A 70,984-nucleotide genomic window follows, 5' to 3' on the forward strand; every position below is an offset into this window, starting at 1 on the left:
ATCTAATTTTGACAACCTCAGAGCAGATTTAAAATATTCTATAAATGTCAGCCTACCATATCTGTTGTATCTATCTATGAATTGTGATATGAAACATAAAATACAACAGCGTATTAGGGCCACCCTAAAACATTAAAAAATAAAGAGGATAGTTTTATATTTTTTCTTTTGAGGCTAAAAACTTGTATATTCATAAGACACCAAACTCCGAGTTTCTGAGATTGAATTTTTTTTTTATTTAACATGAGAAAAACTCAACATTTTGAGAGTAAAACTTTGTAGGATTTGACATTATAAACTAAAATTTCAATTTTTTATGTCATGAATTTACAACATTGCAACGTCAAAAAATTATTAGTGGTTGGATAATCTGGTATGATTTTCTTTCACACAATAAACTATTTTTGATTTTATAGTCTCTAAATGTTTAAGTTTTGGTTTATGCTAATTGATATGTCTCAAAATGAGAAATTATGTATGTTTTATTGTAAATTTAGGACTTTTTCAACTTCAGAATTTTGTTTTTTTTTTATAAGAGGTAACAGTTTTTCTTTTTTCTTTTAGTTTAGGTATTCCTAATATGCCATTGTGATGAAAGTTTATCCATGGATCTTTTGGAAAGAACAAGTGTCGGTAGGTCAAAATGTTGGGATTTTGTCAATGAAAATGACCAAAATTTATGTTAATCTTTTTCAAGTGGATCCTGGGGTGGTGTAGCTTTTCTCAGACAAGGGGGGGCCATAAGAAATACTAATCAAAAACCTTTCATGATTTTTGCCATAATCGAGCAGCCCTACTGTGGGGAAACACTTTAAAGAAAGATATAACATTGCCATGAACACTATGAGAGATATTTTGCAGTAGAACTGATAGTTGAGCTCAGCTCAGCTCACCATGTAGATGTAGTGTTCACATGTTGTTTAACCTAGTAAAAACAAATTTTAAAAATAATGACACAGGAAAAACATAAATATATTTATTTTTTGACGCATGCCTAAAACTTCAGTACACCCGGCCATTACACAGTGAAAAAAAAACATAACTTATATTCTCTGTGAGCTGTCTGTTTGTTAGTAGAAAAAATTGGTCCTTGGTTAAAGAACAGAGCAAAAAATAAAAAAACAAGCAGTGTCATCAAACCAGCTGATTTTGTTTCACTGTCTTTTAGCTTATCAGGTTCTTTAAAGCACTTCCAGTCTGGAGAGTAACACCTTCCTCTCTCTGCTGTGTTGAAAAAATTAAGGGAAAAGGACAAGGCAGAAAGTATAGCAGCTCACCAAACTGCACATTATAAACGCTCCCACTAACTGATGAAGCCAATCAATGTTCTGTCAGTGCACAAGCAGACCGGGTTTTTGTAAACGTCTTTTTTATTTTTGTTTTTAACTCTGCAAAGCCCTTTGGATTGCTTTATGCATGGATGGTCCTTTATAAATAACCATGCCTTGCCTTTTGCTTTGTTGGCATAGCATCACACAAGGCAGGCCACAGTCAAAGAGATGGAGGGACTCTACTGTCTTTTAGCGATGTAAACACCGACCATTACTCCCATTAGCAGCACCATCCCGACTAGAAGCCACCTAGTGAGATTTTCCCGAGATCTCCTCAGTTCTGCAGCAGCATCACGTCCAAAGATTTCAGCAAAGCTTTCCTGGAAAATTTCACAGAGAAAGAAAGGGGAGGTAAATTGTACTGGCAGACAATGATTTCTTTCCATCCACAAGAGTGATGAAGTGGAATCTGATAATGTAGCTACTATTAATGGCACATTTGAACAATGCAAGTTTTTGCTCCCATTGATTCTTTTTCTTTGGTAGAAGTGTATCAACAAAAGTTAAATACATCAGTAAAACTTGCTGTTTGTCTCATGAGTGAATTGCAAATACTGGATGGATGTATGCTCATGAGTATACTCAATGATTTTATATGTCCAGGTGAGCATACGGGCTATGAGGATTAGATGCTCAAGAGTAAAGACTGGAGATTTTAAGGCTTTTCTTTGTAAGTTGTAAGACCCAGTCAGCAATAAATCTGTTGACAAGGTTGCATCACCATGAATAATCCATTTTTTGTGTTTTGCCTTAACTTACCCATCCTCCTTGACTATCGACCCATGGACTTATGCGCTCATCCAGGTACATGGTCATCCAATCTGCGATGCGAGAAACCAGCTCACCCATATCCTTCTGGATGCACTCCACACACAGAGCACCACCAAATACAAACAGACCTACTATACGCCCCCAGTTGACTCCATCCTTGAACACCTCATCCATCACACTCTTGAAGCTGTGGTAGGCAGTGTCAGGAGTGATGTCAAGCTGCGAAGAAAGGTCACTAAAGGCCTGAGTGAAGAGCAGTTCAAACTCATCTGCTGAGTCCTGCAGGGCTGCCTTCACAGCCTCTATGTCAGCACCTGACTGGCCACCACTGTTGCTCCTGTTGACCAGAAAGCCGTTACTGGCAGCAGAGTTGGCCGTGTCTGATTCAGTTCTTCCAGCAGCATCCTCTGGCCTCAGCACAGATGTTGGGAAGTTCCTCTGAGACAGTTTATAGCTTATAAAGAACTCCACCAGCTCTCTGTTACTGTGTGACATTATTTTCAGAATGTAAACCTCCAACACACAGCCAGCCTAATCAGACCCCATAGTTTCTGCTGCCATTCTCTTTACTCTGCCACATTAGAGCTTCTCCTCCGTTACCTAGGAGCAAATGAAGAAATGAAAAAGTAGCACTCATTCATGATGGCAAACACTTTGCAAACAATGTTACTGGGCTAGAGCATCTATTAGTTTCTTTTAAGTTCTGTATTACAGCTCTATGAGAACCTATCAGGTATGGGTTGCTCAAGCTTACGATAGAGTTTACACTGTACTAAAATCTAAGGTGTTGGAACAGCTGAGAGAGTTTCAATTTAGGCTTAGGTTATAACCAGGGCCGGCCTGTGGCAATCACATTACCCTGAATGTCCACTGGGAGTCAGAAAGTGGACGACAGCCATTAGGAATTAATGGTAACGGAGGAACGTTAGCATTTTACAGCTCTTTATGGACCTGCATTCTGCAATTATCATCAGAAAATTTCAACATACAGTGAACACAATCCCTACAGCTTACAAAAAACTATTTTTACAACTTTTTAACTAATTTACCTGGGGTGTGGGACTCAATATCACAAATTAGACAGTCCTGCAGACCATCTAGTGTCGTATAGTCAGATGAAGTGAGACAAGAGTCTGGAAGAGCCTTGTACTGAGCCAAGAGGCACTAACATGCTTTTAATTGAAACAGCATGGCACTATTAGCACTTTGCTATAAACACTGCAGCGGTGCATCTGGGACCTGTGTATGATTAAACGTCACAGCATCCATGTTACTGTGTGTCCATGTCAAATAAATGCTAAATAAAGATGAAATAAATAACTACTAACTGAGTAAACCATGTGGGGTTAGAGTGTGAGTAAATATTAACCATTCGCGAATGAGCCTGTGCTATAAAAACAGCTCTTCAATGTTAGCCCCAGTAGCTAGTTCTGTTTGAGTGCCAGTTTCCTTTCCTCCATCTTTTGTTGTTATTTAATCCACATTTATAATGGCAAACTGGTACCAAATGAAGAGCTGTTTGAGAGCCAAACATCAAGCTCTACTGAGCTGAGCGGAATGATCTGGATGTCTAAAAAGAGATGGATTTCCCATCACAGTGAGGAAGACTGGACCGACATCAGCTAAGGAAACACGAGTAAGATCAGAGTTTAATAAGCTAAAGCACTGCAAAACTAGACTGAATTAAACCGGACCACTGTGGGGAAACAGACCATACCTGAGTGTTGTGTGACGCCGTTGGCCTAAGCTTTAGACAGAGGCTTTTTAAATTCCTGCCTGCTGCTGTTTTACCATGAGTTACTTTGAACTTTTTTAAAAAACTTTTTGTGTTAAGTTAAAGAATTAAAAATGTTTATATTTTTGCATTTCAAACACTTGGCACAGTCGTCAGCAGCTCTGTGGATGCACAATATTATCTGCATCATATTAGTATTGATAGGTAGCTGAAAAAGTGTGTTATTGGCATTGGCAGATATGAAAATGTCTGCCCATATTTACAACCACTATTTTAGCTATAAAAATCTGTAAATATTGGCTGTACATCACAAAAAAATAAGTTTTGAGTTCTAGGCTGGACTAAGAGGCCTACATCAGCTGAAGTTTTTTTTTCCACATCATCATTTCAATGACTGAAATTTGTCAATTTGTTCATCCTTAAATCGTGTGTTTTAAAGACTGATGTTTTAGTCAAAATTAATCTAATTATTGGTATCGGTATCAATAAAAATAATTTATAAATACCAGCATGTCAGATGTTGGCAAAAATCCAGTATTGTTCCACATCACATCCCAAATCAGCTGTTGTATTTTACTTTACTATAGAGGTGTGACTGTACCTGAAAAACCTGATTGGAGATCTATTGTCATGTTGTTATTGCCAATATGAAAAGGTCATGCTGTACAACTCCTCAGTGTCTACTCAGAAACACATTTTACTTTTACTTGAGTAGATTTATAGAGTATATTTGCTCAGTGTATTTACTGTTAATGTTGACAAGAGTAACTGTACTTTTACTTGAGTACAGTAGTTGTGTACTTTCTCCACCCTGCTGTTTTCTAGCTGAGAGGCAGAAGAGCTACTGATTCACTCTTCCTAACAGCTTGTGCTCTCTCTATATTGGATTTGGAATGTCTGGCGAAAACAGGATTTCATTTTAGACTCATTTAGTCTCCTTGGTGAAAACTAAACATCCATTTTTTTTCTGAGTTTTATCATCATATATCTATTTTTAGCAAGTTTACATAATACAATTACCTCCAACTAGATTTAAAGTGTTCTGTAAAAATGTGGTTCTCATGATGATAGTCTCAAAAGTAGGGATAATTCTGAGGATGAGGAGAAGCTGATGATATTACTGGCTGTTATCTGCTTTGTTGACGATTTCACCACTCTATGTCAGTGTTGTTTTTTTTTACACAGGCTGTAGGTTTAGGACGAAGGCTTTAGGACTCACCTAAGCAAAATGCTTTGTCACATTTTGATGTATTTGTATTTTATAATGTATTTTCAGCCTGCCCAAAGACAAAAGACACGAGATGTGAGCAAGCTCTATTTTAAAAAATTGCGCCGTTTGTTCAAATAAAAAAACGTCATATCTGCGGTTGTGTTTTGTTAGTTTGGACGTTAAGATGAATCTTGCGTCTCCCCTTCAACAGTCCTCGTACTTTTCTTGACTTGAGCCCTTCATCAAAGCATCCACGTTCATAATTGCCTACCAGTGAGGGTAATGCAGGTTATTTGAAGATTAAAACGTATCAGAAATGCTCAGTCACTCCACTACACAGAATAAAATGTAAACAGTTTCACCATACTGCTGCTGGCAGGTTTCTGATACATTAAGGAGTGACTGGATGATATCAGATGTCAATAAAGGTAATAAAACTCTTAGAAAATATACATAAAAAGCAACCACTGGACACGAAAGGTGGGCCAACTATCATTGACAAAACATCAGCCCTGGGCATTCTGCTTTATGAAATTTAGTAATGTTGAGTCAGGATCATTTTATGAGTGTTAATATCCACCTTTCATTGCACACAGACCTGACCGCACGTCACGAAAAAATACTACCAGTTTAGCTTTGTATGCTAACTAGCTGTTTATAAACACTCCATAGGAAACACGTCAAAAATTACCACAAACTACATCCACTGTGCTATTATGGGGTTAAGTCTTATTAACAGTTATACTTACACCTGTTTTAAATGTTCTTTCTCCTTCGACACTGCGTTATGGAGTTACTGGAAGCAGTAGCTCTAAATACAGACACAATATGGACATTTTTGCAGCTGCAGACACTGTGGCCTCAACAGCGATGCACGCTGGCGGTTGGCCAATTCTGCTACTGTACAAGCCAGAAGTCCCGCCTTTACGCAGCGTTGGACCAATCAGCGTTTAAGAAGGACCGGAAATAAGGAGGGGCAGTGAAAGAAAATCAAACTGACCGAAAAGCTTGTACAGTTGTCGGTGGTAAATTTTCAAATTCTTCAGTAAACAAGGACGACATCCAGACCTGGATTTTTTTAAATATATTTTTACATATACAGCAGTCACTTAAATATAGGATGGGACCCACAAAAGCTAATAAATATATTTATTCAACTTAAATAACATAAAATCTGAGCTTCAGCTTGGAAACGGGTTTTCTGTTCATTCCCTCTTTTGTATTACTTTTATTATAAATTTAATCTTGGTACTTGGATTAGAATGCTATTTGGTCATTTTAAATTTTTAAAGTTTAAGCCTAAAACTTAGTTGAGTTTTAACCACTACAAAGTCTTGAAATGTATTTTAATTCCAGTCACCTTTATTCTCTCTGAACTTGTCATATCATCCAATTGTAAAACTAATTTGAATGTAAAACACTGTTACCACTGCTTTATCAATATTTGATTTAAAATACACCAGTGAAATAACTGGCATACCTTACATGCAGTGGATAGATATGGTGGATTCTTAATGTAGAAGAGTCCAGCACTAGTAATTGCCCAATTCTTAGATTAAACAAAATCTAAACTTACGTTTCAGTCTTTATCACCTAAGGTCTTTTTAAAGTCTTAGTCCAGTTTCCTCATAAAAAAAGTCCATAAAAAAATTTCATTATAGTCTTAATTGTTTAAATTAAAAATGCTACTGAAAATATGCATTAATATTGGCTTTAAGTGAGAACATGGTTACAAAAATATGAAAAACACATTAAGCAACTTGCTGCCTTTCCCTTTATCCTCAAAAATTTGTCCAAAACAAAATGTGAAAGTGTGCCTTTTCTTACTAAGTGGTAAATGGACTTGAACTTAGATAGCTCTTTTCTTGTCATCTGACTACTCAAAGTGATGTCACACCACAGGTCACACCAAGCAATTTACTTCACATTTACATATTGATTGCAAATTGATCATCAGCATTAGCTTATCCCAATTCAAATGCAACCATATGCATTTACGCCCCACCAACGAAGCAGTGGGAGTAGACTCCAGTCCAATGACAGACTGACATGCAACTGCAAGAGCTGGGGATCAAACCCATGACTGACTACCTACTGAAAACAGTCACCCTAATAAAAATCTGAATAAGGTCCTATCTACTTTGCAAAACGTGATGCATATCTCAGCGTCTGACTCTACAATATAAAAGTGATTACATACATTTTCTTAGAATATATATTCTTAACAATCCACTTTGCTGCTCTAAATAACTGACCTAAACCTTGTTTTGGCTGATTTCTTTACAACTGGCATTTAGCCAAAATACCACATACTGTATCAATGAATAAAAAACTAAAAATATATTTATTAAACAACATGTTTATTAAAACGTGTACATAAGCAATAATAACCATATCCTGCACTTTCCAAATGTGAAACAACATAATACAGTTCATTTTACAGTTGAGAAAACAAAAACATGAAACTTAGGAAGTTGGCGTTGTTTCTTAGTTTGATAGTTAGGGTGTGGATAAGACGGACTACTTTAAGAGCCTAACAAAGAACAATGGCAAAAAATATATATACGGGTATATACATCAATTACATTTCATATATTTATGCACTAAAGTGTAACTTTTTGCATCATTTCAACACTGAATATGAGCTCAAAATCCATAATTCAAGCTGTTTAGTGTCTGATGCTGGCGCACATATTTGAGAACAGTAATGTTTCCTGCCCAGTTTATATCCCTCCAGCTGAATTTCAAAACTAAACTGTTTCACAACCAAGGCACAATGCCAGGCACACACTAGCAGAGAGACATACAGGCATTTGATTCCCCATCTTGCAAAGAGATTTCCTTCTCTTCAGAAACGTCATCCATGTTCACTGTTGTCTCGTCTATCACAGATTTTGACTCGTCCATCATGGATTTCAACTCCTCAATCACAGATGTTGTCTCGTCAATCACAGATTTTGACTCGTCCATCACAGATGTTGACTCATCCATCACAGATGTTGACTCGTCCATCATAGATTTTGACTCGTCCATCAAAGATGTTGACTCGTCCATCAGAGATGTTGACTCGGCCATCAGAGATGTTGATTCGTCCATCAAAGATGTTGACTCATCCATCACAGATGTTGACTCGTCCATCACAGATGTTGACTCGTCCATCACAGATGTTGTCTCGTTCATCAGAGATTTTGACTTGTCCATCACAGATGTAGTCTCTTCCATCATGGACTTCAACTCTTCAATCACAGATGTTGTCTCATCCGCTGCAGATTTCATCTCATCCATCAAAGATTTTGACTCGTCTATCACACAGTTTGTCTCGCCCATCAAAGATTTGATTTCATCCGTCACTGATTTTGTCTCTTCCATCACTGATTTTGTCTCATCTGTCGGGTTTGCTGGCTCACTAGATTTCACATTCTCATGTTGGGTGGCGTCCACATTTTCATTTTCTCGTTTGTCTACCTCTTCTATGTCACTGTCCGAGTCTATCGAAATGGTCTCCGTGCATGTACTGAGTTTCAAGGTACAGTTAAGTGTGTCACTCTGCTTGTTATGGTCTGTGGTTTTAGTACCAGACTTTTGGGTTGCAGGTCTCTTAGTTGAAAGGCCATCAAACTTGCTGTCCTCAAAGGTCAAGTCATGCTTTACTTTCTTGACAGCATGCATGTCAAAGCCAAGCAGCACAGACACTTTCTTGTTCAAACACATCCTCTCACACATTCTCTGCTTCAATGAAAAATGACTGGCAATGTCTGACTTCCACAGCCACAGGCTTGCAGACAGCTTCTCCACTTCCTTAGCTGAAAGGTATGGCCGCCGATTGAAGTAGGCTGTCAGGAAATTTTTCCTGGCCTCGTACGTCTTGTGTTCATAGCTTCTAGGATCCAAAGCAAGGTCATCAGGTTGATTTGTGGTGGAACTCTTTGACTCCTTGCTTAGTTTTATTTTCTTGGGATTGGGCCCGGTCTGTGCTGGTGGCTGCCTCTTGATGAAGCCAGCCCCTGATGAGTTGAGAGTCAGGGAAGACTTGAAGCCTTGAGCTGCCTGGGTCCTACCGACAGCCCTGCACTGCACAAGATGCAATGTGATCGTAGAGGCAACCATGTTACTGGTGTACACTCCCAAGCAATGAATGCACTTGTATGTCATCTTTTTCTCTACAGGATGCATTGTTTGAAGCACTTGGTGTCGCTCCCTCAGATGCATTGCCAACGCTTCGGAGATAGGTCCTTTAAGGATGGTAAAACACAGCGGACACAAAGTCTTCCCAACCTCACTTTTGTGAGGCATAGATGGGTAACTTGCAGCAAGTGGTTCATTCCTCTGAATTATTTTTGGTGGGCCAACTTTGACCAACTGAGGAACACTGCTCTGAGCTGATGCAAGCTGATCTTGACCGTTGGTGGTCTCTTTCATGTTGAAAGTTAGAACCAACAGCTGTACATTACTTGACTTATCTTGTTTAATGGTAAGATCAAAAGTTAGAGGTGATGAACCTGGGGGTCCAACATATTCCTCAGGATGAATCTGGGCCACATGCTCCATGATTTTCTCGACATTGTGGAAAGCAGCATGACACTGCGGGCAGGTGAGCCCATGGATCAGCATGTGGTTGAGCAGTGTGTCACTGGGCAGATAGCGGTTGCAGAGCAAGCATTTGCTGGTGAAATTGTGGATTTTCATAATGTACTTGGCCAGTGCCCAAACTTTCTTTGCCTTGTGTGCATTCTCAAAATGAGCACTGTAGAGATTTTCAGGGAAAAGCTCATTGCAAACTGTGCAGATCTTCCACTTCTGTGTCTGAGCTGTGTTCACACCAGCAGGATTATTTTCAGGCACAACGCTGTTGTGTGTGGCACGTGCCTTACTGGGTGCAATCGGAGGTGGTTTTTTAACAACTGGGGCCACAGGCTTTAAGTAGCCAATCACTGGTTGTGCTATTGGGGCCTGTGCTACTGTACCTCTGCTTATGATTAGAGGAGTCTTCTGTGAAGCAACTGGAAAGGCCTGATTCCTAGAGACAAGGACATTAGCATGTCCGATCATGGTGGTAACTTGTGCACCTATGCGTTCATGATACTCTATCACATGCTGTACCAAAGCTTCATAGCTACGAGTGGTGAACTGGCAGCCTTTACAGAGGATGTTGTTGCCATTGACAGAATTAGCACCATTTCTAACAGAAGATTCAGAGACCATACATAGATATGGTGACACAATGTGCTGAAAATGTTCCCTGTAGATGTGCCTTCTCACTACATTATAGAGTGTGTCCCGGAACGAGCATTTTTTGCAATAGTACATTGGTTTCTCCACGCCATCTCCTTGTCTGGCTCTGTCAAGATATGCTTTGTCCATCTTTCCCGGTAAAATGCCCTGTGCTGTCCCATAGTTCTGGCGTGATGAACTGGTTATGTGGAATATTTTTACGTGTGTCTCCAAAGTTTTCTTGCTTGCAGTGAATGTACAGTATGGGCAATTGAGCAGGATTTTACCGTCAAAGATTTTCCTGTGTACATTGCGGAAATGATTCTTGTAGCCTGAGTAGTATTTGGAAGAAAACGAGCACTCAGTGCAGCAAAATGGCTTGGATCTGTATTCCTAAAAGACAGTGGATAACAGCAATTAGAGAAAGAATAATACCAAAATTATGTAAATGATTTTGGTGTATTAGTAGTATTTACCTGTGTTTTGGAGTATGATGGATCCCATGCACAGATATCAAGGCAAAGGCTGCTTTTTACAAATTGCTCATTTGGGCAAAACTCCTTGAAATCCTTTAGAAATGATTGAGAAGAATGGTAGAAAAAAAGGGCATTAGTAAACATAGTATCAAGAGAACAAAACCATATAAAATACTTTGCATTCAAAAGTAACACTGGCTTTGACAAAATTCTGCTGAGTTAGCACACAACCAAGTTGTCTCTTCCTGCACATTGAAGATTAAAGTCTCTGGGAAATGAAATCCAAACTTTGTCTGAACAGACTAGATATGTTGGAAAACGGTTGCTGTTAACACTGAGATCTGTGTGTGACTGAATTTTTTATTTAGACCATTAGAAAGTTGTTCACTTCTTTGGGTTTATTTGAGCAGTGCACATATAGGAGCCCCTGACATCACTGATCTTGATGAGGAATACCCCACCCCTCACGCACTACAATGATATGAAATCCCAAGCAGTTCATCTCAGTATAGTCAGCTTTTAGCTAATGTTAGTGCCTTCATTGAAAGTTAACAGCCAGTTACATGCTGCAGTTTTTGTTCATTGTGAGGTATATTTCCCAAATCTATCAGCCACAGTGGCCTATGGGTCATTAAATGCATCATAACAGAGATTTGTACCAGAAAACAGTCTGCTTAATCCCCAACTTCTGTCTCTCTGCTCTGTCACAGAGCAAGGCAGGTGCTCTAATTAATAGACAAATTAGAAACAATTCAAGTTGAGAACTGGTTCCAATCAGTTCAATCCATTGACATTTACATTTAATCTTAACAATGCCCTTATTGGTGCCTTACTTCCAGGTGGCTTGAAAACACCCTAACACAAGAGGCGGTCGGCGAACAAGAACAGAGAAGTAAACATGGCGGAAAGCCAATAAAAACAAATGTGGCTTCTTTTAAAAAAAAAAAAAAAAAAATTAAACAGCATCTGCTGAACAAGACTTATTTGCATAAGAACTCTTAATTTTATGCATGAGTTCAATTTGTTTTTAAGGTTTTATCTTTTAAAGAAAATGAGCAGTAGTACTGTATTCTAACTGAAGTGCAGAGATTGAAGATCAAGAGAGCAGTTTGTTTTAACTGTGGCATTTCTAACAAAAAGATTTTTTTTTGTATATTTTAGCATGCTCTCCTCCCAAATACTCGAAATGTATCATTTTTAGTTTTCAAATCTGCTTATTATGGCCAGTAATTGAAGTGTCCTTTTCAAAAACTCTAACTGAAGGTGGGATCCATCTTGGTGGCATGGGTATCAATAAAATCTTATCAATTCCCATCCCTAATACCGATATTTAAATGTCATTCACACCTAAAACTTCAGTCCTGAAAACACACAATTAAAAGTGTGAGGATGAATAAATGGACACGTCAGTCCTTAAAACACACTGTTAAGTGTAAGGAATGATGATGAACGAAAAAAAAAAAGATTTCAGCTGATATAGGCCTGTTGGTTCAGCCTGAAACTCCACTAACTTAGTTGTTTGTATTGCCAGTATTTAAAGCCGATATAAGTAGGTTTTATACCTAAAGTATCAGTTGTAAATACTGGCAGAAATTTTCATGTCTGTCGATACTGATTATTCACTTTTTAAGTTAAAATCTGCCAGTACCAATTATCATACAGATAATATCATGCATCCCTTTTTGAAACTGCAATGCAAACCACTCAAAAGCTACAGCAGTAATGTTTATATATTTTTATCTCACCTCTGCTGCCTCTTTACAATACTCCAGTCCAATGTCTTCAAGTGCTTTCTTCACCTGTTTCCTTGCTTTTCTGATTCTTGCAAGGTTATTCACTGGAAGCTGATACATTTCTCCTGTCAAAAGACATGTATGATTAAAAGGGCCACATTTTAAAACCAGTCAAAGAAAGCAAGTGATTGTATAAAGCTAATGTTTTAGATCTGAACACCATGGCCCAATAAGTCGTCAGCAACACCATAATAGTACTATTGCAATACAAACATGAAAAGCATCCTTTTAAAGGCCATGAACATCTCTCAACATGCTGATTTAACATGAAAGAGCAGTTGTTTCCAGTACTTGTATGGCCCAGTAATGTTTCTGATACCACGGACATGCTGCAACCAGGCTTTCATCACCAATTTAACGCTGGTTTAGCCCAAACGAAACAGATAGTAGGTTACTGAGCTCTCTATCCCACTACATCCTCTGGCCCCAGGAATGGGCGTTTATGGCACACGTTATGCTGCTGTAGACTTGTGATGATCATTAGCCAACATTAGCTTTGTTACCCGCGCTTGTCTGCTTGGTCACCTAGCATACTTACAGCTAGCATTATATAGCCGATTGGCGCTTTATATTTCTCCATGTTCACGATAATTATCAGTCGATTGGTTCTACTCACCTTATGATAGCTGTGGCGGATTTGTACTGGTTTCCTCACTTAAGTGATGTCTAACAGAGGAGTTAAGTGGCCGGTCGCAGCGTGCGTGTTCACTGTGGTTTTTTTCCTTCCCTCAAAGCCGGTGGGTGCTGATGCTCAGCTCCACAGCTAGCTCACTAAGCTAGCTAGTTAGCTGTCATGTCTGCTTGCTGCTGCCGCCGCAAACCAACGTGAGAGTAAAAAAAGGGCGGGACAAAGTAGTGCATACGTTATAAGACCAATAACATCCAACTATGAAGACAGCCAGGACCACCAGTATCCACTGAGCACTTCTCGTACTTGCACCGGTGGACTGGTCAGGCTTTCTCTTGAGCTAACGCTATCTTTCCCAAGTGAGCCAACTCTCAATTCAAAATGGCGACGTCAATACAACGGAAGTCGAAGCAGGGAGGTTGGTATGGACCAGAAGTTAGTATTCTTTCAGGTAGTACTTCATACAGTCATCTTTCCACAGATGAAAAGCTTACTATTCTCCAAGAAACTAGGCTCACGAAAACATCCCAGGCAGAACTTATGTGATGGAGACACATGTTTTTATTTACAGCACATTTTTAGCCATCAATACTGACTCCAATATTTCTCCAAAAAAGAAGAAAAAAAAAGGAAGTAAAGCAAATATAAATATGTCTAATTCAAGACACATGACAGTTTTTTTCCTCTCATTCCAGTGGCTCCATCACCTCCAGTACCACAGTGCGAGTCCCTGTCATCACCAATCTTGTGACCGTCCTGTAGTCCAGGTAGAGAACACACTGTCCATTCACCTGGCACACAAACTGGCGAACCTGTATAAAATAAAAAATCAGGTGCTTTGTTCTTGGTTTGATTCAAAGTGCTGTTTACAGAGTATTTTGAGGTTAAATTAGCCTTTTATCTGTATCACATGATTAGCCGACATCATATCAAACCTTAACACCAGCAGCTGCTGCAGGGCTTCCAGGATCAACAGCTTGCACATAGCAAGGGGCCATACCTCTGATAACAAAGCCCCATCCCAATGCATCTCCTATCACCTGTAAAGAAAGGAAGTTGAAATAAAGGGAAAAATCTGCAGAAATTAAAGCCAAGTTATGCCAGGTAAGAACAGTAATGTCTCAAAGAAAGTGTTAAGCCTTGTTTTCCTAAGTATGATGAGGTCTAAGTAAGCCACATACAGAAGTGGAAAGCAACTAACTACATTTACTAAAATTACTGGGTTTTTTTTGGGGGGGGGGGGGCTACTTCTACTTTTTTTGAGTACATTTTGAAATCAGTCCTTTACTTTTACTTAAATAAGATCAAACCAGAGTAACTGTGTTCAGGGGGCAAAGATGGGAAGGGTCAGCTGTGTTTTTTTATGAGCATCTGGCACGCTTTCACAGAGCTGATCCAGCTCAATGCATCCTGGATGCAAAGGTTCAAGTAGGATGGTCCAGACACCAGGGCAATGTGAGGGGGTCACCTGGGAGGATACCTGGAGAGATGGGGCATGGGCCTGGCACAGGCCTGGAGGATGGCCAGAGTAGCACAGGACCAAGGCTGATGCAGCAAACCAGCATATTGCTCCCATATGATCTGACCTGACTGTACTTTCACTTGAGTACTCAATACTTAATTGGAGGCTAATCTGCATCAACAATGGTAAATGTTAAGGACTACATTTATTTTGAAGGTGCAGTAATATAAGAGTTTTATCACTTAAATGTATAAGGTTGTTTTATTTTTCTTAACTTAGAATGAGCCTTTTATTAATACATTGGGAGGGTACCCTCCACGGACTCTGCCATCTTGGATTTTTGCATCTTGTGTGTTTCTACTGTACCTAATAACAGATATGCATTGCTTAAAATTCCACGGTTAAAACCAGAAGTGAGCATCACAATCTATTGTCTGATGTCGCTATATTCCCAGTCTTACACACTGCACCTTTAAGTCTTAAATAAGTCATAATTTAGTTTTTAAAAAAATTCACCGTCAAAACTTTCTTGATGAAGGGTGTACCATGTGCCAGTAACTCATCACATGTAACATGTCTTCGAAGTACTGCAAAATTAAACAAAGATTTCATCATTCACCTTATTATTTTGGACAATGAAACAAAAGCAAGCCTCAATGTAAAAATGTCAACATTTTTAAGCATGAATATAAATTATAGACTTGCCTGATTTAGGATTGCATCTCACCACCGATGTTGAGGACAGCAGTTGAAATCCATCAGTGTGAAGCTGAATAGAGTTCAAGCTTCCTCGTCGTCCACTGGTAAGCTGTTTTGAGTCCCCAGTTGATCCCACTGTAATGGGAAAATAATACACAAGCAATTGCAATAAAGTGCTTTGATTTTTAAAAGTGCATTGTAACTGTTTTACCTGACTGAAAAGCATTGTTGCATTCCTGAGGTTGGCTTTTGCGCAGAACAAATGGACTTTCAAGATGGCTGTCCTCTGGTGTTGACACCACAATAGTTTCATCAGTGTCTTGTTCACTTTCATTTAGCAGCTCAGAAAGGCGGCGACGACGGCGAAAATTTATGCAGAAGTGATAGAGCAATCCACTGTCAAAGAAATCATGCTTCTTTTTCACTGATGGTGAGAGAGGGAGAAAAAGAGGGCATAACACAAAAGTCAAGCATGTTTCAGACATAATGCCATTTTTCACAGAGTGACTTTAAGCATATTTGCTCTAAATTGCTTAAGTCCCAGCTGGCCTCCCACTACCAGACAGCCAGCTCATCCCTGGTGTCATGCATCAAAGGGCAAGTGAGGACTCCCCTCACCGTGCTGAATGATGCCATGCTCCTGCAATGCCCGACACAGCTCTATTCCCCGACGCCGACTTTCTGCCTCTCCATTCTGAAGGAGCCAGTCAATTAACTGGCAGCCAGGAAAGGAGCGCTGATATGCAACACCATGCTCCTCTCGTAGCTGCAGAATGGAGTTCTTGTCCCCAATGAGGCTGAAAGCGCACACGTGAAACACAAATCAGGTTTCTTTAGATTCACATAAACTTTAATGTGCCCAGCAACAGACAAATTGACCAATATACAATCTATCTGACAGGGCACTGCAGTGTGTGAAATTTACACCCCACCTCATTATCAGCCTGGTGTGTTTACTGTGGCTACTGCTAATAACACACCATTTTTAGCTGTTCCCACTGGAACATGAGAAACATAGCCAAAAAACAAACAGCAGCCCTTACTGTTCATACAGTCTTTGTCCCCTCATGAAGATTTTCACCTCTGTATTAAAGGGAAATGTGCCATCATCCTTACGGAAACGATACAGCAGTTTAGCATCCTTGAAGAGAGGCCTTTTATCACACACTAAAACAGGCAATATAGAGTTTCAATTAAGTGCCAAATCAGCGAGTCTTTAAATAAAGCTACAGGTCATTTAATTTGAAGTAAAACTCTTCCAATATCACCCTTAGTTAAACTTGTGCTATTGCACCCTTCTCACCATGGTGAACAATGTCATGATCCATGAGGTGCTGCATGAGGCACACAGCAGTTTCTCTTTCAGGAGCCTCCTTGTGGCTCACCAGCCAGTCTATAAGCTCCTGTGCTACAAAGCAGTTAGGATATGTGCGCAGATGGTAGCGTCGATCCTTGATCAGTTTTCCATCGTGAAGCCTCAACCTTAAAATTAAACTCAAATCAGCCGCAATGCTTGGTAATTTTTTATCTTAACTATCGATAAAACAAGCCTCATCTCCTTATCTCTCTGCGTACCTTAGTTGTTCCCCAGCAATCATGACTTCAGCCTTGTGTTGCCTTGCCATGGCTTTTCTCCTGATGCTACTAGTTCGCTCCATGTTTGTTATCTGCTGGCCAGAAAGTAAGTGAGGAGCACTCTTAGTTATGGCTCTTTGTGTTTACAAAATAGCCCCTGAATTACACAGAACCCCATTGCCATGGGGGAAAGATGTTGTGTATACAGAATGACAGAGACACTAAGACATGGTGCTGTATATTTCTGTCAGGAAATCATGGACAGAAAGTGTTCAGAAAACTATCCAGCATTAAACTTCACAGTTTTCCCAAGTACTGAACCTAAGCATTCTTGTTGGCTGCTCAAACAGCACATGTTAAACTTGTCTACCTTTGTCACATTTTAGACTACAAATAACAACCCTCTGTTTATTTCCTCATTGTTCTAATAAGTCCACTTTGGATGGTATTAAAGGGGCCTGTTTTAAACAGTCTGGCTGTCATACATTTCTGACGGCCACTGTCACAGACCATTCATCTAAAACGCCATATGTCTTAGAACAGAAGTGCCATAATTTGCTTTTTTTCCCAGTTAAAACATTCTAATTAATCTTTATCAATAAACAAAGTCTTGCAGTTACATTCTTTAAATAATCACATAGAAAACATGAAAGACAAAGCAAATTTCATATATGAAAAAGGGAAAAGGTAAGAGGTCTAATCTGGGATTAAATTATGTATTGACCCGTTTTAGAAGGAGTTACACAAATGGTGGCTCACTTGAGCTATGCTAGCTTTAGGGTTAGTGTTAGCTATGTAATTGACATTACTACATCAGACAACATAGCGAAGATAGATTTAGCAAACATAGCAAAAGCTAACATAGCTAACGGAGCTACTGTATCTACGTATCTTACAAAGCTGCTTTATGAGTTTAGCTTTAGCTAGATTAGCTACATTAACTACCTATCTGTATCAATAGCTAAATTAGCTTTAGCAATGAGAGCTTTAGCAAAAGTACAACTAGCTTAGCTACATAGATACTGTAGAACTTAACCGCTTAATGAGTGTAGCATATGTTTGATTTAGCTATGTAGCTATTTTAGCTACATAGCTCCATTACCTACTTAGCTTTTGCAGTTAACAGAGCTACGTTTGCTATGTTAGAATGTTTTTATGGAGGATAAGCTTTTTTATCTATAAGCAACATGTGCTTTAGCAAACATAGTAAGCACACTGTTGACTTCGCTTTATTAAATGTTTTATACTAGTTTTTTCAGTTCAGGTTTTTAACTTTTAACTTTTGGTATTCTAACCTTTTCTTCAACCCCTACCCTAAGCCTACATGGAAGTTTGCTGGATATGTAGCTAAGTTAGCTTTAGCGAGGTGAGATTTAGCAATGTGAGCTTTGGCAAATATAGCTAAGCTAACTTGGACACGTAGCTTCCGTAGTGGCTTTGTGAGCTTAGCTTTAGCTACATCACTACGTTAGCTACACAGCTTCTCGGCTAACTGAGCTATATAAGGTAAACCTGCTGCATTAGAATGTTTTCATGTAGGATGAGTTTATTTCCTGTCAGCACACTGTTTACTTGGCTTTATTAAATTTTTAATATGAGGTCTTTCAGCTCAAATTTTTAACTTTTAACTTTTGGTATCCTAACCGTATCCTCAACCCTTATCCTAACCCCGCAAGGAAGTTTGCTGGATACGTAGCTAAGTTAGCTTTAGAGATGTTAGCTTTAGCAAGTTGAGTTTTAGCAAGGTGAGCTTTGGCAAATAACGCTAAGCTAATTTGGACATGTAGTTTACGTAATGGCTTTGTAAGCTTGGCTTTAGCTGCCTCACTGTGTTAGCTTCTTAGCTCACTTGGCTAACTTAGCTATAAGCTAAACCTGCTTCATTAGAATGTTTCCATGGAGGATGAGTTTATTTCTTGTCGGCACACTGTTTACTTGGCTTTAATCAATGTTTTATATTAGGTTTTTCAGGTCAGTTTTTTAAATTGTAATTTTTGGTATCCAAACCATTGCCTTTACCCTTACCCTAACCCCACATGGAAGTTTTATCCGATTTTAATTCGAAAGTTTTAGCGTGTATTTCTGTCCTGAGATATAGGGTGTCTGAAATGAACAGTCTTTGAGAGCGTCTGTCATAGATGTACAGTCTGCTGTCAGACCCCTCTTGCCTGTTTTATAACTTCCTTTGAAAGCGTTGTTCATTTGGGAGTCAAATTTTGCTTTGAAGATTATATTTCATAAGTGTTTTGCAAAAAGAATATATTTAAATTTACTACACAAAATGTAAAAAGCTGATTGTTATTTGTATTTCCTGTAGATGTTACAGAGGTAGACACACTGTATCAACTGGTCAGATTTTAAAGGTTATTATGGGATGCCTCACAACATTAACCCTGAAAAACATGCTGACTGTGCTTGTTATTTTGTACATTTTTATTTCCTTAGTCTTTAGTTCTTGTCAGAATGAGCCTTGAGATGAGAAAGCCCCCAGCCTCTTTGGCAGCACAAAGATTCAGCCAACTTTAGTGCAGGTGGTTGATGTAGAGCCCAACAATGTGAATGAATGTCAAATCAATCATCAGGATAAGATCATTCTTTGTTCCAAAGAGGTTTTGATGTAATGATGACTTTATTGATTATACTGGCTATTAGCAATTTTCTAGCATGTTCTGAAGGTGTGACTGTTTGACTGCATTTATTTATGCAGCAGAATGCTCCTTACCTGAACTTTGGCTGGTGGCATCATGTCTTTAGCTTAAGTTATATCACATAATTGCGTCCAGTCCCACCCTGGCATCAGTCCTAACATGTGTCCCGGAGCCGTCTTTGCTCAGTCACACTGTCTCCTCTTTTCCTTTATTCCCAGAAACTTGAACTGACTGAAACAATGCGTTGCTGCTCTTGAACAGTATTTTCTATTGGTTTTGGCTGGAGTCCTCTATCTTGTCAGCGAAGCTTTTCGCTATCTTTGCAGTGAAAACTGCCTGAGAGGGTAACCTCAGGGCAGGAACATCGCTTAACCCTCTGACATCCTGTGCAGTTGTGTCACCTCTGGACACCAGGGGTGACAGCCTTGAAACAGGCAGCAGACCCTTTATTATCCTGTCAGAGCTGTTATTGAGACGTTGACCAGGGACTTTTGAGCCTTTGGGTGCTTCTTGAGCTGCTTATGGGCAGCCTGATGTAAAAGTTGTTGGGTTCTTTCACAAAAGTTTTGAGCCCTGTACGCATATGTTTGATTTATAAAGGAGCTGGTGAGAGGTACACCCAGAATTCAAGTGTAACTTTTGTACAGGGATAGTAAAGAGAACTGAAAGTACCTCTAAAAAATGTTATTGAAAGACAACAAAGATTACAGAAGAAGTCAGAAGACTCTGTTGTAAGATGAAAAATGAAAAAATGCCTCCATTCCACTTATTCTCATAACATTAGTCTTAGCAGAATGCAGGATCGCCAACCTGTAGACCCTGATCCTCTGGTCAATCTTAGAGGCATTTCAAATAGATCTTAAACATTAGATGTGTATCAGGTCTAACTCTTGACTGATTTTCATTTAGTTTCAGTGTGAGCAAAATAGGAAGACGGTTGCAATATCCAGTTAATTTGTTTCAAAAATGTTTGAAATTGTCACAAGTTTTGTTTCAGATTTGACTACATGAGTTGTTAAATACAAATTTTACTTTCATCATTTTCATAAAAGTTAATGCTTCTTTAGAAATGTATTTTTGTATCAATGTTTAGATTAAAACCTTTATCACAAACCCCAATTCCAAAAAAGTTGGGGCATTGTGTGAAATATGAGGAAAACAAAATGCAGTGATTTGCATGCCCTTTTAATCTTATATTCAACTGAATACAGCACAAAGACAGGATATTTGATTCTCAAACCAATGTCTGCAACACATTCCCAAAAACACTGGGACAGGAGCATGTTTACTGCGTAACACCTTTTCCTCTGGGAACTCCTGGTTCCCTTCATAATGCGTCATACATTTAAATTATTAGCAGCTCTTCACTGCATGCAGGTTAGTCTAGTACCTGCTCTCTTTTACTGTGAAGCCATTCTGTTGTAACTCATGCAGAATGGGGCTTGGGACCGTCGAAACAAGAAGAAACATCCCTGAAAAAGACAACACCTGGACAGAAGTGTATGAACCTCTCAGTATTGATGGTGCCTTACAGATGGGAAGGTTGCTGTCTGTCTGTCTGTCTGTCTGTCTGTCCATCCACTGTCTTTCTATCCATCTATCTATCTATGCTGTTGTATAGCCATTTTAAAAATGTAAACCCCTTTACTTAAAACAGAATTACCTTTTTATTGGTGATGTTAAGAGGCATTTCACAGACTTCAAAGCTTAGCCATGATGTGCACAAACATCAGGATGCCATTATAAAGTATAAAGTAGAAGACACTGAGACAAATTTAATGGAAAATAATTACATAATTATAAAAGAAAAGAGTAAAAAAATAGGTATAAAGTGGTGAAAAGGGTTACAACCGACTATATGATTTTCATTAGGGGCGTGGCCTAATGGATCAATGGCACCCCTACAAAATTTCAAAACATCAGCCCCCAAAGGAGGTTGAACCTAGGATTCTGAAAATCAATGCACATATGTATCATGACTAGACCTACAAAAACTCCTCTTGGGGCCTCCTCTAAAATGCACAGGAAATGAGGTCATAGCCTTTTTTGGGCTAATTTTGGCCATTTGCAGCAAATTTACAGTCCTTGCATCTGATGGAACTTGTCCGAGGGGATTTATCTGCTTTACTCCAGCATGGTTTTTCCTCAAACTACACAAGCTGAAGGTATCAGCTTACCAAATGCAGGGCTGTTCCCCATTGGGTGGGGCCGTAATAAGGGCCCAAAATAATTATTCTTTTTGGAAAATTATTCACTGAAAACTGATGTAACTTTGGGGGAGATCACTCTATCCTCTTCAACATGTTATGGCAACACAACAGTATCACACTGAACAAGCCCACATGAAAACAGCTCATCGTGGAGCCCTCTTGTGCTAACAGGAAGTGATGCAAATGGGTCATTTCTGTATTATTCTTACTGTGTTGAACCTATCATGCTCTGATTTTTACCTGAACTCTTCAGTATCTCTCCCCACATTGACATCTTTCATTAACAGATGCCCCAGTGACCATGGCAGGCATTTTGATCCTTCGCCATAAGACAGGAAGTGGGTGTAACTCTCATATGAAACACTCCATTGCCTTCAAATTTCACATATGTGATTAGGGCCTGCCTCTCTACAAATTTCAATGTTAATTTCATGGCTTTGCCATAGTACCCCTACTGTAACAGGCCAGAAGCACCTTGGACATAAAATGTCTACTCCTTTCTCAATTTTACATGATAAATGATCCTTCCCTCATCACTTACACATATCAGCATACACCTTTGTCGATTTGCCACCTACTGTTGAGGGGCAGGACTACCTCATAAACAAAGTGCACTGTGCTTATGTTTTTTAAAGGGACCACACTCAACGGAGGATTTAAGTGGTCTCTCTGCTGTGCTGCAGCTTACTGCACAGGTTTGCTAGCATCCAACTATTACCAAACACTGGCCCAAACACCCCGACCTGCACTGGGGTGCAAGGGCCCTTCAGTGCTGCTCGCAGCCCTAGTTCTCATTGAATTTGGTTGAGCAGACCTAGCTTCCTCTGGGGATCTTATGTTGGAAAATGTTGGTAACCACAGACATGAAGCATGCAAAGAACACCAAATCAGTTTATTCTCATTCAGAACATGAAGTTCTGTGTTCAGGCCAGAGGGAGACAATAACTCATTCCTTCTTGCACTCAAGCAAGCCTGGGACTGTTTAAGGCTTCAGAAATGAGGCAGAGCAGCCACAAGATGTCGCTGTTCTCTAATGCACTTTCAAAGGAACACTGAAACAACTGTGTGTCAAATTAACAGACTTACAGCTTTGTTTTGACTCATAGATGACTCTGGATATTAAATTTGTTTTAAAGAGTTGAATAAAAAATATCCTGAGTTCAGTTATGTGAGAAAGTTTTAAAAACAAACACAAATTCATCTCATATTGATGTTTTTATTTATTTTTCTGTTAAAAGTAGGCCTTGATAAATGTTTTATTGGTATTAGACACACTGAAATAAATCCAAACCTTTCTGTGTGATAAATCAGTTTAGCTGTTAATCTGTGGTGAGGTAATATGATCATTTAAAAGACTATTGCTGAAGGTTTTAGTGGGTCTGCTGTGAAGACATTTATGGGTTTTGGTCAAATGATCATCACGAACAGCTCGTGAGCACACAACAGACTGTGCAGATTTTATGCAAATGTGTGTGTCCTGCGTGTTTTCATTGGAAGGGGGTGTGGAGGTGTAGTCTGAGAGGCGTGACATCACACCAGTGCAGCTTTATGAAGAAAGTGCGCTCCTCCTGAACAGACAGAGAGGTGCGTTTAGTCCTCTTGGCTCTGCCGGACTTTCAGAGTGCGGCTGCTGAAGCCCAACAGTCAGCGCGGTGCAGAACAACCAGCCCACATAGACTTTGATCAAGTGGGAGCTTTTTACGCACGCGTGTTTTTTCTCAGTGCTGAAGTCAAAGTTTGGATTTTTTTTTTCCCATCTGAACTCAGCACATCTTCACTGACTGTATGAAGTAGCTTTGGACATTTGGACCCCGTGCAGTAACACAGCTTGTCACCTGAAATGACCGCTGAGGCGCATTCGCATCTGGGACTGCAGAAAACCAACATGGATTTTGTGAGCGACTTTGACTTGATGAAGTTCGGCGTCAAAAAGGAGACGATGCACGGGATAGAGCGCTCCTTCGTTGGACCATGCAGCCAGCTCCAGCGACCAGACTCTGTCTCCTCCACTCCTGCCAGCACACCTTGCAACTCAGTGCCCTCTTCACCAAACCTCAATCCAAACGAGCAGAGACATAACCCCGGGAACGACCACTTCTGGGTACCAAACAACGGGGGTTACCCGCAGCAAATGTACCACCAAGCTTTTGGTATAACCCCCGAGGACGCAATGGAGGCCTTAATCGGCGCTACCGCGCAGCAGGGACACCCAACTGCGCCCCACGGCCACCATGCGCCTCCTTTCCAAGCTGAATACGACGGCTACGGACATCTGGGTGAGCCCGTCCAGCACTACCCAGGACTCTCAGGCCACCCTGATGTGCAAGGCATCCCCGGCAGTCACTGCCAAGAGCCCTTCCTCAAAGATGACCTGGGGAGCGCATCCCCCCAGTCGCCGGAGGCCCAGCAGGTGATCGGTGCGCACCACCACCTGCAGCAGCAGCAGCACAGCCGCCACGACCGGCGATCCAACGCCGAGAGCCACTTCTCAGACGACCAGCTGGTGTCCATGTCCGTCAGGGAGCTCAACCGGCTCCTCAGAGGCCTGAGCAAGGACGAGGTGATGCGTCTGAAGCAGAAGCGACGGACCCTGAAAAACAGAGGTTACGCTCAGTCCTGTCGCTACAAGCGCGTGCAGCAGAAACACATCTTGGAGCACGAAAAGACCAGCCTGGTGTCACAGGTCGAGCAGCTGAAACACGAACTCAGCAGACTAATGCGGGAGAGAGATGCATACAAACTCAAATGTGAGAAACTGTCCGGTGCAAACAGTTACCATGAAACTGGCTCCACCAGTGACAACCCTTCCTCTCCTGAATATTTGATGTGAGTTTTTAATTTCCTGCAGGACTGATCTTTTTTCAGAGAGAGATATTAAGTTGACAGCTCTGTAACTGAAGGATGCACCAAGTCTAATGAATGATGGACAAAAGGATATCACTCCAGTAATTGTAATAGATAGAACTAAGCAAAAAAGTTATGAATGGAAAATGAAGATGAAGCATGCATGCAGGACATGTATGAGATGTTTTTATTATATCCAGGTATATCTGTATTTTGTTTGACAGGAGATACTTGAAATCAGAGAATACTCCCTTTTTTTATTGATGTACACTTTTAATCCTCCTGCTTCAGTTACTGCTCCTTTTATTTTGGTGATTTTTGCTTCACTTAGTTTTTGTAGCTTCTGTTCATGCTTCTTTACATTTAAAACACACTGAAAAGAATGATGCTATAATTATACTTCTTATTTTTATGAAGCTAATTCTGCTGGACGGATGTGTTCCTCATTTATTTTTGTTTTTAAGATAATATATAATTATGCAAATTGTTTTTTTCCACTTTGTTTTTCATTTACTATTGATCAATAAACCCATTGTGACTTTTTTAAAATGGTGTCTTATCAGCTGTTGGAATTACTATCTGATGGGAAAATTTATAGTAATACAGTTAAACATTTACCAAACATTATGACATAATTGTCATGCTTTCACCCCGGTATTGTACTCGTGACAGTGTCTCTATTATTTAAATAAACCTAAATGGTGATAGTGAGAGAAAGAGATGCTTTTATAATCATAAGGCAAAGATAGAAAGATAAAGACAGCTTTATATAAATGAAATTTCCCAGTAAATACATGTAAAGTCCATTAACTCACTCCACTCTAAATATCTGCTCCAAAATTAAACCTACACTGACACAAAAAATAAAAATACACATAAGACTTAAGAGAGTCAATTTCAAGAAGTCATATGACTTCATTATCATGAGTATTTTGTCAGACAGCCAAAGGAAAGAGCGCAGAGTCTATTTGTTGGTCTAGTGGTGACTGAGAGGACGAGTGGCTTTCTCTCCTTCCCTGACCTTTGCCCTTCATGGAGTGCTGCTTCCTGTGGGACCCCTGCATGTGAAAGCACGGGAGGCTGCCTGGCAGAAGCTGCGGGGCACAGATAAAATGGAGTGGAAATCAGGCTTCCCCTCTGCTGTTTTCCTCAGACAAACAGATCACCTCTGCATTCATTAACAGAGGAAGAGAGAAACAACAACCATGGCCCGCTGGTCCCGGCTCCTCCAGCCAGCACGAGAGGGGGGAGAGTTTTTTTCTGTTACATTTCAAAATCCTCTTGCAAATTTCCTGAACACAGATCATCCTCAGTTCAGGACTACAATAACATTTGGATGACCATAATAGTTCCAAGGCCAATGTGATACTAGGAGATAAGTGGTCGCACAGTGAGTTTATAACCTCTGCGACAGGCCGTGTGCTGAAAATCCGTCACTGGAGACTTTCCCACTGTCCCCCCCTGCGTGAGAGTTCAGCCGGGCTGGTGGCTCTGGTAATAGCACCACCCTTTAGCCTGGAAACCAGGTTCTCTTTTCATGTGCGTGACCCCGGGCAGGTTTGACCTTACCCCTCTGTTGAGAGAAAGCAGCTCTAAAATCACACCACAGGTGCAAAAGCACTTTCCTTCTGAGAACAGGGCCGGTCCCTGAAGGTCGGCTCTCTGCAGAGGGAGAAGATGACGCAGATGAGTGTGTTTGTGAACTTCAAGGATGTAGCAGAAAATAACCAGATGGTTACGGCCATAAATAATGCTCCCCTATATTTTAATGTTATTGGGAGGGGCTCATTAATCAGCGGCTCCTATATACGGCGTAAGACTTAATGTGGAGGCTCTTTAGATTTGAAATGAGGTTAGAAGTCTGCTCTAAGTAAACCCTCTTAGGTAACTGCTGCGCTGACACAAAAAAACATTCATTCAAGTTGGATGAGTTAAAAGTAAGGCTGTCAAAATATTTAAAATTTAGTTAATCTCAAATTTCTATTGTTAACTTATATTAATAACACCCTTTTTATTGCATTTGAAATACCACTTTTTGCATTTTGAACTGTTTTTGTGTCATTTTGGGTTCCTCTGTCATCTTTAACTTCCTGTTTAGATACAGACATTATTTTACAGGGGTATCCAAGACTTTAACATGAACTTAACCACGAAAAAAGGAACTTATTTATCACAGTTCCTGCAGATCCTTGCAAAGTCTGAGGTAGTCCTAAATTGCACATCTGAAATTTAAGTCTGATTTTTCCAACTGAGAGGTCTTAAATTTTCACAGGCACTTTAACTCAGACGTGTCCTTATCCAGTCTTTGTTTTCAAGTAAACCTTTACAATTTGAATCATCTTCCTCCACAAATTGTTGCATAAATATTCTCCATACTTCAGGGAATTCAGTTTTGCACGTTGTAAATTTCCTTGAACCCCAGACACCTCTCTGCTTTTATCTGGCTCATTTTGATTGAATAAACTCTGTAGCATTGTGACACACTAGTCCAGTTCTCTAACATCTGGGTTACCAGGATGATCACTTAAAATTCTTGCAGCCCACCCTTATTTTAACAGGTCTTTCCCTGACAAAAAGCACTATACTGCTTTTTAATAGTTAATGTGTTTAAAATCAGCGCAGCAAACCTGCAAAATGTGTCATGATAAATATCAATATCCTGTATATTGATAGAAAAGGGGCATTAAATGTGCCAGAAATCATCAAATTTGGGCATTTAAGATCCAAATAATTATTTGCCTTATACTGTTTTACATTTAATAAACATTTCTTTAAATCAAAAAATTTCAGTCATGGTCTGGGGTACTGAGAAATCTCAAATGCCCTTCATTTTGACTGTACAAAAAGTGTTATTAATTTTTCTCAGCTCAGGTCTGATAAAGCTTTTAATTTGGTTTATTTGATTTATAATTGCAGTGTGTAAAAATAGGGTAGAACTGCAACAACTGACTGTCAGATTCTAGATTGCAATGTCCCCTTCTGTTGGTAACCATTGCAACCAATGGTATTTTTAAAAAAGGTTTCTGTTATTTGACCTCCTCTGTGGTACACTGCAAAATCTGAAGAGTTGAATACTCAGAGATAAACATCAAAGTGTAATTTTAACACCATCCTAAGTTATATGGTCTTCATTGTTGGTTTTTATCTGCCACAGTTGATCCATTTAGTGCCAGTCCAATCCTGTAGAGTCAAGCTCTACCCACTCCAATTTCAAATCTGATGGGCAGGGTTTTCCCATCATACCCAGAGTGTTCAGATGTGTGTAGATGATGTCTGTTTTACAGTGATCACCACTGGGATTCCTTTGTTCAGTTTTCTGTAGATCATTGTTGCTTTTGATGTTAATTTAGTTTAGTTAAGTTTATTTTATTTTAGTTTAGTTTATTTATTTATCAAGGGACAATGTGCAATGACATTTATCATTCATACAAAGTAAATGAAAACATGGTTGCACCAGATTTAGCGAGTCGCTAATTTCTGTTGTCCCACATAAAACTGACACAAAACATACATAAAAGTTCCATAAACAAAAGCAGACACCTGACAAGACCACAGCTGACAAGACGAAGTACTAAAATACACTGGTGATCATTACAGAGGACGATAAATAAGTCCTTCTATGTGCACATTGTATAAACGTAAGAAAGTAGTCTAAAAAGAAACATCTGCACAACGAATGAAGTTATCAGCTGAGTTAGTGGCTTTCCACCTGTGACAAGGAGTGGTGTCAAATGAAGGGTGACATGCCAATTTAAAGCAAAGGGTGCTGCAAAGGTTGCATTGCAGTATCCAAACCAGGAAATGTGTGACTTTGCAAAGAGTGTTAAAATCTAGGTGGTAATATTTATTAAGTATGAACGGTGCAGTGCAATGTGTTGATGATTCAAATTGTAAACAGTTCAAATTAACTCCCAGAGTGAAAGGAGCATAATTTCAGGTGAAAAGTGCATTTCAGTGTTAAAATATCAACACTCTGAAGTTTAAATTCAACTCATAGCCCATGAGAATTATCTCAACTTAAAATAAAAAATAAAAAATAAAAAAAAGATATTGAGCACAATGGAAGCAAAATTAATGCTGACAGTTTTGCTGTGGGAAAAAAGGCTTATTCTAGTCTAAAGGACACAATTCTATATTTTCAGGTGATAAACTCATTTAGATTTGCATATAAGTTTGTTTTGCTAAATGCTACAAGGATTAGTTTTACAAGCTGCACCTTTAAAAGGAAATAAGAAACAATAAAAAGGTAAATCTATGGTTACACAAGATGCATATGACTTTTGACCTGTCCACTGAGCTGTCTGAGAGTGTTACAAAGGGAAATGAGACATTAAGGAGCAGTGGTGGCCTTGTTTTATATCACTTTGGCTGCAGGGAGACAACACAGAGGTTTAACCAAAGTGCTAAAGGGACAATAGAGCATACGATTAATCAGGATTTTTAAAAAAATATTCCAGTAATTGTGGACCTTATTCATCTGGATTAATGTGATTAATCTTGACTGCCTTAAATGTTCTCCCCCTCTTAAATAATTATAATGTGACAGGTAGCAGTTTGTAAATAAAATATTATGTGAAGTATGGGAACACATAGTGCTTAATATCAGTATAAAATTTCCAAATCATATTTATATAACAATTTTTGCATTTTAAACTGTTTTTGTGTCATTGTGAATTTTTCTTCTGTTCCTAACTTAGAGTAGTGGACTTCCTGTTTGGATAAAGACCTGATTTAATAGGCAGATTGAAGATTTTAATATGAGCTTAACCACGAGAAAAGGAACTTGTTATGAAAAGGAAATAATGGGAAAGTAAAAAGGTAAATGTTTAATAACATAAAAATCAGATGACTTTTGACTTGTCCACTGAGCTGTCTGTGAGGTTTTTAAAGGGAAATGAGACACTAAGGAGCAATGGCGGCCTTATTTTACATCACTGTGGCTGCGGGGAGACGATACAGAGGCTTAGCCGAAGTGTGCTAAAGGGACAATAAAGCATTAATCAGGATTTTAAAAAATGAGTGCAGTAATTGTGGACCTTTATAATCACAATTTATTCTATTAATCTTGACAGCCCGAGTTAAAAGGGTTTTATTCCCTTAAATAATTATAATGTGACATGCTGTGGTTTTAAATTGTATAATCATGTGAAATATAAAAACACAGCGTGCTTAATGTCAATGTCTTACTTCCAATTCATGTTTATGTAATCATTTTTTTAAAGGAATTATTTTCAGTTGATCTTGTTAAAACTCAAGAGTACATTGTGAACTCAGAAGAGAATCGAGTGTTCAGTTTTCAACTGTGTACTTCCTTTTATTTAAAAGCAATGGCGTAGATCGGTGGGTGCGGTTTTTCAAACATTACATTTCTTTATTCACTGTCGTCTGTTTGCAGACTCGCATGCTTCACATGTGGATTTCTAAGCGACAGCAGAGGAATAAAACAGTAGAAGAAGAAGTGCTGGCGAGGAGAGTGGTTAGTGGTGCTGTGTGACAGTGTGCAGGGTGCCATTGTAGAAACGATTAGCCAGCTATTTTCCCTCGCATGTGATAGGCTGGTGGGCCTGATGTGGGAGCCTCACACCCTCCACCCTCTCCTCCTCCCCGCCACCAACACCCCCAGCCCCCAGCGCCTGAGGCTGGCTACTGAGTCAGCAGGAGGGAAAGGTGTCTGCACGGCTGTGGCATCAGAACAAGAGAGAAAGCAAAATAGCTGAGGATGGATGAAGAGCAGAGAAAAAAACGGCTCAGAGTACACATGCTTGCATCTTTTGAAAAACAGATGGAGAGAAGGAGCGAATGCACAGAAAAGAGAGAACGAGATGATGAAGCAGCTTAAAGAGGAAGCACCATCACCTCCTGAATTATTTTAAAATCTCATCCAGTGAGGTCATATTTATAAAAGAAGGGTTAATATGACAAAGTGTAGATTGTAGATTCATGATTTAAGCTGTGCATAACGTGTATAGATGGCTGCTGTTCAGTGAAAACACTCCAAGAGTCAGTTAAACATGGTGCCAACCTCTTGACTGAGTGCTGGGCTCTGCCAAGGTCTGGCTGTGTCTCAGACAGCGCTCACAGACAGAGGAATGCTGCAGATACTCACCATTGTGTGGGGAGAAGCAGAGGAATGCGGCTGCCAGGCTACATACACTGTCACCAATGAACACAGCCAGAGGCCTCGAGCCATGAGGGAAGGCCGGGGCCAACAGAGCCCACAGTCACATATAACTCACCCCATCCATCTGTGATATCATACCCATCCTCTCTGGACAGGGCAGCAACATGACTGTCTAAACATTTGTTGAAGAGCCCCCTGATTGACTGACTGTCACATAAACTATCAGATTAGATACAGAGTGACCTGAAAAATAACAAATCTGTCAAGAAAATCCAGTAAATGATAAAATAAATGATTATCACTTATCTCTTTGAGGGCTAAATGCTAACTGACCAGACATTTGACCCCTAATAGCAAGCCATTCCAGCCTCAGCCAGTTCTGTCACCATTGTTTTGCAACATTTCAGGCTCAAACTGGCAGTCGCCTATAAGATTGGCCTCATGTGAAGAACAGAGCAGAGATTGGGATGGAGCACAGGATGGATGGGGGGCTTCCTCTTTCACTTCCCATATGAGGATCTAGTCAAGTGACTCTTTGTGAGAGTGTTAGGTTATATGTCGCAGGAAAACGCAGCTTCGGCGGCTGTGGTTTCCGGTCAGGATGTCCAGTCGTTGCTGTGCACGGTTGTGACACTGTGAATCATGCAGCGATCACACGCACATACGGCAGTATGCATAGACATGGCACACACACACAACATGCAGACATGCATATGCAAATGAAGACGTGCATGTGCACTCTCACATATCTTCTGTTGCATCATGTGATTGTGACTATTTCATTTGATCAAAAAATGTGCCCCTCTCCTTTGTGATTGCTTACGCTCCTGCTCAGACTGTGAAGGCTTTTTTACTGCTGTTGCCCCATCCTGAAAGCTTTCAGGGTAATTATGATTGTACCGCTGGTAATGACTAAAGTTATCACATGATGGGCTCTGCAGGCTCCAACAGAGTGGATTAATGTGTAGCCTACAATAAAGTCTTGCTATCTTGGTAGCTGTAATAAGGAATCTGGCTTCCTCAGGACGTTGTGTTCAGCGTGTTTGTGCATGAACTCCTGGGATCTGATAGGACAGCCCTCTGATAAAGAGCTTGTCACGTTTAAGTGGACACCACTGACAGAAGTGTGACAAAGTCCTGTCACATTACAGACCCTGGACTTTGGTTAAAGAGTAAAGGGTGAACAACTGTATGTAATGATTATACAGGTTCCTCCCAGCTTGACAGAACCATTAAAAACATCCTGAGCCTGTTAGCCAAAGTGAAAAACTTCACTTTTTTCTTACCATGGCTACACAGCTTTTTCTCCTGTTTTATGAGTGACACTGCAGTTTTGCAGCATAAATAAGAGCCCGGGAATGGAGGAGGGATCATAAAAGAGAAGAGAAGAGTAGAAAAAGGAAGAGAGGAGATCTCTTTCCCTTTCATACCCTGCTAGGATTTCCTGCTCTGTTTTATGGGGGTCATGCAGCTGGCAGGCGCCCTCCTGTTTCTGTCCGTAATGATGACAGGCATCCATTAGTGCACAGTAGAAACACGAGCCACAAAGGTTAACTCAGGCTCTTCCCCCCGTGGCAGCCTCTTCCCTTTCCACAGCCCCCTACCCCTGGCCCCCCTGTATTCATCCTACCTATGTATAGGGCAGAGAGCTGTGGCTCTCTGTTGCTATGGTCAAAAAAATGCCAATGTAAGGTTCGATCATGCTCAGATACCCGAATGTTGACATGTTTAAAACTACACAGAGAGCATGTCCAGTACAGTGTTGACGTTGTCACCTAAAACTATGGCTAAAATATTCATCAACAGTCTTTTCTTCCATGACAAAAACTAGACTAAGACTAACAAAAATAGATCTGTGATGAGTAACTGACTAAACGTAAGTTTTGTTTCCATCAAGATGACTAAAAGTAGACTAAAATGTAATTTAGTTTTTGTTGGACATTAAGAATCCATGATATTTCTCCACTGTGGTTAAATCTGTCAAAAACACAATGCATCTGTAGCTCTTCTGCCTCTCAGCTGTAGAAAGCAAACCCCAGGTTTGGCAGGTTGCATAGAACACACTATCATAATTTGGTACCAGATTAAGGCAACAGAATAAATGCTTGGACTAAAAGTATAGACTAAAATATGAGGATATTTTATGGACTAAAACTAGACTAAAACTAAAAAAAGGTAGAAATGACTAAAATGTGACTAAAAAACATGTAATTAAAAGACTAAGACTGAGACTAGAATTTAAAATAGCTGTTTAAATTAACACTGGTCCACTCCTCTGGGACCTTGAAACAAACTCACATGTAGGAAACGTAATGGCAGAGGTGGAAAGACTACAAGGCTATTGTACTCAAGTAAAAGTACAGCTACTGTGGTTAAATTTTACATAGGTACAAGTAAAAGTACTGGTCTATAAATCTATTCAAGTAAAAGTAATGTAAAAGTAAAGTAATCCCTTTCAAGTTGAATCAATGTAGCGAGTAGCTACTTCATCAGGGGTGGAAAGCAAACGTTGGAATAGTACCTTAGTATTGTACTCAAGTAAAGGTATAGATATTTTCTATAAAGTTTACTTAAAGTATGGGTAGCTGCTGAGGAGTTTTACAGTAGAGTATGATCTTACATTTTTGGCAATAACAACAAGAGAATAGATTTCCAACAAGGCTGTTCAGGTAAAGTCACTCCTCATTTATAAAGTAGAATATACAACAAAAATAACAGCATTTATTAAACTCATATAGAGTTGAATTTAACACTTTAAAAGTGTCTATAGTGGTCTGCACTACATATAGTTAAACTACACGCTGCAGCCTTTCTAGAAATTCTGTGGCTATGTGGGTCTCCTCTTACAATAACAAAGCAAAGAGTTAACATCATAGCAAGGCAATGCACGCCGATGAAGAATACACACAATGCAACCTTTAGGAACGCCTAAAGTCACATGCAGGGACTGTCACTCAGTGGATAACTTCACTCATGGTGGCCTCACATCAAAAAAAACACCAATCCACCAACAACATGATCAAAAGAACCTCAGCAGGGATCACTGTACAATAGACAACATCCAAACACAACTGAACACATTAAAATACATCTAATCACTCTGCCCAAGGGCATGATGGGGGAACTCCACCCACACATCGCCCTGAATTTGAAATCGTAATGGTGGAGTTTAGATAAGTTTACTTAACACTGTTTAAAAACTCCAACACTGAAGACCCTCCAACTCAGAATGGAGTTAAAATCAACTCTGAAATGTTTGACCCTGAGATACCAACACTTCCATTTTTGCTGTTTTAGGATGTGATGTGGAATCATTCCCTCACTATGGGCTACTGTGTTGTACAAGAGTGCTCATACTCAAGTAAGAGTACAGTTACTCTGGTTAAAACTTATTTAAGTAGAAGTAAAAGTACTGATTTCAAAACACACTAAAAACATCAAGTACCCTGAGAACTACTCCATTATAGTAATTTGAGTAAATGTACTTAGTTACTTTCCTCCCCTGTTGAGCGTTGTGTGTAATCAAAGCCAAACTGCGTGCACGTTTTATGTCTCTGACACAAGGCTGAGACCTCCTTGTTTTTACCTTTTTTAAGTCAGTCCTTGATGCTTTTTAAAATGTAATAAAGTACAATACCCCCCAAAATATACTTCAGTAAAATGGAATTTTGTGATTTTTAAAAAACTATTGAAAAACAAAAGCTACTTAGTTACAGTAGTTTGAGTAAATGTGGTCAGTAAGTGTCTACTCAGTTACAGTAGTGGGGCTGTAGATGAGAGAATACACATTTTTTGGCATTACTGAGAACTGAAAGAGAAACATGCATGCTTTTTATTATTTCTGTGTGAGTGTGTAGAAATGTAAAGCCTTTTATCGTTTAAATATGTGGCGTCTTCAGCTTGTGATGCATGTGCAAAAAAACAAATAGATTAAGAAGAAGCAAAAGCCTGAAGATATATATATTTTCTCTGAAATAGGTCAAGTTAAATGTAGATAGACTGAACAGACAAGAGGGTTCAAGATTCAAACTCCAGCTGTCTCTGCACATGTAAGATTTAACACTGTTCTTCATAAGTTTCTGCGGGTGTCGCTGACGTGAGAATGTGGCAGCGGTGTCATGCGCTATGCTGAAGTCTCACAGGCCTCCTCGGAATTGGGTGTGTCACTCTCCCACTAATGTGTCATGTTAACGTCTCCCTTGTGTCATAACTCTTCCTTCATGTTTCTCAGAAGTATTATGCTGAACCTAAAGCTGTATTATTTTTCCTCTCAGCTGGTTTTAGCGCAGCCGCATCCGTCTTGGCCTTTCATGCAGTTGGTGCACTTGGCAGAACAGAATTCACACACCCAGTCTTTTCTTCTTTGTCCATCTTTGTCATCACGCTCAGCATTTAACCTCCTCTACAACAACTGAGACGCAGCCCACTATGTGCTGTGGTTGGACTGTCAGGGAGAGAAGCCTGTGATTGGACCAACAGAGCGTAGAAGGCATCTATTTAAGGGGATGCAGGCCTTTAAACTACAGTAAACCCATCTACATGTTTGCTCTTTTTGTGGTTGAGATACAGGAAGTACTTTGTTCGGGGATTTAACGGCAGAAAAAAGAGAAACCCTGACTTCTCAAAAAAACAAAATGAAAGGTTACAAGTAAACAGAAACATTTATGGAGGGTGTGATAAGATTTCCCATGAATTTAAGTTCACTCTCAAGACATACTGTACAAAACCCCACAAATCTACTCCTCGGCTACAGATCGTTGCTAACAGAGGCAAAAACAGTGATGATTACTTGCACAGAGGAATTCTTACATAATGCAATAGATGCTAAGATTGCATCACATTTTGCTGTAGTTCATTAGGACTGACCTTTGCTGTTAAGGGGCTACTTTAGGGCCTTTTAAATGGATTATTGGCACATCATGATTTAGTATTAAGCATTTCAAAAGGTTAGTTGAACCTTTTGGAAATCTGAAGACACTTAGCAGAGCATAAACACTGAAAACATGAGAGAAGAAATGCAGATAAAAATGTTTTCTTGGCCAGCTGCTGAAGGCCGGTCTCCTTTTTAGATTCTTAAAGGTACATGATGTAGAATTTTCACACTGAAATATCTATATTAATTTGAAAAGGCTTAGCCTACTTCATTTTTGTTTTTTAGATGAGAACCTCAGCACACTTAAATGCAGTACACAGCACTTAATCACAGCAGGTTTGTAGTGTCCCAAATCGTGCACTAACAGGAAGTGACAATGGTCTGACTGCCTCTGTTTTCTTCTTCTACCTCTTTTGTAGCAGCAGATGCTGTTTTTACTCCATTCTTCTTTGCAAAACTGCTCCAGCTCTATCAGGCTGCACAGGGATCAGGCATGAACGGCTCTTTTCAAGTCCAGCCACAAACTCGCTGTCAGACTGAGGTCTGGGCTTTGACTTGGCCATTCCAGAGTATTCACCTTGTTTTTAGTCTCATCAGACTTGAGCATGGAGTCTCCCACATGCCTTTTGGTGAACTCTAGTCCAGATTTAATCTGAGTTTTCTTCAACAGTGGCTGTCTCTTTGCCACTCTCCCATAAAGCTTTGACTGGTGAAGAACCCAGGCAACAGTTGTTGTACGCAGAGTCTCTCCCATCTCAGCTGCTGAAGCTTGTAACTCCTAGTAGTCATAGGTGTCTTAGTGCTCTCTCTCACTACTTCTTGCATGGTCACTCAGTTTGTGGGGACGGTCTGATCTAGGCAGATTTGCATGTGCCATATTCCTTTCTTTTCTTGAGGGTGGTTTAAACTGAATTCCAGGGGATGTTCAGTGCCTTGGAAATTTTGTTTAATACCTCCCCTGACTTATACTTTTCAATAACATTTTCTCTGAGTTGCTTTGAGTGTTCTTTTGTCTTGATTATGTAATGGTAGCCAGGAATACTGATCAACAAGTGGCTGGACCTTTTAGACACAGTTGTCTTTATGCTACAACTACTTGAGACACATTCACTGCCCTCTGGTGATCCCCATTTCACTATTTGTGAGACTACTAGCACCTGGACCTCTGTTAAATTAGGTCAGTCAATGCAAAGGGGGAGGATATTTATGCACTTGTTTTACCTTACGTCTTTTTAATGTAATTGGTATTACTTTGTAGAAATCTTTTTTTCACTTTGACATTGAGGAGTTTTTTGTCAAAAAATCCAAATTATATTGACCATGATTGACTTATAAACTCAATAAAAGGGTAAAACATCCAAGAGGTTGAATACTTTTTAAAGGCCTTGTATTAGCCCTGTGATTTACTAGTGAAGAGTCCAGGTTGTACCCCTCCGCTGCCCAATGACAGCTGGGATCGGCTCCAGCCCCCTACGACCTCAAACAGAACAAGTGGCATAGATATTGGATGGATGTTGTTTCTATCTTTCAGACTCCTCCACTATTGGACAAGAATGTCTCACCTCTAACTTTCAAGATGGATCAATAGACGACCTTTGCTGTTCTTTGAAAGGCATTGATTACTGGATGTTTAAAGAGTTTGCAGAGTTTTAAAGTGTGTCCCAGAAATTAATTTAACTCATTGAAAACTATGTTAAAGACTTTAGTTTGTGGTGATGTGCTGAGTTCTATTATATAAAGTTATAAATGTATGATGAGATAACTGACTTTACAAGCCTTTATAAAGAGAAACACATTGTCATAAACAGTAAAACTAAACTGCTGATTTAAAAAAGCAGCATTAAAGTGAAAGAGCAGAGAAAGTGAGCCCACACATGGCTGGGCAGCACTAACATATCTCAGCTGTACAACAACACAGGTTGGTGGCCTCTGATTTGTAACCCAACAAACTCTGACCTCAGCCTGCACGTCAATTGTTCAGAAACATTCAACTGTCCAATTATTGTGGGAACCCCCGATCTGGCTGCCTCCCGTGTTTCACGCTGCTCTGGAGCCAAAATAAAATCTCAAATGAGACAGATGAGTAAAAAACGATACCTGTCAGCTAGCAGACTGATGTAATCAAAACCGAGAAAAGAGAGAAAATCTTACATGCACGGTCGGCGAATTCCACTGTCAGGGTACTCTGGATATAAACAATAACAACAGGCTGCTGAAATCTGCTTCTCATTTGAACTGATGGCTCTGTTCGATTAAATCTGGCCTACAGAATGTGTATACTAGGGCTGTCAAGCTATTACATTTTTAATAGTGATTCTGAATCTCAGAATTCCACAGTTTATCACTATTAAGCTTTCATTTTTGTCACATTTTAAAAATATAATTATTTATATTCAAAACTGTTTTGTTTTTTCATTTTGGATTTTTTAGCGCCCTAAACTAAGGATAACTGACTACCTGTTTGGATACAGACCTGCTTTTATTTTGGGAAAACGGAACTTTAGGTCAATCAAAGGTTATGAAATAACTTGGGAACAGTAAAAAGGTAAATGTTTATTAAAACAAGTTGTGGAAGACTTTTGATGTGTCCACTGGACTGTCTGTACTTTTTTTTAAGTGAAATGAGACATTAAGCAGCAGTGGTGGTCTCAGGCTGCATACACAAGCCAGCTTTTTTGCGCTGCCAGCACCTCAAGTCCAGAGCACTTCTCAGCAGTGCTTATTGTTGCCCCTTTCCACGATAGAATCTGCGGTGTTGTTTTAACATAGATCTATGTGCTTCATATTTACATATTTCAAAAATGTCACACAGGAGGCATGCAGACAGTGTAAAAGAACCCTGTCCTGACACAGACAGCAGCTGCAGACCTGAAAACTACCCTCGAAAAAGACAAAGAGAGACGAGCCAGACCGGTTTCTCTTCCGCTATTGTCAGAGGTCTCTCCCCTTCTTGATTTTGATTGGCAGGTGAGGGAGAAGTGACACTGAAGAAGCTGTTCCAAAAACTGTTTTCGACCGAGTGTGGCAATAAAAGTAGCTGCCGCTGAGGGCGCTTATTTACACCCAGCGCTGATCATTCAGAACTTTGGACTACGCTGGTTTAGAATAAAAAAATAAGTGCCAACATTACCAGCTATGGGCACAGGCCCTTACTTGATATCACTGTAGTTCCAGGGAGATGCTCCAGCGGCTTAACCAAAGTGAGCTAAAAGGGTCGATATAGCGTAGGATAAAACAATGGTTTCCCTATTTAATCAGGTCAAGTATGGGAACATAGCTGGTTTGACACTTTGTCGCATCAACCTTGGTCCTGTAGTTCTCTGGCCCATGCCCCATCTCTCCAGGTATCCTGCCAGCTGCCCCGTCCACGACACATGCCATTGCCCCCAGTGTCTGGACCAGCCCGCCGGGTCCGGGGCACCCAGTATGCGGTGAACTACATTGTTGTTAATGCACTAATGCTGACAGCCTTGAAAGTTACCAAACAGTTACCGAACATTTTTGTTCCATGGAGAAGTTCAGCTCTCTTTGCAGCATGATCCATCAATCCACTGACTGTGAGCCTGAGATCAACCACAGACTTTGATTTGTGCGATGGGTCTGCTGGGCATGGCAGTGTGGCATTCCCTTCGTGTCAACTTCTTCTTCTGCATATTTTTGGCTATCGTTGGCAAGATTGTGTGTCTAATGCTGATGTGCTCAGGAGAGTGGAAATGGGAGGGGTCAGCTACTGGAAAAGTAAGCGGCAGCTGCACCAGCTGCGCCAGCTCACCGCATGCTGGTTGCCCAGGGTTGGGTTGGGCCAGACCTTGGAGGCAGTCGTTTGCATCATGGCGGGGTCGGCTTGGAAGATACATGTAGAGATGGGGCATGGACCTGGACAATAGCCAACAGGAGGCCAGAGAAGTACAGGACGAAGGTTGACACAGCGAAGTGCTGAACCAGCAAATCTCATCCATTACCTGATAAATTTCACATAATTAGGGAGAAAAGCTGTTAAAAAGCAGCCTTCCTGGTTTGCATTGCAAGCTTCTCTCAAAGTGGGAAGGCCACTTTTAACAGTTTTTCTCCTTTTTCATTATATGAAATTCATCCATTAAACAAAAATGGAGGTAAGCCATGGCAGTTTGAGGAGCTAAGTAGAGCATCACTTTTGGACTGGGAAACATTATTGGGATCTGGGTGTGGGGGATGGAGTTACAAGCAAGGTTATAATAGTTTTGAATTTTTCATTAGTTTTTATTTTTATTTCTTTTTCACTTTTTGTGTTCAATGTCTGTTTAGTTTTTATTAGTTATCACTGCTGGTTTGATAGTTTAGTTTTTGTTTTGCAAAAATACCTTGTTTTAGTTGAGTTTTTATTAGTTTTAATTTTTTCGGATAAATGTCAGGGCTGAGTGAACATCATACATATTTAATAATATATTCAAACAGGCTACTCTTCACTTTAATATGACGATTGAATACAACTCCAGACATAAAACTACCACTGTGTGAAGTCTTAACCAATCAAATTAGACCATTTACACTCCTCAGACTTGGATGTAGGTGCCAGTCAGTATGGTTATGTCAACGATAAAAACTGAGGATTTTTTGCCTCTATTTTTATTTGATTTTAGTTAGAATTGTTAATTTAGTTTCAGTTAACTAATAGTTTGTTTTAGTTAACTATAATAACCTTGGTTACGAATAACAAGGGGAGAGTGAGCCACAGAAAACATAGCTGATGGTAGAGAATAATCACAGTCATCACAAGAAAGCAACACAAAACACAACTGAGATACAGCAACAGAACGGCAACATCCGTGTGTACTAGTCTTTAATGTAACATCCTGAATAAAAAAAAACAGAGGCATATACTAAGTACTGAATCCCTTAGTGAGCATATATTTAAACATTTTTAATACCTTACTAATTATGGGTGCATTTCTGTGTCACTGATATTTCAAGCCATATCCCTCTTTTTCTTTGGATATCAAAGCTTCAAGTATTCAGGTGTCAATTTTTTTATAATGGTTTACAAAAATCCTCCTTTTTGTGTTTTATGTACCCCAGCTGCGATTAAGTGGTAGCCAGCTTCACCCCCCCACCCACCCACCCACCCCCACCCCCAGCCGCCTCCTTTGTAGAATAAAACTAGTTGCACACCCATATTCAGATTTATGCTACTATGGATTCATTGCTTTGGAAATAATTTGATTGTTTTCATGGTCTTATTTATGAATTTGTCAACAAATCTGTAGGATTAACCCAAGAATGATCGCATATTAAATCGCAATCACAATATTTGGGGGAAAAAAATCGCAATTCAATTATTTTTGCAAATCGTCCAGCCCTAGTCCAGAAACTAGACCTGTTGAGAATCCCTGGTAAAGAGTAGAAAAGAATTTCTCAGGTTTGAAAACTGTTGGAAATATTTGAGGTAATTTACACTTAGCTGTAAAATATAAATAACATAGTCATTTGTTAATTAATGCAGACGTTTTAGTGCTAAAATTCTACTTACTGCACCTTTAAATGTGTCACTGGCTGTGTTTGCCTGCTCTGGTGAAAAACATTTGGAGTGAGTATGTCAGCTCCAAGTCTCTTTTGTACAGTTGGGGTCAGAAGGTCACTATAAGTCTGTGAGTGACAGCAGTAATGGTGAGTGTGGCTATATTTAAATCCCAAGGAGAGGAACAGCCTTGACTCATGTGTGGACCCTACGCATCCCACACAAAAAAAAAATTGAAACAGCTCTTTGATGCAGTGGCCTCAAATAAAATTGCCAGCACATGACTTATTGACAGTCCCTACTTTTAGATTTGGTAGTCTTTTGCTGAATATTATGGAACAGAAACCTCAGTGATGAAGGGAATTCAAGGGCAGAGTTAAATAAGAACAAAAAGTTGCACAATAACTTCTCCTGATAAGTTAAAAGTAGGCTGGACATTATCTCTGCCTGGTTACGATGGATTTTATTGATGTTTTGATAAAGTGAACCCTTTTTCTAAAGATTCTTTCCCAACATCTTGCTGAGGAGTTGAGTAGCTTTGTTGTCTGGGTAGATCAGCAGACTGGCTGTGTTGATTGCTCGCTGGCAGCTGAGGTGTTTGGTAAAGGTTACTATGGTTGATTGGTAGAAAGAGTGGAAAGCAGGAGCGCTTGGCTTTCCCACAGAGCCGGATGAGACAACTTTGAAATAGGAGCAGCTTTTCTGAAGCTTTATCAGGCCAATGATCACCTGATAAATCTGTCAGGAGCTGCCGTCCCTCCATAGGAACCTGTTATTCATAGTATGTGCTTGCAAAACAAATCTCTAAAGAACTAATCCTTTAATCCTGATTCAGTGTTTCATCAATAGAAGAAAACACTTGTGTTTGCTGCAAAGACTTAAACTTGTTATCTCAAAGCAGTGCTTCCCAAATCAGGTTGAAGTGTCACATAAATGTTTGAGATTAATGAGAAAAGTGTGGCGAATGGCTCATGTGTTATCCCTTCACTCTTTGTGTTTTCAGACCGGCTTAACCCCCGGGGCTACTCTGACATGCACATGCATACCTATCTGCGCTGCTATCTCTTTACAGTATATCTGTGTCAGCAGCAGGCCGAGGCAGGAGCATGAGAAATGGAGGCGAGCTCGGTCCTCAGTCCCACAGATAGGGGCTGTGCACTCGGCTGTGAACGCTTTCTGTGTATGTGTGTGTGCGTGCTTCTGTGTGTCTTATTTTTCCATCTGTTTTCATCGCTTCTGGAAAGGTGGCATGACGAGTCTTCCCACAGGAGCGGCGAGAGTGTTGCCGTCCCACACCTTCATCCTCTCCTCACCTTTCCTGATGACACGGACCTTATCGCTGCATCTGCTCACCCAGTTAGTTAGCCCTCTTTGTTTGAGGATTAGGGGATGCTGCTGCACCTATTGTGAGCCACACAACGCTGAACTGGGAGCTTCCATGACATGGATGAGGCACAGATCAGAGGGAAAGAGTTCCTGTTTAGAATCAAATGATTATTTCAGTTAACTGTAGTTGAATAATCTCTGGAGGTGCTGCACTCAAGCATTAAATCCTGCTTTTGGCCATGATCTTTGCAGGAAAAAGGAAGCTTACTCCCATCCTAAAACTACCTAATTTCCACTTCTATGATCAAATGAATTTAAATAAGTCCTCCATCATATCTGTGCAGCTGTGAAGAAAGTGTACCCGTTAATTTCTCCCCAGGACGACTCAGAAATGTTTGACAAAAGCATGACAGCCTCAAAGAGGTGATGCCTTCACTCCACAGTGAGCCACCGTTACAAAGAGAGGTTGACCTTGCCTTTGGCCTCTTGGCTGTCTGACAAAGCAATCCCCATGCTCTAGTGCAGTACGGCTGTCCTCTAAATGAAAGTAGCTGAGAGGCGAAGGGCAAAGAGGCCTATGGAATATCAATGTGCGATGCTCTCAATTAAGATTAAAGCTTCAAATGGAATCCTATGGAGCCGCTTCCCTAAGAAATGCTTGACATTTTACCCTTGCTGACTCTGGATAAAAAAAAGGTCCTGCGCCACCAGTACCACCATTACTACAGCCACTAACTAGCTGCCCCCTCCTCGGCCGACCCTCCATCCACTGAACTCATTCTGCAGATATTGACTTAGGCTACAGTCACACTTCTTAGAAATAAGTGAAATGGATCATCTTACTGCCAGTGGATGATAAGAATACTGAAATATGAAAAGCGTCTGGATCAGCAAAATGACAAACTAGGGGGGGAAATATGAGGCAGTCATGATAAAGCCTTAGAAACAAATTCCCCTCAGCTAAGCAGAGAAATGAGGAGAGGAGAGAGGTAGAGGAGGCAAGAAAAATACAGCTGCACCACAGCCACTTTAATACTACATTATAAAGATAGCCTCATTAATTCACAGTATGTGCGTCCTGTGTGAATGCCAAAAACATGGACGAATTTAAAAAGAAAAAGGAGTTAAAGCAAGGAGAGCTCGGTATTATCAGAATAAAATAAGGTTTGGCATGTTTCACATTTTCTACCATGTTTACAGCTGATATGTTGGTATATACAGTGTATCAGATACATATTAACATAGTTTGGATCATTTATTTTAATTTAAAAGTATAAACTCCATTAAAACAGGGGGCTTACTGTTATTTAGATCTCTGCAGAGCACTCTCTCTAAAAAGCACATGAAGCTTGGTTTTAGTGATACTGTTAAGAATGCAGTTTACATGTAATGTACCTGCAAACGAAAGGCAGGACTTTCAGATTTTCATATATGAATGTATCATTTTCAGCAAGTCAATTTAGTATAGCCCAAATTCATAATCAAATTTAGCTCAAGACATTTTGCAAAGAGGGCAGGTCTGGACTGTAAAGACTCAACATTAATCCACCAGCATGAAGCAACATTCAGCAACATTACTGTGATGAGGAAAAACGTCCCATCTATAGACCCAATCCCTGAGGAGAAGCAGACTCATGGTAAAGAGCTCTCTGCTGAAGCTGTGTTATGGTTTTAAAGAGATGGAGGAAAATGCAGAAAGAGAGGTGAGGGAGATACAAAAAGAGAAAAGAGAGTGATACTAAAAAGAAAGATGGTGAGATGCAGAAACAGAAAAGAAAGGGATGCAAAAGGGGGGGGGGTCTTTGTGCGTGAACATATACATATATACATCTTTTAAAAACCATAATCTAAAGTTGATACTTCTTTGCTATTATTCTAATTATTATAAATTTTAAATTGCTTTGGCAATGAAACTGATGATTTCTATGTAAATCAAGCCATTTTGATAAAATAGAATTGAAAAAAGATTCAGAAAGAGCAAAGAGAAAAAGATAAAGGGAAAACACAAAAACAAAGACAATGAGATGCAGAAAAAAAAGCAAAGAGTGATACACAGAAAAAAAGGAAATGAGAGAGATGAGAAATAAAAAGAGAGGAGAGAGATGCAGAAAGAACACAGTGAAGACAGTGAAAGAGAAGATAGAGATGCAAGAAAGACAGTGAGATGCAGAAAAAGAGGGAAAGGGAGAAATGAGAGATGCAAAGAGAAGAGAGATGCAGATGAAGACAAGATGGAGATAATGAGAGAAAACAGAGGAAGATACAAAAACAAAGACAATGAGATGCAAGAAAGAGAAGAGGGATTTGTAATAAAAGAAAAGAGATGCAAAGAGAGAATGACACAGAAAAAGAGAAGAGGTAAATGCAGAAAGAACCAGGTGGAGATACAGGAAGAGAGAACAGAATAAGACAATATGATGCAGAAAAAGCGACAAGGGAGTAAAAAAGAGAAGGAAATGCAGAAATAAAAAGCTAAAAGAAAGAAAGAGAAAATTGCAGTAAAAGAGAATACAATTCACAAAAAGGGGGAGGTGCAGATAAAGAAAAGATGAAAATACAGGGAAAGGAAAGAGGAAAATACAGAAAAAAGGAGGAGGGAGCAATATCAAACAAAACAGTTAAGAATAAGATAACTGATGACTGCCAAGACACATCTTCAACCTATTGTCAGGATGTGTTTTTAATGTTAGTTATAATGGAAAATTCATGGAGAAGGAACATTCTGCATGAGCATTAGCAGCTCAGATGATAATAAAACTGAAAGGACTCATTTTGGAAATTAACGCAGTTGAAGTTGAGCAGATCTGAGATTCACTTAAACATTTGTAATACTCATAACAGATGTGAGGCTGATGTCAGTTGATGAAGCAGTTGTTAAGACGTCTATTTTTTATTATAAAATCAAAGGTCTTTTTGTATGTTTCTAAAACAAATAGACAATAGGAGGAAGAGGTACATTCTGTTAAGGGAGAAACTTTGAGTTCTGTACAATAAGAAATAAAGAAGGTGTGCATTTATCAGTGTGGTTTAAATAAATGTGGAAATATTTGCATATCAGATGTTGGTAAAAATCTAATATGATGCATCCGTACTCAGAGTAAATTGTCTGATTTTATATGATCAGAAACAGATCTATCACATGGACTCAGTTTAAAAAAATGTCTGTATGTTTCAGTATTCTTTTTTCAGTCGCTTATTATTTTTTTAATTTTCTGGTGAATGTGTATTTCCAAATACTTCTCATAACCGGCAAATGGCATAGCCACAATCTTGCGCTTTATGCTCTGTAATCAAACATTGTTTGTGATTTATCCAACAATTTTGGCAGATGTCATTCCAGGGCCAGAGGATCCAGTTTGAATATAAAACACTCGTCTGTGTTTACTCAGAACATGCGACATCTCTCCTGGTGATTACAGAACACGGTGTGGGTTGTGTGACACTGATCTTGTAGATTAATAGAGATTGTGATGATATTTACAGTGTGTATCTGCCGGTATCATCACATATGAGCTGTGTGAGCATTTTCCCCACTGCTTCTGGTGCAGAAAGACAAAGAAATACACAATGTGGCTTTTTAAACCCAGACATTTAATCCGTTAGAAACGCATCTGCTCATTCTAATGATCGTGTGAAAATTCAAGGTGGGGCTAGGTCATATGCACACTGTATCCTACATTTTGGGGCTGAAATAAGGCAGCAGGGGCTGATTATGGATGCGATGTAGAAAATAAGATCAAAATGGAGCCTATCGTGTAAACTCCACCCTTGATAAACAGAATTCCACATCACGCTCCAACTCTGCAGTTAACTGAATCAATGCAATTCCACTTGTGCTGATCTTGCAGACTGAGGCCCTTCCCCCATCCTCCCCCTTTCCCTCTCTTTCTCTCGCCCCCTCTCTCTCTCCCTCTCACACACAAACACACACTCCCTCCCCGTGCAGGTCTACCCATCGTAACACATTAGCAGTAGAAGCCATCACACAATCAAGACAAGGCAGTGTATGAGACGTCAGGCCAATTTGTTTCCTTCTTGGAGCTACATCACATTAGCAGGGTGGCTATACCCTTGAGCTAAATCCAAGTTCACACAGAGGGAGCGGGCTGCCGGACAGGAGGGCAGCCATGTCAGCACTTTTCAGACGGCTGCTGACATGTATCCAGCAGACTGACAAGTATGGAGGAAAAAAATAGCTTGATAGTTTGAAATATGGTACTTTTTGGATGTTGCTCTTTATTTTGTGGGCTTATAATGGCGTTTCCTGAGGCCTGGAAGAGAAAGAGTGCACAGTCAGAGAATCTAACCTACCAGTCAGAGGTCAGGACGTTAAATACAGCCGTGACTACATGAGAACATTATTTTAAACCTACTCAGACAGATGTGATACGACTCCAGCTGAATTTAAAAGACAAATGGAGCTCCACCGGAGCAGTCAATAGTTCAATTATCTGATGTCTGCCTTGCTTAATTAAACATATAATTGACCATCCAAGGACTAATGATAGCCTTCCCATTACCCATGAATCCATTGGATTTGGCATAACCACCACTTGACCCCACTGTGAATTGACTGGCCTCAGGTACAGGGTCAGAGTGTATCCACGGTTCAGCGTCGTGACACTCCACGAAAACACATTCCCCGTCACATGTCTGAGGATGTGGCTCTCAGCTCCGCCAAAAACAGTTGGAGGGAAAAATGCAATTACTGCAAGATTATCATACTGCTTCCGTTTGACTTTTCTGACTGAATTCATGAATATATATGAATCCATCTCGCATCTCAATCTGGAAACCCCCACATCTTAGTTCCCACATTGATGTTTAGATGGTGGCATTTTCTTTGTTTCTCTGTTGGTGTGTTTTAACAGGAAATGAACGTGTTATATAGTAAAGCTTGGTCTATTATTCAACAGATTATGAAACCTGTGTTTGTCTTTGAGAAAAAAAAAACTTCATTTCAAAAATTATAAGAACTTCAAGGGAGATGTTTGTAAAGGATGTGTGCAACAATATGGCTACCTCAGGATCTTTTCTTGTTTTTCTACTGTGGTGAATAATTCAGCTATTTAGACCCACACATTGTAAATCTTAGTTGTGTTTGCAAAAGAGTCATTTCAGAGTGCTGACTCTTCTGTGAATGATGGGAGCTGGATCCTGTTTAAGAGCTGGTGTTTTGTTGATTTGTGCTACCTATAGAGTTGTGCTATTTTGCCTTAGTATGCATTGGGTTAAAGGTTAGGGTTAGGTTTAGGGATAGACTCTGCTATTAATTAGCAATGCAGTAACAATTTTTAACAAAGCAGCAAAAATAGCGAACTTGATAAATGGACTCAAGCTTGTATAGCGCTTCTCTAGTCCAAAGGTTCTCAAACTTTTCAGCCCACAACCCCCAAAATAAAGGTGACAGAGAAAGGCGACCCTCTCTGTGCCTGAGGGTGGTAGAAGCATAGTTGAACGTAGCCATGCATATTTAAGAATAGTCATATGGAGACTTACATTTAAAGGATGTTTTAAACATTACTTTGATCACACTAAATGACCATGATTTTTTTTGCATTTAACCCTTTTAGCCTAAAGCTCTTTTTTAACCCTTTTATCTCGCCTGGACTGATTGTCTTAAAAACTTAAAACACCAACGCTATTGTACAGTCAAGCTCTAAGCATCCTTTCTTTCAGGAAAACCTTGGCTTTAGAAATATATGTGCTGCAGCAATGTCACTTGGATTTCAAGAAGGTTCTGGGACTAAAAAGACAAAATAAAGAATAAACAGAAAATAAAACTCAAATATTTTTATGTGCGACACACCGTAAAAAGTAATGACTAAGACTTTGTTTTGCACAAGCTTGTTCATCCATCTCTTGGGGACCAAAAAGTGAAAAAATAATCATTCTGTGATGCAAAAGTCTTCAAAATATTGATAGATTTCCAAAAAAAAGTCCTGCACTTTTTTGTATTGGCTCCATTAGTGCCATTTATCAAAGCAGTTCCTGTCTGCAGTGACACATCACAGGCTCTCTGTCACTCTTTGTCTCCATTATGAGCTATTCAGGCCATCGCATGACGGGACAACAGAGCAGCCTGCCATTGGTTGTCATAAATGGTGGAATATAATATGGCTGTTAGCATTCAAAGCTAGCAGCAGAAACAATCAAAAATGGATTGGAAATGGATAAAAAGGCATTTAACATCAGATTTACTGATGTGAATTAAATCCGTAAAGTGTAAGTGAACCCTCAGCTCAGAGCTAACTCCGCCTACCTCCATAATTCAAAAAATGTGCAGAAAGTGAACCGTTTGGTACTGGGAGGAGGGAGGGGAAAAGGACGGGGTTTTCCAGATGAGGCGGGAGTGACAGTGATGTCCCCTTGTCAGAGAGAGACACACACAGAGTCCCACAGCACTGCTGCTTCATAGCGATCTTTTAAATTGGAGGAGTTTTTCCCTACAGAATCCCCTAAAGCAGGCTATAGTGTGGTGGCAGACCATGGTGGTCCTGAGCTCTGCCTGTTCAGTCCGTTTGCTCCAGCAGCGGCGTTACTATAGCCGGTGTTCTTACATATTTTGCTTCCTTGTCAGGTTTTGCTACCTATTGACTACCCCTATGGACTACCCTAACCCTTCCGGGCATGACGCTGATGGCGTAGGGCACATGCGTAGAACCACAAAGTAGCAATTTTTGATGGGTAGCAAAAAATGGCAGAACACCGGAGCTCTCAGAGCCGAAGCAGTGCAGGTGCAGGCAGGAGAGGATGGGAGTGGTCTCTGAATGGTAAAGTCAGTTAGAGGTGGTAACACTCTACCTTTTATATAGAGTTTGTGATGTAGAAATGGTAGGTTTCTACGTCACATAGGACCCACCTTTTCAGAAAAGAATTTTTAAGGCAGATGTCCGTTTGAGCTTATTAAAAGCCGTTTGGTGCAAATTTCAGCTGTAACACCAACACTGATGTGTTTTTTCATAGATCTGTCAGATACCTCAGTGTACAGATGAAAAAAAAATGTTAAAGTGTTCACTACCTCTTTAAATAACCCAAAAAGTCACCCAAGTTCCAGCTTTACTAAAAACACTTCTGTAAGGAATTCTAAGGCCTGATAGCATCACTGGAACAGCGATACAGCTAGCTTCAAGAGGCTATGATTTATGGTTTAAAGTAAGATAACCTTTAATAACCTGCTTCACTTCAATGGCTAGATTAACAATTGAAAATCTTTCAAAAATATTCTTTGCTTTATTTGGAATACATCTGGTGACCCCTTCTCAGTGTCTCGTGAACCCCATGTTGAGAAGCACTGCTGTAGTCGTCTGACTACTCAAAGCCCTTTTTACGCCACAGGTCTCACTTACCCATCCGCACCACTTCCCTGCGCATTCACTCACTGATGGCAAAGGCCCCTCCGTAGACTGTCATCAGTATGAACTAATCACATCCATACACATTTATACACCAAAGATGAAACAGTAGGAGCACTTTCAGGTTGAGTGTCTTGCCCAATAATTCATCTGCATGTTATTGTAGAGGCTGGAGTTCGAACCCCTGACCTAACAGATAACTAACTCTACCTACTGAGCTACAGTCACTGCAGTTGTTGTTATTTAATAGTTATCTCTTCACAGCTTGATCACAGGCACTCTGTGCACTAAGGACTAAAGCTTGATGTTACAGCATTGATGTTTTATAACAAGGATGTCATACAGCCAGTGAGCAATTTCATCCAGCACACAGGGTCTTTTGGAGAGACAGGGTATTCTAGAAAATACCTACAGAAGATTTTTATTGATTAAAAGAAGCAAATTTGATTAAAAAAAAAAAATACATGCACACAGGTAAATTATATGTCAAAACATTCTTAAATTAGGCTGATTTCATAGAGCCAGATCATTGAAAGTTGTTGTGGTGACCATCACTGGTAAATTCCTCTGCTTTCATGTAAACAAAAGCAGATTATGATGGTTTAGATACATCTCTCAGCTCTGCCACACCTCTGTTGATTACACCTTTTGAACTGAGAATTGTATTAAATAAAAGCTGCACTTAATAAGGTGATTTACTTCATAGAAGACCATTGTTTTCATTTCATGTATTAATTTCATGTAATCGCAGGGGGCTTTTTAAAAGTTTTCAACAGCAAACTTCTCACAAAAACTTTTGCGATAGCTCAAAGTGTTAACAAGGATGGCCCCTTTTAACAGTTTTTCTCCCTCATGATGTGAATTTCATCCATGATACAAAAACAAAGGTTTTTATGATTATTTTTATTTTTTATGCTTTGGCATGTTAACGATTGTTATGGGTGTTGTTTAGTTGTATTGAAAGCCAGTGGATACAATGGCTGCCACCAGGGTAGTGATTAGCTCGGCTGTAGCTGAAGTAAAGTGGCAGTTTGATCGGACCTCAGCCACATTTCTTTGTTAGTTTCTCTTACCAGAGAAGATGCTTTTGACTCCTGATAGCCTTTCCCAAACGCTTTGTATGGGAGGTTTCCCAGATGAGTGTGAAACATATCCATAAATGGATATATGAAACAGTCTATCTGGCGTGTGGTTACCTTTGATTTCATCCAGCCGATCCACTACACTATGATCATCAATTGGCGGCCCAGGAGCCACATCAGGTCCCCCAAAGCTTCCCATCTGGCCCCAAGGAGCTTCATTAAATTAAAAAAATGTGCTGAGGAAAAATATACATTGCTGTATTTACGGTATCTTTTCTTTATTTTTCCCTTTTTTAATCCCTAAAGATATTTAAGTTACTCCAAAAACAAATGAGACTGATACTTTTTTTTAAAGACTGGCTTAATGTTTGATCAGTTTTATAAAAATCCAACTACTATCAACCATTATTGGCAAATAAGATGCAAGGCAAACACATACTCATAGGTCCATTCTTAATTGAAGCTGGGTATTTTTACTGCCTGAGAATCAAAACAAAAGACCTGTTTCCTTCATGTGTTTTTTCACCAATCATGATGCAGCATATTCACATCAAACTACATGGCAGTCCCAGAAACATGGGGCTTAAATATCTCAATCGCCCCCTTGTGGCTGGCTTCAGTATAGTTAAGAGGGACTGAGTTCACTGCTAAAGGCTAAAAATGTACATTTCAAAGAAGATAAAATTATTTAGAGAGGAATTTTTTTTTTTTAATTTAGGTCATTAAATGGTGCCCCCCCCAGACATAAGCTGGCCCTTGTGCCAGTGTAATTGATGACCCCTGCACTACACCTTTCATTTAAGTTCAGATAAGTACAGTGATATGTGCATTGATGACATAAAGGATTTTTGTTCTGAAAATAAATTTTCAACCAAAAGAGCCAGGATTCACAAATGTTTAAAAGACAGGAAAGAACAATGCTGCATTTTATTAAAATGAGGAGCAGTCACTAATGACTGTGGCTGAATATTTATGACCAGTTTTGGGGTATGAGTCATTTATGTCTGAATATTTTTTGTCTAAAGAAAAGCAGTTGTTTCTTTACAGTGTAAGACACAATGCAGATCCCTGCCTGCGCTTTGTTTTAAATGCCTAAATGCTTGAAAGCACCTGAAACTAGCCCCCAAGCATGCATTCACACACACGCAGCACCCCGTGCTCCCTGAATGTATCACCAACCTTTGGACTTCACCACTACTCCCCTTAATAGCTCAATCTGACGAATCATTTAAAAGCCCGCTGAAACAGACAGATGGGTAATGGATTGCATGGCAAATCAATGCTGGGATCAATGGGAGACATGCATCAATAAATGGATAGAGAGCTGCTGAAATAGACACCAGAGTTAATGTGGAGGCTTGTAGAACATCATTGTGTGGAGCCCACAGTGGAGAGGGCTAATACGAGTCGCCTCGGCTGATAAGGTGTCCCTTTGAATAATGGAGACAACAAACTGACAGTGATAAGCTAAACTTAAGCTAAGCTGCTACAGTGGGGCTGAGGGAGCTGTCTATTTAGTCCCCATCCCCAACAAACAATCTCCCCTCTCTCTCTCTCTCTCTTATAAAAGCAGGCCCACTTCTCTGTCTACCTCAGCTCCCTGCCAGTTTACACGATCATGTGACAGTAGTGACTGAGGCTGGACTGGACTGTAGATAAAGTATCAAGAGAAACAGAAGGGCAGAAAATGAACAAAAGGACAAATCTGTGTTTTTGTACCCAACACAAAGTCCTCCTCACCAGGGAAACACAAAGTCACTTTCATTAGAGACTAACTTTTTTTTTATTTTTCAGATGCAACAGTATGCTGAGCTCAGGACACATGGTGCTGTGGGGGAGAAGTTCACCACAAGTGTAGAACATGTGTTGGACCCAGGTGGCGTTGTGACCAGGATCTGACTCACTGCCGGACGCTCCAGACTTGCGGTTTCACTGTTCGACAGCGTGAGACATCCCACTCACTGAAAACTCCATTGAAATCTTAACAAAAACAACAAAATCACTCCTAATAGGCCTCTTCTTGGACAACCGAGCTACAGGACTACAGCTGTTTCTCATGGGCTGTTGCCATAAATCTCCAGTGAGTGGCTGGTTTGAGGGTGGGTGCTAAGGAGCAGCTGTACACGTCTAAAAATAGTTCCAAGGCTGCGGCTGGACAGCACATTAAAGCTCAACATGCAGTTTAGCACAAAGAGCCTATCCTATCAACAATACCTGCAGTAACACAACTGTACCCTGGCATCAGCATTGCTGTGCAGGAAGTGACTGACTGTTGTGCAAACTGAACATCCGCGCATGTCACTGCGTCTGACTCACACCTCCAAACAACTGCCAAATCCTGACCACATAATTCAGACGTACTTTATTTTTCCAGTGAGCTGAATGTTCGTTATCAGTGTGTCGTGGCCCGAGGCAGAACGCTCCCTCCTCGCTGTGGTGACAACCACCGGCCGTCCTGATGGAAAACAAAGCCAAGATGGCACAGCAAACATGAAATCACTCTGACAGGCAGAGCTGAACAAAGTAGGACTCAGCACACTAAGCACATTTTATCACTGTTTTCTATTAGTCAGGTTCCCCCCATGAATTAAAGAACAAACTGAAATTCCTACATACAGCCTTGCTTGTTCTGATACCAAAGAATGTGAGTGTTTTTGTGTGTTTTCATGTGTGCGGTTTAGGCTGCGCACACCTGTTTTGGTGTACTGTGGGGTGAATGTAATTGCTAAACACAGAGGCTGGCAATGTTTAGAGATGCCAAATTGTACCTCTGGGAGTCACTATAGCTCACAATCTGACTAATGAAGGCCAAGTAATCAAGCTTCAAACTCATCAGCCATGTTTGCAGTAATTAAAAGGTTTATGTTCAGCACCAGGAGGGCTGTTTGTGTCAGTCAGTGTCAAAAGCCGGATCTGTTTTTTGATGCAAAAAGGAGCCAGAATGAGAACATGTCATACTAAATCCCCAGTTGTTTTATTTTTAATGCAGCAAAAAAACAAGAGAAGTTTTGTCTTAACATTCACGCTGAGCCACGGAGGGAGCGTACATGAGTATACACGGTGATGGATATATATCCAATAATCAATGCATGACGAGGGCTGTCTGTCTGCATCATCCTGATCTATTCTGTCCTGTGGGACTGTGAGGAGGGAATGAAGGGGCTGTTAGTGTTAAATACTGTAGCCTGGCCTTCAAATCTGCAAATCCAATTCTAAAAATCACAGCATCACCCAAAAGAAATGGAGCTCAAGCAGAAAGACTGTTTCTACTCATTCATTAGTCACCACTTGATCATATCCCTTCTTCCATTTCTCCTTTCCTGCTCTGGTGATCAGCTGAGTATGGGCGTTCACTCTCTTAAGTGTTAAGCTAATCAGATTCTGCCACAGCCTCATTTAACCAGTCATTATGCACCTGTTGTATTTCAAATCTGTCTTTCACAGTCAGCCTGTAATTTCAGTGCGAATGCTGCAACCCTCCTCCACTCCAGCTACCTCTATTCAGTTCATCAGCATCTAGTCCAGATCCTCACAGGTCTTATGCTCATCCATCCTGCTTACCTCAGTCTCCTTTTCTAAGCCACCTCATTGGTATTCTGATCCAACTTGTCAGAAGTCTACTCTTCATCTGATCCTGCATCCCTCATCAACACCACCACCAGTGTTGAGACTCCATGGGAAGGTATCCTACTCCTGTTGTTAGCCTAACTACCCCTTCAAGTTCATGAGGTCTTCACAAAGTAGTCTAATTGCCAAAGAAACTGCACATTTCTCTTTCATTAAAATTTGTAACATAAATTATTGTTCAGTCAGAAACACTGTCGTCATACATTTTACCATTTTATGGCAAAATGTATATACAGTTTTACTTGGTAGAGAAGGCTCTGCTCAAAAGATGCTTCCTGGGTTAGTCAAGCAGCATGTGTTGATTTTCCAGGGAGTGCAGGCTAGAAAGCCCAATATGGATGGATACATCAATGACAATGTGTTCTGAATACAATGAAATTAGTTCAAAAGCAATTAATCTATAGTAGCAGGAATCTGAAAATGAGAGCGCAACAAGCTTTATGCTATAAAGGAGGAGGCTGGGGTGGAGGAGGTTAAGCTTTGCCAGCAGCAGCAGCGTGGTGCATCAGTATCAATGCAAGCAGGGATAAGTAAGAAGAAACTCATATATAAATACACTGCTGTGTTTAGAGAAAGAGCTGTGATTGGCTGTAGAAGCTTGGAGGTGATAATTGGGATCAGCTGGCTGTCAGCTGATCACAGCTGGGCATATGACTACCATGTCCTGCATAAACTAATGCTGAGCTTCATTTAAACTTATCTCTCCTAAATGAAAGAGGCACGCAATACACAGGCTAACCTAATGGATGTATTATAGTTAAATGTTGCATTTCTTAACCTTTTACCTTGAACCTCCTAAAACAGAGGGTCAGTTTTGTTTCAACAACTTCAAAAATTTGGTTACACCTAAACAAATGGGAGTCGTCATGCATGTTCAGACTGACTGGATTAGGCCCAACACAATTTTTGGAAAGATATCATGTTACACCTTTCATCTGACATGCTTACATCCACATGGATTTCACCCAGCATGCAGCAGTAGTGTTTCACACTCAACAAATCTCCAGGGATCAAAAAATGACCTGAAGAAGATATGAGGATGTTTGTCTCATCTAATTGTGTCAATGCATCATTTAAGACAAGCATCTAAAACAATTGGTTTTAAAATCATCAAGATCTGTGAACAAAAACAACTGGCATGTTCCTGTTTAATCCAGAGAAATAATGCACAGGACAGAGTGGGGGTTAAGCTGGTGAGCATGTTTTTGCTGAGCACAGAGCTCTCTCTGGTGGCTGAGTGCTGCTAGTGTAACATCTGATGCCAAGCACCAGTAAGAATCCTGTATAAAAAAAAAGTCAAGGCAGTCTCTTTTCATCCATAAAGGAAGTAAAAATAAAAGATTACCATGGATAGATTTTTTAATTGTCCTACGTGAAGTGGAAAATCTAAGTTAGTGTTTTCCAGTGAGCTGAGTCTAACAGGCTGTTGTGTTGTGGATCCCCTGCTGCTGCCTTGATTACAGTCAGGAGTTGCTTTGCTGCAGCCAATTAAAATCAAATAGCATTTTCTCACATATTTCTACCACTGTATTTACTCGTAGATCTTCTCTTCAGCTGTGCAGTTTTACATAATGAATGCAGGGGCTTTTGATGTGTTTGCCTGGTAGGACACACCAAACGTGCACACACGCTGCAGGAGCCTCTGAAGACCCTGCTGTTCTTATCTTATTGGTGTTCAAATTGTAGGCTGTGTTCAGTCTAGATGGCAGTAATGTGCTATCCTCTTAATGAGAAATAAACATTTAATACAAAAATTAGTGTTATTAGTTTAGGAAATATTTCCCAAGTGTAGATGTAATCTTGTGTAATTTTGCCCTTAGGTACATTTAACCATAAGCATGCCAAAAGCAAGATCAGTTTAAGAACAATATCACTGGGCCAATTACTGACTAGTAGGTAGAGTCAGTTGTGTTATAAGTGGAAGGTTGGAGGTTCGATCCCCAGCTCCTACAGTCACATATAGTCCCCACATTGTTCCCACTGCTGTGCAAGTGGTGTATGAATGTGTATGGATGCCTATGAATGAGATTAGCTCATACAGGCGTCCAATCTCAATAGCAACGTCTGCCATCAGTGTGTAAATGTGGAGTGAATGTGTGTGAATGGGTGAGTGTGGCCTACAGTGTAAAAGGGCTTTGAGTAGTCAGATGGCCAGCACAGGTGTAGATATAATCATTTTAGATAGAGCTGTAAAAATATTTAAGGTATAAACATAAAATATATCAATTCCAAATGAGATCCTGGGGAATTTATTTCTTCTTATAATCTTAAAAAGCAGGCAAACTCGAGCACATTGTCTCTTTTGGTTAAGATATGACTGAAGATGATTGTTATAATAATAATTTAAAAATAAATAAACAATAATAATAATTATTATTTTTATTATTATTGTTATTGTTGTTGTTGTTGTTATTTTATGTTTTTGTGCATTTTGTTTTTTTCTGATTATTTTGAAACATGTAAAATGTTGACAACCTCTAAAATACAAAAAATGTCATTGTTATGGAAAATGTTTATATTCTGTAGCCGTGTGCCATTTTTGATTGTTAAAAAACAAACAAACAAACATACAAATGCCCAATACAGGCTGTCTAGGCCTTCTGTTTTTGCTGCCATGTTGTCAAACTGGTATAAATACAATTAGATTTTTACTAGAATCGTATCAAAGTTCACAATTTCAGTATTGTGAAAACCATTTGTTATTTTTTTTTTACAGGAAATGGATGGATCAGCACACAGTACTGTGCAGAACTTTTAGTCACGTTTGGGCCAAAATTGAGGCTGAAGTGAGACCTGTAATGGTGAGTAAGCCCATCTGAAGACACAACCCTGTTAATTCTCTAGATAAGTGGTTCTCAACTGGTCTAGCCTCAGGATCCACAGATATCTTTGATGACCCAAATTGCCAAAAAATTTCAAAAATGCACATTTAGCAAATAAAAATGCTGCACTTAAGATTTTGGAGGGAACAGAATTTTTGACAGGAACAAGAGACGCAGCAAAACTGACCTGTTTTATAACCTCCCTTTCCCCATGATAACGTGTAAATTTTAACCAATTTTGCAGAGATCTTGTGAAATTACTTCATTAACATGGTAAAAGCAGTTTTTTGTTGCAAGAAAAGGAGATAAATGAGTTGAAATATTGATAAAACATTTGAATTTACCCAATTATCACAATAAAACAGAGTAAATTAACTGGTATGGTTGCATGTTCTTCATAGAATTATGGCACCATTTGTTTCCAGACACTCATTTGCAACCCACTGAAAACTGCTCCACGACCCACTTTTAGGTCCCGACCCACCAGTTGAGAACCACTGCTCTAAATAGCAGGGACATGGGGAAATAATCTGTTAAAAAATAGCAAAATCCACACCTTTAGTGTGGAGTAAGTGGTGGATGTGTCAAGTAAGCACAACCTAGGGTACTGTCCTGACAGGTGGTAGGGTTGCCATGAGCCCCTGATCATGCTGTGGATGTTCCAAGGGCCCAAAAACCACCAGCAGTCTCAAGGCATATCACCAAGGGTGAAAATGCCCAGACAAAAGAAATGCCATCAAGCTTGACCTTGGCTGCTGAGGGATGCACGTGCACACACTTGGCACATCGAGCCCCATGATAAATCTGTAGCACCCTGCGTGCCTAAAACTTGTGCACGAGTGTGTGTTTGTTGCCATTCAGCTACATTTTTATTTATTGTCAAGCCCTACATTTTGTTATTTTGTAATCCTCTGGCTTTTTTGTTAACTAGAAAATAGATGCTTCAAAATATTTTTTCACTTGCAATGTTTGCTTTTAGCTAAACAGTAAGGTTTCTCAGTGTTCTTAGCCTGGGGCCTAAAATTGCTAAAACTGCCCCCGACAACTACAAAAGAGCTGGACAAGCCCAAGTCCATTTACCATCACACAACACTGATAATAATATGTGTTATATCATGATTTTATTTTTTGTGTTGGAGTGGGGGACTCAAATGTTGTTGTATTGTCCTGTGCTGAAATTCATTTCACTGCCTCTGCAAATGCAGACAGCGATAAATCATTTAAGACAGAAGCACATATGAGCAAACACTGAACATATAACATGTAGAGCTGGGTTTGCACACAGTAGATCATGTAATGAGATTACACTTTAAAATGTAGAATAACCTGAAGAAGCCATGGGCGAAACATGTTTGTTTGAAACAACAATTCAAGAAAAAGAAGCAATTCAGCCCTCTGTGTGCAGTGAATCAGATTCATGATAAAACAATGAAGTCATCCAAGATCATCTCACATTGCAGATATATTTATCAATCAGTACCTTAAGCTGACAAATCACAGAGTTTAGGAAAAAAGTACAGTAAATGTAAAAATGTTTGGTATTAAACATGATAAGTTTGGGCACTGATTTAGCTCAGTAGGTAAAGCAGATGCCCATATAGACCAGCTAGAGTCCTCAGCACACTGGTCACAGTATCAGTTCCCAGTCCTGGCTCTGTTTGGTGCACATCTTCCTCCCTCTCCCTACCCATATTTCCTATCTCTTTCAGCTGTCACATTAAAATAAAAGGCAAAACACCCAAAACTAATCTATGAAAAACTCTTCAGGTAAAACTATTTATTACTTTAAGACATGGAAGCTCAACAAATGTTTTTGATTAACTCTTTATAGGGCACTCATTGAAATACTTTATGCCATGTAGCACTACTATTCACATTTATAATGTATACGTTTCATCAGCCTATCATGGGTGGTTATTATTTTAGAGCCATTGTTTGTGACCAAATGAGATGCAAAACTGTATTTCTCAAGTTCTGAAGGAAACAGGAAGTTTGAGATGCTCTGGGCTCTGCTGATTGGTTGGGTGGTGTGATGTCACTTTCCATGATGTTGACTGAGTTCCACTGATGGGCTGAGAAAAATCTCTCTGGTTCTATTGTATTACAGAGACGGGGGGAGGCCAAGAAGGAAGTCCACCAAAGTGACCATATATGGTTCCTTAAGGGCACCTTTAGAGAAACTGACAAAAGGTAAATCATTTTCAAAAATACAGTTTTGACTGTTTTCATCAGCTTTAACATATAAGCATTAAAAATACCTTTCCCTATGTGTCTGTGACTGTTTGCAATTAAATTAGCGCTCTGACTGGGAATATAGGCTGCTACAAAGCTTGTTTTTTATGGACTTATCATCATTCATCAAACTTGCTTCTGCAGAACAATTAGGAAATCAGATGTGACATGAAATTTAAATGGAATTTAGTTACTCAAGAAGTTTGACTTTTACATTTAAAGGCACTGCTCTGTAGGACAGGAATGTCCTTAAATACATCAGTTCACTCACTAAATGTGATCAAGCATAATCCTCTAAACACCTGCTGATTTCCTCCTCCTTATGGGCTGAAACCACATCCACCGGACCTCTTTACGATTATGAATCACTATGAATAAAGCCATGTATGTATCTTGATAGGGCAGTTTCCCTTTATCATCTAAATATGGTTAAACATTAGTCAGATAAAGCTTGGAGTGACTAATACATTTATAACTCTGGGCACTCTGATCACACTTCTCAGCAGAGCTGAGATACTGACGTGTTTTGATCATTCACAGTGGGACCTTTGTGCTTAGGTGTGAGATATGAAGACTGAAACTCTGTTTGTGCCAGGCTCTGCTGCACCATGTGCCCCTGTAAACCATGATTTCATTTATGTGGAGACTCAGAATAACTTTAAGTAGATTGTTACTAATGGGAAGCTTTGCAAAAATGCCAACCATTTGTTTCACTGCTGCATAAAAATAAGCACTTTTTTCCCAGCGATTAGCCATCTGAAATCCCTCTTTGCAAGAATAATGTTGACAAGTATCTTTGTGAAAAACAAATATAAAACTTAATACAAGAAGGAATTTGCATTTGTAAAATCCAATCTCTGTGTAAAGAGACATTCATTTAGCATTCTTCCTAATCTATGCTCATAATCTGTGACAGAGCTTCTCCACCAAATCCTCCCTGGATACAAACTGTGATTGGCTGCATAATCAGCAGAGGTGCCAGTATCACAGATGCTGCCTCTCAACTAATTGCGTGAAGACACTGCAGAGCACGAAGCGCAGGTGCTTGTTCTCTTTGTCAAGTTACTTCGGCATGGTTTGCTTCCTCATGTATGCTGGAACTAGTGACAAATGTTCTGTGAGATTTTCTTCACAACAAAAACTAGATCGTCAACTCTGATGACAAAGAAGGGAACACAAGGGATGAAGGATGTATTAGAAAAGACAAGAAAGCACTCATCTAGCAAAATGCTTCTTTGTTTATTAGCAAAGCACAGTGAGAGCCAGTTTCTCTCTGGAATGTTGATCAAATGCAGTTGTAGCAGCCAAATGTGATTTAGAAAAAAAAAAAAAAAAACACAGCACCTTAGTGTATTTTCACTCACACTACAGCAGATATTATCCAGTCCTGAGCAGCTCAGAAATCACTCTCATGAACCAAACATGATCAAATGTGACCATTTCACCACTTCTTTGGTTAAAATAATAATTCAGAAACATGTTAATGTCATAAGAATTTTGTGTAACAATAACAAAAAAACAGCAGAGGCAAGGACACGACACAGCATGAAAAGGACAAGCGGACACTGCAGAAAAAGAGGACAAACAGAGGAATTTTGGAATTCTACCGCATGAGCCAAAACCACTTATTTGAAACAGAGGATCCACTAGAAACCGTGCCATAGCTCACTTTCCACCCCCCTCTATCACCAAAATCCCTGAAGACAAACTAGTGTGCACATCTGGCTCTTGGCCACGTGCCCATGCCTGCACTTTCAACAAGCAGTCTGGGGTTTGGTTCCTGCCCACAGTCTTTGTGTACCCTCTGCCCGCTCAGAGTGCCAGCCCCCTGAGTCATGTTGGTGAGGTCTGCTAGCTCTCTCCTCTGGGACAAGCTGGTCACCATGTGCTCCAGTTTGGAGCGGATGGTGGAGTAGTGGTGCTGGCGCTCTTTGGACAGCTTATGGAAGCAGTCCTTTAAGGTTTCGTCTGCAGCTGCTTTGGTGGCTGGGCTGTGTGGGATGGGAGAGACTGCCTGGTTTGATGCTGTGCTAGGCAGTGTGATGACAGAGTCGGGGTGATTTGCGTGTTCATGGTCAGTCTGGGTGTCACTGTCCGCCACTGAGTGGCTGGTCTGAGTGGAGGCATGGCAGGAGATTGTGGGGGTCATCAACTCTTTCTCTGCTGGCTGATCAGTAGGGAGGTGCAGAGCAGCGCTGCCAGCCAAGATCTCCTCCTGCATGTGCTGCTGCTCCACCCAGTCCTCATCAGCGGGCAAGGTTTCTAGCACTGTGTTGCGCTGATCTGGAGCTGACAGTTCACATGGAGGCTGGACAGCCAAAGTTTGGGGCTTGCGGGTGGGGGTGCTGGTGAGACACACTGGCTTGTCACTGACCAGGCGAGGAGAGGAGGTGACTGAGTGTTTGAGGAGATGCTCAAAGATGCCACTGTTTCTGACACTTGGAGGTCCTCTGGTGTTTATAGGTTGAGATTGGGCGTAAAGGATGCGGAACTCCTCATCAAATTTCTCCGTTATCTGACCAGAAAGCTCAACAAGATTGCTGCTGTTTAGTTTTCCATCAGTCCAGTTGAACCTGTAGATGAAAAATGTATGAGTTTTTTCGTGTTCTTCATAATTACCAGCTTAGCAGTTAGCAGGCTTACCTGTAGGAACCTGTAGCCACTCTGTTTCCATCAATCAGCATGAACCTCTCATGAACTTCCCCAGTAATCCTGGCTCCTGATCTCATGTAATAATTGGTACCAGTTATGGTTCTCACTCTCATTAGCTGTGAGGATTACAAACAAGAAAGCACAACAGTAACAGATTAGTGTGGACCCGCCCAGTCATATCAGATCTTAAAAGAACAGATTTTAATTTGATGCCATCTTCTGTTGTTAATGTGCACAAAGAGCCACACCCAGCTTTACTGAACCAACCACATACCCGCAGGTCATCCAGGCGAACGTTGACATTTTTGCACATCTTGAGAAAAGCAGGAGCACATGATTGGTCTAGCAGGATGTAGACAGGGACTTTACGGAGGGAGCACGCCTCTTGGAGATCCTTAAAAATATCCAGGTCTGTCAGGGAGTCTGTAACTATGGCAATCACCTGCAGTGGAAAATTACAGAAGTAATATAACCGAAATCATTGTAGAGCTGCAGCAGTGCTCTCCCTGAAGTAGTACATGACTGTGTTTTTATTATTTTCAAATGCAAGGCCTTATTTAAACAGAGCTGTGAATCTCTGTCAGACCCACTCCCAATAATGTGTGTGCTGATGAGCTTTCTATTGACTGGGGTCTGTTACCATGGCAATCAGCAGTAACGCTTGGTCAGCAAACAAGTTACTTTTGTACAGAAGACAAGTAGGTGCACTGCAGGGCTTTGCCTTCTTTTTCCTGAGCTTCGTGTTTTCTCGACAGGAAGAATGGAATTTCACATGCTGTGGTAAAGGTTGTGTGTGGAGGATTAGACACGGATGTTTACATATTTCAGATTTATTGCTTCAAACTGGTGCGTCCACATGTGGCTTTGTCTGTAGTTCCCCGCCTTGTTTGGATGATAATGTGAAGGTGCTTATTTTGAGGAAAATTCTTTAAAACAGTCATATTTCAGAGAGAAACACGGCCAGGCTTCTCCTATGTGCTGACTTCTGATACAGCCCTAAATGGGTTCAAAACCCTACCTTTGAGACAGGGACTTTTTGTGTACATTAGAGACTTTAAATCAAACAAAGTGGGTTTTAATTGTGAATTACCCTAATGCTCTGTTCTTAGACCACTAATATTTAATACAGTGGTTCTCAACTGCTGGGTCAGGACCCAAAAGTGGGTCGAGGAGCAGTTTTCAGTGGGTCACAGACATGTGTCTGGAAAAAATGGTGGCAAAAGTCTATGAAGAACATGCAACCATACCATTGGTTTTACTGTTTTATTGTGATATTGAGTAAATTTAAATGTTTTATCAGTGTTTAAAATCATTTATCTACTTTTCTTGCAATAAAAGAGCAATTTTTGCGATGTTAATGAAGTAACTTCTCAAGATCTCTGGATAATTAGCTCAAATGTACATGTTATCATCGTAAAAGGGGGGTGTAAAACATATAAGTTTTGCCCTGTTGCTTGTTCCTGTCATAAATTCTGTTCCATCCAAGATCTTTAGTGCAACATTTTCATTTACTAAATGTGCATTGTTGAAATTTTTTGGAAATGTGGGTTGTGATTTGTCATCAAAAATATTGGTGGGTCCTGAGGCTAGACCAGTTGAGAATCACTGATTTAATATTTACACGTTCCCATAAAAATAGTACTGTTTTAACCGGTGGCATGTCTGTGTGTCTCAATTTGCACACCACATTGTTGCTCCATTTGTCCTTGATACCTCTCAGAAGACTTCTTGGGTGTACTGGTCCGAAACTGGTGCCAGAACAAAATCCTAAATATTCACAGATTTTATATATATGTGGCATGCCTGGATGTGATGATACATCTGCTCCATGACCCCTAATTAAAGTAAACTCTCTTTAAAGCTCTTCTGCATGCTCCTATCAAACAAGAACACACAGAAAATGTCTTACACATTGGTGTTAGAAATCACGGTTTATTTGAGATTATTTGATAATTGTAGTTGGTGGTGCTGTGTAAGCATGTTTGAATATGTGTCTGTATCTGTGCAGCCAAAGGCTCTGATGCTTTGTTAAAGCTCCTCAACAAAATGTGCGCTCTAAAACTTTGTAAATAAGTTAAAAGGTGCAGCCTTAATGCTCCCCTTCTTGTGTTGTTGGTCTATCACAGCACATACACACTGGTGCACAGAGATGCTGAGCCATTATGCTGTTATATCGGGAAAACTCCTTTTCATGCAAACTGGCCTTATTCATTAAGCATCTAATGGCATCGGCAGTAATAGCACAGGTCAAATAAACTAAAGATGAGTCTACTGTCTGTGAGAGCTGATGAAAGTGCGCCGCAGTTTTTATGACACTCCCACTATCCACAGATCAGGACACAATTCCTCCTCTGTATGACTTTGAAATCAATAATGATAAATGGTGTGTAAATAAGATTGGTAAATATTACTTTGACATTGCTATTACTAAGCCATAACCAGGAGTTAAATCAGTCTGAGGCTCTCAGCTGCTTTTTTATGCATTAGTGGCACCATTATGCATGACAAGGATGTCACTGTTGAATGTTTTCCTTCATTCAGGGAGGAAACTTTGCCAAGCTGTTGCTTCGGTAAACATATTAAGTTTGCCATTCCTTTAATTAAACACACTGTCAGTTACTCTGAATATTAGACCTGGATCGTCAGAATCTGTGATAGATGTAGACAGGATAAGACGGACCTGTTGCAGGTGCAGGCGGGAGTGGATGATGATAGGGCTGTCACTTTTTATTCAAAATTTGAACATTCGTTCCTACCTGTGACGCAGCCCCCTGTATTATTGTTATTACCTCCGCCAAAGAGGTTATGCGATCGGCAGGGTATGTTAGTTTGTTAGTTAGTTAGTTAGTTAGTTAGTTAGTTAGTTTGTTAGCAACATAACTCAAAAAGTTGTGGATAGATTTTGATGACATTTTCAGGAAATGTCAGAAATGGCATAAGGAAGAACTGATTAGATTTTGGGAGTGATCCAGATCACCGTCTGGATCCAGGAATTTTTTAAAGGATTTTGTACTATTGGGAGATAGGGCTAGCGGCAGAGGTCTGCGCTCTCCAAGTGCTTTTCGAGTTTTAATACTTAGCAGCAAAACTCAATAATCAGCAGGAAAACAACTTTAGGGTCACAGAGATGCTGTACATTTACAATTCTATTTGTTGAGCCATGTTCTAGGTCTAAAATAATTTGCTAGTCTGCACAGTCAGTTCAAAAAGTGCAGACTGGTATCTGATCAGTACTCGTATCAGCCGATACCCCACACCTTGGTATCAGAATTGTACCTGGAAGGAAAAAATGGTATCGGAACTTCCCTACTGCAGAGGAGTGGCGGTCAGGTGAACAACCTCGAGTGACTATTTTTCAGCAGGCCCTTTGCCAGAAGCTTGCAAAGAGGCCATAACAGACAAGATTTCAAGATTCATATGCAAAGATAAGGGGGGGGGGTTTGAATATTTTTCGAACATCACGTTGTCATATTCTAAATTTGTCAGAGTTGTTTCTTAAAAAGGTGACAGCCCGAGTTGTAATGGTCAGAGATCCAGCAGGAGCAGGATTTAGAAAAGAATCCCGTACAGTCCCCCTGTCTAGTTACCACATTTATGCAGATGATACACAACTTCACTTTTCACCATCTTCAGATGATCCCAACCCTATAAGCTCTCTCACTTAATGCTCAGACAAAATTGCACTTTGGTTGTCTAAAAATTTCTCAATAAAGAGAAAACGGAATCACTGCTCAAAATCACTGCTCATCTCAGTTCCAGCTCTGTAACTTGCAACACAGAAGCAAAAAATCTTGAACAGTGATTTCAATTTCAAAAGTCATATTAATCCCATCATGAAATCTGCATTTTACCATTTTAGAAAACCTTTCAAGAGTAAGAAACCTTCTATTAACATCTGATACAGAGAAGCCAATACATGCATTTAAACCTAGCAGACCAGATTAATGTTAGAGTTTATTCACTGGCGTCCCAAAACCATCTGCTTAGTTACATCTAATCCAAAATGCAGCTGCAACAGTCCTTACCAGAACAAAAAAGTTTGAGCACATCTTCAAATCCCTTCATTGGTCCCCAGTTCTAACTAGGATTGATTTTAAGGTTCTGTTACTTGTGTATAAAACTCTCCGTGGCCTCGCCCCTCAGAACATTAAAGACATGTTTACAAGTCAAACACCAGCTTGAACTTTCAGGTCTATGGGTTAGCAGCCTCCTGACCATCCCATACATACATCCCAAAGCAGGAGAGGCTGCTTCCGGTTTTTAAGCCCAGAGTAGATGGAACACCCTTCCTAAAGACCTGAGAGAGGCTCCAACATTAGATATCTGTAAAAGCAGGTTTTTGGCATCAGTTAAAGTCTAGATCTTCATACTTTCAGTGTGTGTGTCTGTGTTTGCATGCTGTAATCTGTGTGGCTAATGTGTGGTCATGATTGTGTATAGTTTGATATCTGAGCTTGCATATCAAGCCTTTAATTTGCAATACAGTGAATGTGTTGCAATCAGTTTACCTGTGATTGTGAAGCACATTTTGTTGCCTCATGTATGAAATGTGCTAGAGAAATAAAGTTAGACTTGACTGGTGATGCTGTGGACACAGTTGTACTAAAAGAATGTGTGTAACAAAAGGATGGATGATCTAACAGGAAAAAAAGGATGAAAATGTTCATCTTCTAAGGTTTCTGATTGCAGGGTGTACACACCCCCACATTTAGCAGTAAACCAGAGAGGATATCCAATGTTTAAAGCTCCCTAATGAAAGAGAGAAATGCAAACTTTCTTGGAGAGGAGCAGAGCAAGTTGAGGCACATCTGGCACGCAGGCATTATACAGGCCTGAGGTGCTGCAGAAGAAGCCACATACTGCTTTCATGGTGGAACATCTTCTTTCAAATCTATTGGCTGGGCTGACAGCTCTCATCAGCTACAACTCCATGAATATTCATGTGCTGTTTTTTTAATCGTTTAATCCTTTCGGTCACTTTCTTCTCTCTGATCAAGATATCAAAAACCTGAACTTCAGATATTCAGACGGATCAAGGGAAGTCCATGGGGACAATGTTGCATGTATTTTAGGAACAATTCAAAGAAAAGTGTCCTAGCAAAAAAAATTTAACACTCAACTACATTCAAACACAGACACCCGATTGTATTGTGCATTAATTTGACAGAATAACCTAAATAATAACCCTTCACACAGATCTATGCTATCATGGCATCATTATAACCTGTTGGCCCTATAAAGAATCCAATCCAAATGTATCTATACAGCACATTTAAAAACAACACAGTGCTGACCAAAGTGATGTAAAGTGAAAAATCAAAACAGGGCCAATGTAAAAACAGGAGGACATAAAAGGATCGATGAAAAAAGAAAGGATGTAATGCCAGTTCTCAAGCAGAGCCAAAAGTCAGGGAATAAAAATGCTTTCTAAAGTTTGTTTTAAAAACAGGCAGTAAGGGGGACAGGCGAACATGAAGAGGCAGAGCATCCCAGGGCTTTGGCGCAGCTACTGAAAAGGCTCGGTCACCCCTGAGCTTCAACTTTGACCTCGAGACGGTCAGAAGCAACTGATCGGTGGATCTGAGTGTCCGTGATAAAATATGAGGTTTTAAAGGTCAGAAAGATAAGAAGGAGCCAACTCATTTAAGATTTATAAGTTAACAATAAAAATTTAAAATCAATCCTGAAATGCACAGGAAGCCAGCAAAGAGAGGCTTAAATGGTGGAAATATTGTCATATCTGGATTTACTAGTTAAAAAACAAGCTGCAGGGTACATGTATGTGGTGTATACGATTAAGAGAGGCTTGACTGGCACCAAAATAAAGCGCGTTATACTAATCAAGGCAAGTTGTGGTAAAAGCATGCATAACCTTCTCAAAATCATTTAAAGTCAAAAAGGACTTAGCCTTGGATGCAGCCAGATATGGTAAAAACTGGCTTTAAGGACTGTGTTTATCTGCAGATCCTTTCTAGGTCCCTGTCCGTTATCCCTAAATTCTTACTCTTGTTGAGCCTCAGAAAAGTAAAGGCAATCCAGGCATTAATGTCTCTAAGACAGTGCAGGAGAGGGCCCAAGGGGCTGGGAACTCTGATTTTTAGTGGGAAATACAGCTGTGTATCATCAGAATAGAAATGGAAAGAAATGTTTTTTTTAATGACCCCAGGAGTCATGAACAAAAAAAAAAAAAAAAAAGAATTGGGCCAAGTGTGGAGCCCTGGAGAACTCCACATGGAAGAGGGGATGAGAAGGAAGCTTCAGTCAGCCAGGTAAGATTAAGATCACTCCAGTGCAGTATATTAAAATCTTGTGATCCACAGTGTCAAAAGCAGCTGAAAGATCTAAAAGCATGAGAGCACCTGACTCTTCAGAATCAGTAATTAATGAAATGCTGTTAAAAACCTTTAAAGGTGCCTTTTCAGTGCTGTGTAGTATTTAAAGCAGACTAGAACACCTCAAGGATGCTGTTTGTGTCTAAAAATGTTTGCAGTTGACTAAAAACCACTTTCTCTAATAGAATAGAATAGAATTAAAACTACATTAAAATGATAGTTTTAAATAATTTAAGCGTAAATATCAAAATGTAGGATACCTAGGCTATGTCCTTGTTTGGAATATAACTTAGAAAATAAATCCTAAGAGTTTGAGCAGATCAGCGTTCTGGTTGATAATTATTCATACTAATAGCTTTATTCAGCTGTGTTTCAGACTGACTTTGTGCATACCTCTCTGGCACTTTTGATCATACGCCTCGCTGCCTCCTTGCAGCTGTATATGCACTCCCCATAGCTGGGCTGGAAGTGAGCCACGGCCCGCGTAACGCCCCGGTACGAGCCGGCGGTAAAGGCGGGCCAGCCTATCTCCAGCAGCGGCGGCTCCACGTCAGATACTTCGGGGAAATAGGTGATGGAGGAGCAGTCGAGGGAGCTGCGAAGCGACTGCTCCAGACCCAGGTCCTCCCCGTGAAGGGATACGCACCTCGGGGGCACGGCGGCGTTCCTGATCCGCCCGATCTCTTCGTCAGACAAAAAGTTGGGGATCCTTTCTTTCCCGAGAAAGTCTAAAAAGTTTTCCACACCTCCAGAGAGTAACTCCTCCAGAGCTAGTCTGTGCCTCTCGTTGTAGACCTCCTGCAGGTCCAGGTCACCGGTTCGGGTGGCTTTTGGACCAAACCTAAAAGGTGAATCATCCAGTATTTGTGAAGCAGCCATAGTTGTGACGGGTGTTATTACCCACTCCCACTCTCGTCTACTCCACTGTGTTTCAGGTGGCAGGTAACGTTTGACCTACAGGAAGAACATTTTGTATTTAGTTTTTCCCTCCGTTCCTGTCCGTAGTGGATTTGTATTGGCTGTGGGAAGGTTGTCAAACCAGAATGGCGTCTCTGGGCTCGCTGAGGTAGACTGTCAGTCTAATGTAAAGTCGATCTTATTGGTTCATTTGGAGGCAAACAAGCCTCCTGCACGTCCCTCTGCTCTGCCCTGATCCAGTTACACGGCGCAGAGACACAGAGCCCTCACTCTGACGTGTTTTCCTGGTATCACGAACACTGGGAACTCTTAAACCCAGAAGCTTCAGTCCTGATTAAAAAAGGCTCAAACAGCACCAAAACATAAAATTATTTCTAAAACTCACACTTTATGACCAACACAGCCGGCATTATTTTATAGACACGTTGTTATAAAGTAATTGTCCTATCTGTCTACTTCCTTGTCATCTGCCTTCGAGAGAAACTCAAATCTCGAGCTTGTTTGTGAGGAGTAACACTTTTTTCCTCAATGATGGTGTGAAGCATCTCACTACAGCTGAGTCTGCGGCCCACAGCATGAAGCTCAGTAGTGTTTGTTTACACTTTGACAAAATAAGATTGCCAAACGATGTTGACTGAGGTCACTTGTTGTAAAATGCTACCAAAATAGGGATAACACCACACTACTACACGCTGTAGGCACAGTGCATTTCAATGTCAAAATGCCTTCACCACATAAGAACCAGTAACACACGAGGAGAGGACTCTGTCTCACTAAACATGCTTATCAGCATGTCCTATTGATATATGGCCCTTTCATTTTACAGAAATGTACGTTTAAATCATTTGCCCGGAATTTTCTGGAAAATATTTGAGCATCTTTCTAAACCCGTGCGCAATTGCCACAACTCCAGGTAACCATGGCGACCGTGGATGTTGCGCGTGGAGTAAAACAGAGAGCAAACCACGAGTAAGGCTCTGTAACTACTACACAGCATTTTCAATCAGGCTGTTTTTAATAGTTACGCTTGTTAGATGGAAATAAGACTCAGGCTATCATTATGAGCCAATAGCATGACACCTTTTCTTTTCTTTTTTGTCTCTCATGTGTTAAAACAGATAATTATTATAAGATTAATAAATGATAATGATAAAATAACATTTTTCATCTTAATTATTAAAATATAGGCTATAAGGCCTTCAAGAAGCTTTTAAAGCCCATACATGGTGGCAGGGTCCAGTTAAAATATTTAGGTTGTGTGTGTCATTTATCCTCCAGGTTATCGTTGTAATTCAAAGGGCAAATGGACTTAGTTCAGGTTCTGAAAGACATTTTATATTTCCTCTTAAGACTCTAAATTGTCTGTAGGTGTGACTGTGAGCAAGGCTGCCCATAAGTGGGGATAAAGGGGAGAGTGTTCTGGGGCCCAGTGAAATGGGGGGCCCAAGGATGTCAGGAAAATCATGGCCCATTGTAATGATAATCAGTGATAACCTTATTTTATATTTAAAATGAATAATAACCACTCTAATCAAAGCAACAAAAAATCAATTTAAT

General features: G+C 40.1%; 5 protein-coding genes and 1 long non-coding RNA gene across 7 annotated transcripts; 2 read left to right on the forward strand and 4 right to left on the reverse strand.

The window, feature by feature from the left end:
• Nucleotides 1–968: 968 nt before the first annotated feature.
• Nucleotides 969–5,930, reverse strand: LOC121507477 (bcl-2-like protein 1). Of its 2 annotated transcripts, XM_041783854.1 has the most exons (3): nt 5,797–5,930; nt 2,091–2,702; nt 969–1,651 (listed from the first exon to the last, which is right to left on the reverse strand). In XM_041783854.1, the coding sequence occupies exons 2-3, from the start codon at nt 2,595–2,597 to the stop codon at nt 1,511–1,513; spliced, it is 648 nt and encodes a 215-aa protein (XP_041639788.1). In that variant the 5' UTR covers nt 2,598–2,702; nt 5,797–5,930; the 3' UTR covers nt 969–1,510. The 2 variants fall into 2 exon arrangements, with proteins under 2 accessions (XP_041639788.1, XP_041639787.1); XM_041783853.1 differs by lacking the exon at nt 5,797–5,930 and having other exon boundaries at nt 2,091–4,295.
• Nucleotides 5,931–7,422: 1,492 nt separating this feature from the next.
• Nucleotides 7,423–13,538, reverse strand: adnpa (activity-dependent neuroprotector homeobox a). Its single transcript, XM_041782638.1, has 4 exons — nt 13,144–13,538; nt 12,480–12,592; nt 10,735–10,827; nt 7,423–10,651 (listed from the first exon to the last, which is right to left on the reverse strand). Exons 2-4 carry the CDS (start codon nt 12,585–12,587, stop codon nt 7,838–7,840), a joined length of 3,015 nt encoding a protein of 1,004 aa, XP_041638572.1. The 5' UTR covers nt 12,588–12,592; nt 13,144–13,538; the 3' UTR covers nt 7,423–7,837.
• On the forward strand, nt 13,460–53,455 carry LOC121506775. The gene is made up of 3 exons (XR_005991691.1): nt 13,460–13,573; nt 13,851–13,922; nt 52,639–53,455. It is a non-coding gene; the product is annotated as an uncharacterized LOC121506775 (long non-coding RNA).
• Nucleotides 13,842–16,980, reverse strand: si:dkeyp-97e7.9 (DEP domain-containing mTOR-interacting protein). The gene is made up of 9 exons (XM_041782641.1): nt 16,892–16,980; nt 16,620–16,798; nt 16,360–16,483; nt 15,935–16,113; nt 15,528–15,740; nt 15,323–15,451; nt 15,134–15,204; nt 14,091–14,195; nt 13,842–13,967 (listed from the first exon to the last, which is right to left on the reverse strand). The coding sequence occupies exons 1-9, from the start codon at nt 16,972–16,974 to the stop codon at nt 13,842–13,844; spliced, it is 1,209 nt and encodes a 402-aa protein (XP_041638575.1). The 5' UTR covers nt 16,975–16,980.
• mafbb (v-maf avian musculoaponeurotic fibrosarcoma oncogene homolog Bb) lies at nt 23,316–25,160 on the forward strand. The gene has a single exon (XM_041782639.1). The coding sequence runs from the start codon at nt 23,590–23,592 to the stop codon at nt 24,577–24,579; it is 990 nt and encodes a 329-aa protein (XP_041638573.1). The 5' UTR covers nt 23,316–23,589; the 3' UTR covers nt 24,580–25,160.
• A 7,220-nt stretch (nt 53,456–60,675) lies between the features above and the next one.
• fam83d (family with sequence similarity 83 member D) lies at nt 60,676–69,475 on the reverse strand. The gene is made up of 4 exons (XM_041778699.1): nt 68,903–69,475; nt 62,452–62,619; nt 62,169–62,293; nt 60,676–62,098 (listed from the first exon to the last, which is right to left on the reverse strand). The coding sequence occupies exons 1-4, from the start codon at nt 69,386–69,388 to the stop codon at nt 61,234–61,236; spliced, it is 1,644 nt and encodes a 547-aa protein (XP_041634633.1). The 5' UTR covers nt 69,389–69,475; the 3' UTR covers nt 60,676–61,233.
• Nucleotides 69,476–70,984: the final 1,509 nt, after the last annotated feature.

Source organism: Cheilinus undulatus, linkage group 3 (genome assembly GCF_018320785.1).
Source record: "Cheilinus undulatus linkage group 3, ASM1832078v1, whole genome shotgun sequence".
Classification (NCBI taxonomy): domain Eukaryota; kingdom Metazoa; phylum Chordata; class Actinopteri; order Labriformes; family Labridae; genus Cheilinus; species Cheilinus undulatus.

Excerpts from the sequence above, each read along its gene's own strand:
- LOC121507477 (XM_041783854.1), bottom strand. The coding sequence starts at position 2,597 with ATGTCACACAGTAACAGAGAGCTGGTGGAGTTCTTTATAAGCTATAAA. Across the intron at positions 1,652-2,090 it reads TCGATAGTCAAGGAGGATGG|GAAAGCTTTGCTGAAATCTT; the intron begins GTAAGTTAAGGC and ends GAAATTTTCCAG.
- adnpa (XM_041782638.1), bottom strand. The coding sequence starts at position 12,587 with ATGTATCAGCTTCCAGTGAATAACCTTGCAAGAATCAGAAAAGCAAGG. Across the intron at positions 10,828-12,479 it reads ATTGTAAAGAGGCAGCAGAG|GATTTCAAGGAGTTTTGCCC; the intron begins GTGAGATAAAAA and ends TCATTTCTAAAG. Across the intron at positions 10,652-10,734 it reads CATCATACTCCAAAACACAG|GAATACAGATCCAAGCCATT; the intron begins GTAAATACTACT and ends ACTGTCTTTTAG.
- si:dkeyp-97e7.9 (XM_041782641.1), bottom strand. The coding sequence starts at position 16,974 with ATGGAGCGAACTAGTAGCATCAGGAGAAAAGCCATGGCAAGGCAACAC. Across the intron at positions 16,799-16,891 it reads ATTGCTGGGGAACAACTAAG|GTTGAGGCTTCACGATGGAA; the intron begins GTACGCAGAGAG and ends TTTAATTTTAAG. Across the intron at positions 15,452-15,527 it reads CAACAATGCTTTTCAGTCAG|TGGGATCAACTGGGGACTCA; the intron begins GTAAAACAGTTA and ends TTCCCATTACAG.
- mafbb (XM_041782639.1), top strand. The coding sequence starts at position 23,590 with ATGACCGCTGAGGCGCATTCGCATCTGGGACTGCAGAAAACCAACATG.
- fam83d (XM_041778699.1), bottom strand. The coding sequence starts at position 69,388 with ATGGCTGCTTCACAAATACTGGATGATTCACCTTTTAGGTTTGGTCCA. Across the intron at positions 62,294-62,451 it reads TTCGCCTGGATGACCTGCGG|CTAATGAGAGTGAGAACCAT; the intron begins GTATGTGGTTGG and ends TAATCCTCACAG. Across the intron at positions 62,099-62,168 it reads GTGGCTACAGGTTCCTACAG|GTTCAACTGGACTGATGGAA; the intron begins GTAAGCCTGCTA and ends TTTCATCTACAG.